At 43.7% G+C, this 71,531-nt stretch overlaps 3 protein-coding genes across 12 annotated transcripts; all 3 read left to right on the plus strand.

Annotated features, from left to right (window-relative positions):
• The first annotated feature begins 18,131 nt into the window (after positions 1-18,131).
• LOC109769558 (GDSL esterase/lipase LTL1) lies at positions 18,132-23,275 on the plus strand. Of its 9 annotated transcripts, none has more exons than XR_012189551.1 (9): positions 18,133-18,756; positions 19,351-19,478; positions 19,580-19,822; positions 20,465-20,549; positions 21,453-21,582; positions 21,944-22,035; positions 22,120-22,498; positions 22,583-22,627; positions 23,089-23,275. XR_012189551.1 is itself a non-coding variant. In XM_020328291.4 (5 exons), exons 2-5 carry the CDS (start codon positions 19,398-19,400, stop codon positions 21,458-21,460), a joined length of 417 nt encoding a protein of 138 aa, XP_020183880.1. In that variant the 5' UTR covers positions 18,132-18,756; positions 19,351-19,397; the 3' UTR covers positions 21,461-21,843. The 9 variants fall into 9 exon arrangements, 2 of the variants coding, with proteins under 2 accessions (XP_020183880.1, XP_020183879.1); XR_006666295.2 differs by having other exon boundaries at positions 18,141-18,756; positions 20,465-20,555; positions 21,453-21,572; XR_012189549.1 differs by having other exon boundaries at positions 18,141-18,756; positions 20,465-20,555; positions 21,453-21,572; positions 22,143-22,498.
• Positions 23,276-31,144: 7,869 nt separating this feature from the next.
• Positions 31,145-44,454, plus strand: LOC109769557 (probable histone acetyltransferase HAC-like 1). Of its 2 annotated transcripts, XR_012189552.1 has the most exons (19): positions 31,145-31,397; positions 31,908-32,131; positions 32,296-32,404; positions 33,429-33,657; positions 33,767-34,231; positions 35,432-35,781; positions 35,858-36,799; positions 38,083-38,379; positions 38,477-38,755; positions 40,837-40,965; positions 41,101-41,301; positions 41,470-41,612; positions 41,738-42,050; positions 42,150-42,289; positions 42,629-42,707; positions 42,813-43,202; positions 43,545-43,762; positions 43,873-44,337; positions 44,380-44,454. XR_012189552.1 is itself a non-coding variant. In XM_020328288.4 (18 exons), the coding sequence occupies exons 2-18, from the start codon at positions 31,968-31,970 to the stop codon at positions 43,979-43,981; spliced, it is 4,557 nt and encodes a 1,518-aa protein (XP_020183877.1). In that variant the 5' UTR covers positions 31,145-31,397; positions 31,908-31,967; the 3' UTR covers positions 43,982-44,454. The 2 variants fall into 2 exon arrangements, 1 of the variants encoding a protein (XP_020183877.1); XM_020328288.4 differs by having other exon boundaries at positions 43,873-44,454.
• A 60-nt stretch (positions 44,455-44,514) lies between these two features.
• LOC109769556 (protein HIGH CHLOROPHYLL FLUORESCENCE PHENOTYPE 173, chloroplastic) lies at positions 44,515-49,011 on the plus strand. Its single transcript, XM_020328287.4, has 13 exons — positions 44,515-45,833; positions 46,005-46,217; positions 46,458-46,668; positions 46,780-46,855; positions 46,959-47,094; positions 47,200-47,304; positions 47,403-47,480; positions 47,789-47,878; positions 47,964-48,029; positions 48,203-48,259; positions 48,328-48,405; positions 48,494-48,541; positions 48,658-49,011. Exons 1-13 carry the CDS (start codon positions 45,147-45,149, stop codon positions 48,727-48,729), a joined length of 1,917 nt encoding a protein of 638 aa, XP_020183876.1. The 5' UTR covers positions 44,515-45,146; the 3' UTR covers positions 48,730-49,011.
• The last annotated feature ends 22,520 nt before the right edge of the window (positions 49,012-71,531 follow it).

A 71,531-nucleotide genomic window follows, 5' to 3' on the forward strand; every position in this document is an offset into this window, starting at 1 on the left:
GGACAATAAGTCGCCAGTATGTTTTGATCGTGCACTTGGAGCGTTGCGCTCTAAGTCTTTGGGTTGTTACCCTTGCTGCATATGGCGTGGTAAGCCAGCTGTATGAACAAATTTCACAGGTATGTTATTAATTTACTTGTTATATGAATATGTGAGGTTTTGATAACCCGCCCTGGTTATGGACTATACAGTCTCCAGCGGCTTTTGTATGGGACATCATGTCCTGCCCTAGGGTAAACCGCCAGGGCACTTGTTATCTGCTTGTGTGCAGGGAATATGATAAGTATGACATGTATGATTGATAATATTGTGAGCAGAAACAACAGATCTGCCCATCTCACGATCGGCGGTTTGAAGTGTTACAAAAATAAACATGCACGATGGCATGACAGATCATGGTTTTCATCTAGCCTATTAAAAGGCATCGAGCGGCCCAAAATAATAAGTGTTTTGATACACACAACATCCCATGTTGTGGATGATAAGCCGGCCCTTGGATCAGTTGTCTTGGCCTTGGCGTGTTGACGATTTTGGGTTATCTTGCACCGGCTCTTCTTCTTCTTCCTCACCCGTTGGTTGGAAGTCAGATTGGCCCAATTGATCCTAGTCAAAGCTTTGAAAACGGCTTCATCGTCTATAAGGGTTGATGGGTCAATGTCAGGAGCGAAGGTGTGCTTACGTGTTGGCGGGATGAGGTCCACGGCCTCATGAACTGGCGCCTTCACTTTAGTGTTTTCAGCATCATAAACCGGATGATACTTGGAGAGATTAGTTTCTTCAGCCAGTTTGCTTGCCCAAGGACACATCTCCCTTACTATTTTTGTGAAGTCATCGGCGCTGAAGGGAGACCCATCCTCTTTTAAACTGGGACAGCCGGTGGATATCTCTTCCGGGTCAAGTTCTGCTTGCCATGCCTTTGCCTAGCTCAAGGCGGTGATGGCACCGGCTCTGGCGGCTGATCGCTTTAGTTCTTCAACCCTTTGTGGCAGCACAGACAGCTTCTCCAACACTTCTTTGATGAGGGAAGGTGGTTGCTTCTTATGGCAGATAGCAGAAATAGCCCGTTGAGCACTAGTGTACAACTGCTCCACAAGGGTATACACAGCCTTAAGCCTTATGCGCATGTCTTGACCCAGCTTGGAGCTTCTGGAGCCTGCATCAGCAAAGGTATTGATAAACCGGCCAATGATTGTGATATACTGATGATATAAATGGGAGTATTCTGTTACTTACCGAAGATGGCAGCTGTCATGTTGTTGATTTGATGCTTTAAACCGGGCAACTCGTCGGTTACCGGCTTAAGGGCAGCTTCGACATCTTCTGCTCTTTTCAATAGAGCTGCCTTCTCAGTATCCCAGCCGGTTCTTTCAGCACTGAAGTCCCTTTTGAATTTTTCAACATCTTCCAAAGCGGTCTTTCAGCTCTGATTTGGCCTTGGAAGTTACGGCTTGTTGAGTCTGGATGTTCTGCCTCAGATTAGTGACTTCATATTCCTTCATATTCAATTCAACCTGTCACACAAAAAGGCAGGTAGTATGACATAAGGATAATCATCTTTTTTAAAGTCCCAAGCATAATACAAGTATTTTACTTGGCACTTGGGGGCTAATGTACGTTGCTCTTTTGAAGACAAAATCTCTACTGGCCCGGCTATGTTTTTTAATTAAAGCCGGTTCATGGGGGCTACGTATTTGGATATTTTTCATAATTCTGGTGATAAGTCCTGGCTTAGCCATACTGATTAAGCCGGCCCTTGGGGGCTACTGGGGCAAAATTGAGCACTACTATTTGAAGTACCGGCTTAACTTGTCAGTTTAAGCCGGCCCTTGGGAGCTACATATGCGAAGTTGAGAACTACAATTTGAAGTCCCGACTTCAGCTATGCAGCCTAAGCCGGCCCTTGGGGGATACTCGTTTTTATTCTGAATGTAAGATTAACAAGGCTATCTAAAGTCTACAACATATTCAATTCTATCATATCCAGTAGACTTGGCGGCTGGCAAAGATATACTTATATGGAGAAGATTGCAGTGCTTACCTCAAAATGCTCCTTCATGAGGTTGACCAAGCCGGCTTCAAAGTCACGGCTGGCGTGAAGGCGGTTTAGACAACCTGAATGAATCTCCTGAGCATTGAACTGGGTGTAGCTTTCCAAGTCCACTTTCCACTTGCCCTTATCGATAGCAGAAAATTCTTCTTTGGCGTTGTGCTTGGATAAAGTGGTGGGGTTGCCTAGTGTTGTATAAGCCGTCCCAGTAATTATTATGTCTTCAGTTTCCTGAGCCGGCTAATATGTCTCCAACGTATCTATAATTTATGAAGTATTCATGCTGTTATTTTATCATTCTTGGATGTTTTACAATCATTTTATAGCAACTTTATATCATTTTTTGGGACTAAGCTATTGACCCAGTGCCCAGTGCTAGTTGCTGTTTTTTGCTTGTTGTTTACATCGCAAGAAATCAATATCAAAAGGAGTCCAAACACCGCGGAACTTTTTGTGGATTTTTTTTTATGAACCAAAAGACCACCAATGGGCCAGAGCAGCACCCGGGGGGTGCCCCGAGGGGGGCACAACCCACCAGGGCACGCCTGGGGGCCCAGGCGTGCCCAGGTGGGTTGTGCCCACCTTGGTGGCCTCCCGCACCCCCTCTTTACCCTATAAATTCACAAACATTCCGAAAACCCTGGGGTTAACCTAGATCAGAAGTTCCGCCGGCGCAAGGCTCTGTAGCCACCGAAAACCAATCTAGACCCTTTCCGGCACCCTGCCGGAGGGGGGAATCATCTCCGGTGGCCATCTTCATCATCCCGGGGGCCACCATGATGAGGAGGGAGTATTCCACCCTCGGGGCTGTGGATTTGTACTAGTAGCTATGTGTTTAATCTCTCTCTCTCTCTCTCTCTAGTGTTCTTGAGATGTCACGATCTTGATGTATCGCGGGCTTTGTTAATATAGTCGGATCATATGGTGTTTTCCCCTCTCTATCTTGTTGTGATGAATTGAGTTTTTCCCTTTGAGATTTCGATGTTATCGGATTGAATACTTTTATGGATTTGAGAACACTTGATATATGTCTTGTAATTGAATACTCATGGTGACAATGGGGTATCGTATTGATTCACTTGATATATGTTTTGGCACTCAACTCGCGGATTCCCAAGGTGACATTGGGGTAATCTATGCATAGGGGTTGATGCACGTTCTTGTCTTTGTTTCTCTGGTAGAAATCTTGGGGCACTCTTTGAAGTTCTTTGTGTTGGATTGAGTATTATGAATATGAATTTGCTTTGGTGTTATTATAGTACGAACTCTAGGATAGATCGAACGGAAAGAATAGCTTTGTGTTATTTTAGTATGAACTCTTGAATATATCGAACGGAAAGAATAGCTTTGAGGTGGTTTCGTACCCTACAAACAATTTATTCTTATGTTCTCCGCTAGATAGGAACTTTGGAGTGATTCTTCATCGCACTTTGAGGGGTGGTTATATGATCCAATTATATTAACACTGTTGAGAGATTGCACTAGTGAAAGTATGGACCCTAGGCCTCATTTTCAAGCATTGCAATACCGTTTATGCTCACTTTTATCACTTGCTACCTTGTTGTTTTTATTTATTCAGATTATAAATATATATTTCTACCATCCATATTGCACTTTTATTACCATCTCTTCGTCGAACTAGTGCACCTATACAATTTGCCATTGTATTGGATGTGTTGGGGACACAAGAGATTTCTTGTATTTGGTTGCAGGGTCGTTTGAGAGAGACCATGTTCATCCTACACCTCTCACCGATTGATAAACCTTAGGTAATTCACTTGAGGGAAAATTGCTACTGTCCTATAAAACTCTGCGCTTGGAGGCCCAACACGTGTCTACAAGAATAAAGTTGCATAGTAGACATCAAGCTCTTTTTTGGCGCCGTTGCCGGGGAGGTGAGTGCTTGAAGGTATATCTTTAGATCTTGCAATTGAATCTTTTAGTTTCTTGTTTATCACTAGTTTTGTAACACCCCGGATGTAACTTTCCATATTTGTAACTCTGACTCTTGCCATTTTCGGCTATGTGTTATGATATCCTCTCCGTGGTCGGGTTTTGTTTTTCGTTTTGCATTTTGTCATGTCATGCATTTCATATCATGTCATCATGTGCATTGCATTTGCATACGTGTTCGTCTCATGCATCCGAGCATTTTTCCCGTTGTCCGTTTTCCAATCCGGCGCTCCTATCTCCTCCGGTGCACCCCTCTTGTTTTCTTTCATGTGCGGGTGTCAAACTTTCTCGAAATGGACCGAGGCTTGTCAAGTGGCCCTAGTATACCACCCGGAGACCACCGGTCAAGTTTCGTCTCATTTGGAGGTCGTTTGGTACTCCAACGGTTAACCGGGCATCCGCAAAGTCCATTTATGTGTCCAGCCAAAACCCCCTCAAAAACCAGCCCAAAACCCACCAAACTCTTTTCCATGCTCTAGGTCGTTCGATCACGATCGTGTGGGCGAAAACCGCACCTCATTTGGAGTCTCCTAGCTCCCTCTACCTATTTATATGCATCTCCCCCAAAAACGAAACCCAGATGAACCCTAACCCGCTCCTCGCACCGCGCCGGACACGTCCGCCGCCGGCCGGACACAACCGCGCCGCCAACCGCAGCCATTCCCGCGCCGCCACGTGTCGCCGTCACCGCGCCCGTACGCCGCGGCCCGCCGGCCCGTTCGGGGCCCTCCCGGGCCCGAGCCGCCGCCCGCCTCCGCGCCCGCGCTGCCGCCTGCCCGCGCCGCCGCCTCGCCGGCGTGGCCGCCCGCCGCCGCCATCGTGGCTCCAACCGCTGCCGCCGCGCGCCACCACCCGCGCCGGCGCCGCCGCCCCCTCCGGCCTCCTCCTCCGGCGCCGGTCCCGCCGTCCTCCGCCTCCCCAACGCCCTCCGGCCTCCCCGATCGGGATCCAGATCTGTACTGTAGCAAGGTTGACCCCGAGCCCCCTCAAATTTCCTAAGTTTTTTGCATTTTTCATATTATATGCCCCTGTTCCTCATTGCATAACTCACTGTGTATAGCTCCGTTTCGCGCGTGTAATATGTCAAATTGTTCCTCTCGTGATGCTATACGTTTTGTTCAATTTCACCATGTTCATTAGAGGTCAGCTTGATGCCCAAATCTCTGTTGAAAGAGGGCTAGTTGCTGTTATCTGCTGGTTCTTAACAGAACTTGGAGATTTGTTATTTTTGCATCATTTAATCTGTGCATCTTATGGGCATGAGCTCTACATGTGTTTTGTTGTATGCCATGCCATCTTTCCAAGGGTGTATGCCATGTATTTTTGTGATCTCTGTGGTGACTAGCACAAGCATGCAAACTAGGCCCCGTAATGTTTCTGATTTCAGGGACTTGGTGATTTCTCTAAGTCCTCGTCTGCTGTTATTTTGTTGCCATGTAAACTTGATGATTTCTCTAAGTCCTCGTCTGCTGTTATTTTGTTGCCATATAAACTTGATGCTACAGAGAGATCCATGCATATTTTGGAGATATTCAGTAAGGATGTTTTGTAGCTATTGTAGTAATTGATCCATTCCTGCCCTTATTTGCAATTATGGAGTACCATAACATGACACAATCTTGCTCTACTTTTGCTATAAAATATTTCTAGCAGATTCTTAACATGATATTCATTTTTGCCACCCTTATTGTAGTTGATCCATACATGCTATGCTTTTGTTCTTGCCATGGTTAACTTCATAAACATGCCATCTTGCTGTAGGTATGCTTGTCGTGTCATGCATTGCTCTGTAGTGAGTGCATAAAGCTCACAAAGAGGCCCTCATATTATTATTTCTGCCATGCTCTGTTCTTCGCCAAGTCTGAAACCTGATAACGAAACTTGCTATGTTTACATGCTTGCCATCATATCTTCTGGTCCTTTTTGGCTTGTGGTCAGTAAGGGACTTTTGTCATATGCATTTAGCAGAATACTGCCATGCCTTGTTTTGCTATGTTAAGTTCCTGTAGCATGTTGATTTTGTGCTCTGAACATTGCTACCTGATGCTGTTTTCTGCCATGTCCAGTAATTTCACTAAGTCTGTGAACCTGTTATCTTTTGCTCTTTTACCATGCTTGTTTGAGCTTGATATGTTGTGATCTAGCCGTAGCTCAGTGTTCATCTTTTGACAAACATCTCCTGTAGATTACTGTCATATGCTTTGTTGCTATGTTGGGGTGCTGTAGCATTGTTACTTGTTGCATTTTAAGTGCTATCGTGCTGTTAATCGCAGATTCATGTCATTCTTGTTTTGCTTGCCATTTGCAAACCGTGCATCCGTTTCCGGTGATCTTTATATCGATTTCGACCGAAATCATATCATCTTTCCAGTGGCATGCTTGGTTTGCCAAGTTACTGCCTTGTTCATCATTTTCCTTCCGGAGCACGCATATGCATCGCATATCATATCTCGCATATCATACATGTTTTGCATCATGTTGCTTGTGCATTCCTCGTGATTGATTGTGGTTCCGTTGCTTGTGTTCTTGTCTTGGGTAGAGCCGGGAGATGAGTTCATGAACGAGGAACCTGTTGAGTATGCTTACGAGGATCAAGCTTTCGACAACTCTGAGAACCTTGCAGGCAAGATGACCACCCCTCGAAATCACTTCTATCTTTGCTTTGCTAGTTGTTCGCTCTATTGCCATGCTACGCTACCTATCACTTGCTATATAATGTCTCCCATATTGCCATGTCAGCCTCTAACCATCCTTTCCTAGCAAACCGTTGTTTGGCTATGTTACCGCTTTTGCTCAGCCCTTCTTATAGCGTTGCTAGTTGCAGGTGAAGTTGAAGTTTGTTCCATGTTGGAACATGGATATGTTGGGATATCACAATATCTCTTATTTAATTAATGCATCTATATATTTTGGTAAAGGGTGGAAGGCTCGGCCTTATGCCTGGTGTTTTGTTCCACTCTTGCCGCCCTAGTTTCTGTATACCGGGATTATGTTCCTTGAGTTTGTGTTCCTTACGCGGTTGGGTGATTTATGGGACCCCCTTGACAGTTCGCCTTGAATAAAACTCCTCCAGCAAGGCCCAACCTTGGTTTTACCATTTGCGACCTAAGCCTTTTTCCCCCGGGTTTTCTAGAGCCCGAGGGTCATCTTTATTTTAAACCCCCGGGCCAGTGCTCCTCTGAGTATTGGTCCAACCTGTCAGTCGCCGGTGGCCACCAGGGGCAACTCTGGTCTGGCCTATCGGAAGCTTGGACAATCCGGTGTGCCCTGAGAACGAGATATGTGCAGCTCCTATCGGGATTTGTCGGCACATTCGGGTGGCTTTGCTGGTCTTGTTTTACCATTGTCGAGATGTCTTGTAAACCGGGATTCCGAGACTGATCGGGTTTTTCCGGGAGAAGGTTTATCCTTCATTGACCGTGAGAGCTTATGACGGGCTAAGTTGGGACACCCCTGTAGGGTATTATCTTTCGAAAGCCGTGCCCGCGGTTATGAGGCAGATGGGAATTTGTTAATGTCCGGTTGTAGAGAACTTGTCACTTGACCCAATTAAAATACATCAACTGTGTGTGTAGCCATGATGGTCCCTTCTCGGCGGAGTCCGGGAAGTGAACACGGTCTGAGTTATGTATGACGTAAGTAGGAGTTCAGGATCACTTCTTGGTCATTGCTAGATGACGACCGCTCCGTTGCTTCTCTTCTCGCTCTCTCTTGCGTATGTTAGCCACCATATAAGCTTATTGCTGCTGCAACTCCACCTCATTACACCTTCCTTTCCTATAAGCTTAAATAGTCTTGATCTCGCGGGTGTGAGATTGCTGAGTCCTCGTGACTCACAGATTCTACCAAAACAGTTGCAGGTGCCAACGATGCCAGCGCAGATGATGGGGTCGATCTCAAGTGGGAGTTCGACGAGGAACGTGGTCGTTACTATGTGTCTTTTCCTGATGATCAATAGTGGAGCCCAGTTGGGACGATCGGGGATCTAGCATTTGGGGTTGTCTTATTTTCATCTGGATTTTGACCGTAGTCGGTCTATATGTATGTATTTTGGATGATGTATGAATTATATTTAAGTTTTGTGTGAAGTGGCGATTGTAAGCCAACTCTTTATCCCATTCTTGTTCATTACATGGGATTGTGTGAAGATGACCCTTCTTGCGACAAAACCACTATGCGGTTATGCCTCTAAGTCGTGCCTCGACACGTGGGAGATATAGCCGCATCGTGGGCGTTACAAGTTTGGTCTATAAAAGAAAACTACATAAAAATGGAATTGAGGTTGCATCATATTATTGATCATCTTTGTAATATCTTTCTTGAAAATGATGGTTCAGAAAATTGTGCTCAATTCTTAGAAGAAGAAGTCAATAAAATGTTTGGCACAAAATATTTGAATGATGAGCATGATTGCAATGTTGTTAGTATGAATTCTTTGAACATCCATGATGCTAATGATATGCAAAGCTACAAGCTTGGGGATGCTATGTTTGATGAAGATGATGTTTTTAGTCCCCCAAGTTTTGATGAGAAAATTTATTGTGATGAAAGCATGCCTCCTATTTATGATGATTATATTGATGAAAGTGGATTTGGAGAGGTCATGACTTTATTTAATGATGATTCCACTATGTTGGAAGAAGTCACAATTGATTATGACAACAAAGTTCCTATATATGATGATTATGGTGATGACATGTATGCTATATTGAATAATGATAACCATGAAACTTGTCATCATGATTTTAATTTTCAATCACATGATAGTTATTTTGTTGAGTTTTCTCCCACCACTATGAATGAGAATAAATTTGCTTGTGTGGAGAGTAATAAATTTTCTATGCTTGTGGATCATGAAAAGAATGCTTTATGTGATATTATATTGTTGAATTCATTCATGATGCTACTGAAAATTATTATGAGGGAGGAAATTGTACTTTTATATATTGCAATAATATCAAGTTTCCTCTCTTTATGTTCAAAGTTTTGAAGTTTTGCATGTTTTGCCTTCCTATGCTAGTTGATTATTGTTCTCATAAGTTGTTTGCTCACAAAATCCCTATGCATAGGAAGTTTGTTAGGCTTAAATGTGCTTGCCATGTGATTCATGATGCTCTCTTTGTGTTTCAATTCTTATCTTTTCTGCGAGCATCATCGAAATCATCATGCCTAGCTAAAAGGCGTTAAAGAAAAGCGCTTGTTGGGAGACAACCCAACACTTTTACCTACTATTTTTGAGTGTTATTGATCATGTTTTATTGATTTTCTTTCAATAAAGTGCCAAGTAAAGCCATTGGGATCATGTTGGGTGATAGTTGATTTGATCTTACTGAAAAACAGAAACTTTTGCGCTCATGAAAATAATTCTCATTTTTAACAGAAGAGTGATTTTAAGTTGATTCTTTTTGCAGAAGTTTAATATACAAATTAATCACGTGGTCCTAATTTTTTCATAATTTTTGGAGTATCAGAAGTATGGTAGTTATCCAGATCATTACACTATTCTGTTTTTGACAGATTCTGTTTTCAATGCATAGTTGCTTGTTTTCTAGTTTCTATGGCTTATATTGCTCAATATAAATTGTGGAAATGATATTATACAGTAGGAATTGTGTGGAAACAATTATGAATCTTGTCTTTAACAGTACCAAAGTGAAATAGTTTGCTCTTTATCATACTAACCTATCTCACAAAGTTCTGTTAAGTTTTGTGTGATTGAAGTTTTCAAGTTTTGGGTGAGATGTCGATATGAGGAGAATAAGGAGTGACAAGACCCTAAGCTTGGGGATTCCCAAGGCACCCCAAGGTAATATTCAAGGAAGATCCAAGCAACTAAGCTTGGGGATGCCCCGAAAGGCATCCTCTCTTTCTTCCCCAATAATATCGGTAACCTCACTTGGAGCTATATTTTTATTCGTCACATGATATGTATTTTGCTTGGAGCGTCAATTTATTTTGTTAATATTTTCTTGTTGTTATTTATAATAATGTTTTTCATATTTTATTTCAATAAAAGTGGCATTGGTAGCCTTTACTATGCTTATTTTACAAGTCTACATGTTGCTGTTTGAAAACAGAAAGTTTACCGCTGTTGAAAAAATTCCCTACAAAAGTAAGAATGTGATAAAATGTTGAAACTTTTTGAAAAATTATCTCTGATAAATTCTCTACAGTTTGGTAATTTGTTCATAATTTTTGGAGTTGAATAAGTATTGATACTATTGCATTCTTTACATACTGTACTGTTTTGGCAGATTGCTGTTATGTTCGCATTGTTTGCATATGTTTGCTTGTTTAATGATTCTATTTGAGGATAGGAGTATTAAATATGCAGAGGCATTTAGTATGCAATGTTGAATAATAATTTTAGTGACTTGCTACAGTAGAGAATGATAAGGTTTTTGCATTGGTTTATACTAACTTATCTCATGAGTTCTTGTTGAGTTTTGTGTGGATGAAGCTTTTGAGATTTAGGAAAACCGTGATATGAGAAGAATTAAGGAGACACAAAAGATCAAGCTTCGGGATGACCAAGGCATCCCAAGATAAAATTCAAGAAGTCTCAAGCATCTAAGCTTGGCGATGCCCCGGTAGGCATCCCACCTTTCTTCTTCAACAATTATCGGTTACTATCGGTTGAGCCTAAGTTTTTGCTTCTTCACATGATGTGTTCTATTCTTAGAATGTCATTTTTTTTTCTTGTTGTTTTAACAAATTACTTAGATCTGAAAGTTTTTAAATAAAATAGAGCCCTCAAATAGTTGCCAGGGAGGCTAGGTAAGCGGCATTCACATCCCGTCAACGAGCTCTTTTCTATGGAATTGCTCTAGTGCTTCACTTATATCTTTTTGAGCACGGTGTGCTTTAGTATTTTTTAAGAAATTCTCTCTTGCTTCACTTAAATTAATTTGAGAGAAAGAAATATTATGCTCATGATCTTCATTTATATCTTTTTGGAGTAGCTTATCATTCACTCTTGTGCTTCACTTATATCCTATGAGTAAATTGTCGAATAAATTGAATGTCATGAAGTTGAAATCATATCATGCCTAGTAGTAGCTTCACATTGGGTTTAGAAAGTGAAATATTTTGAAGCTTGACAATCACAATATTGGTCATACAAGCAATTCATGAATAATTAGTATAAGGAAGAGAACTTTCACATGCAAATACACTATCTTGGAAATCTTTTGTGATTGTGAGCCACCATCAAAATATTATATGCCAAAATTGTTGACGTTGGACAAGGAAGACAACGTAATGGTTTATGTTTGTTCATATTCACATAGAAGTTATATTGTCATAGATCCTTCAACATGTGGTGCTTGCCCCCCATCTTTGCTAGCCAAAAATTCCGCACCAAGTAGAGATACTACTTGTGCATCCAAAAACCCTTAAACCCAAATCTTATTTTCAAGAGTCCACCATACCTACCTAAGGATTGAATAAGATCCTTCAAGTAAGTTGTCATCGGTGCAAAAAGGCAATAAAAATTGCTTCTAAAAGTGTTAGATCATTTAGTGTAAGAGAAAATTGAGCGTTGTACGAACTTGTGATGGCAAAGAATAAAAGCGACAGACTGCATAATAAAGGTTGCTATCATAAGGGGCAATATAACATGTCATTCTTTTGCACTAAGGGGTTGAGCATACAAACAAATAAGCGCATGGCAACCTCTGCTTCCCTCTGCGAAGGGCCTATCTTTTACTTTTATGTATTTACTTTCATGCAAAGAGTCAAAGTATTTCTCTCTATTCCTTTTTATTTTTCTCTTTTGGCAAGCATCATGTGGTGAGGAAAGATCTAGGCACATATATCCAGTTGGATATGGGTAGCATGAGTTATTATTGTTGACATCACCCTTGAGGTGAATACGTTGGGAGGCAAAACAATAAGCCCCTATCTTTCTATGTGTCTGGTTGAAACATTTTGCTCATGTGTATGCGGTGAGTGTTAGCAATCATAGAAGACTATAAGATGGTTGAGTATGTGGAGCTCTTACTTAAACTCTGTTGAATAAGTTGAATTACAATTGCTTGGTGATTGAGAATATAGGTTGTTGAGTTTCAAGAGAATTCATTGTTTAAACCTTAACATGTGAATTGGTTGCTACTTTAACATGACAAGTTTTGTAAGAAAGAATTGCTATTATGATGCTACGAAAAGTGATTGAAATACCACTAATCAAACTTATGCACTTTGCTAGCATTCACATTTCATAAATTATTTCTTTTATCATTTACCTACTCGAGGACGAGTAGGAATTAAGCTTGGGATGCTGATACGTCTCCAACGTATCTGTAATTTATGAAGTATTCATGCTGTTATTTTATCATTCTTGGATGTTTTACAATCATTTTATAGGAACTTTATATCATTTTTTGGGACTAACCTATTGACCCAGTGCCCAGTCCCAGTTGTTGTTTTTTGCTTGTTTTTTACATCACATGAAATCAATATCAAACGGAGTCCAAACACCGCGAAACTTTTGTGGATTTTTTATGAACTAGAAGACCACCAATGGGCCGGAGCAGCACCTGGGGGTGCCCCAAGGGGGGCACAACCCACCAGGGCGCGCCTGGGGGCCCAGGCATGCCCAGGTGGGTTGTGCCCACCTCGGTGGGCTCCCGCACCCCCTCTTTACCCTATAAATTCACAAATATTCTGAAAACCCTGGGGGTTAACCTAGATCAGAAGTTCCACCGCCGCAAGGCTCTGTAGCCACCGAAAACCAATCTAGACCCTTTCCGGCACCCTGCCATAGGGGGGAATCATCTCCGGTGGCCATCTTCATCATCCCGGCGGCCACCATGATGAGGAGGGAGTAGTCCACCCTCGGGGCTGAGGGTTTGTACCAGTAGCTATGTGTTTAATCTCTCTCTCTCTCTCGTGTTCTTGAGATGTCACGATCTTGATGTATCGCGGGCTTTGTTAATATAGTCGGATCATATGGTGTTTTCCCCTCTCTATCTTGTTGTGATGAATTAAGTTTTTCCCTTTGAGATTTTGTTGTTATCAGATTGAATACTTTTATGGATTTGAGAACACTTGATATATATCTTGCAATTGAATACTCGTGGTGACAATGGGGTATCGTATTGATTCACTTGATATATGTTTTGGCACTAAACTCACGGATTCCCGAGGTGACATTGGGGTAATATATGCATAGGGGTTGATGCACGTTCTTGCCTTTGTTTCTCCTGTAGAAATCTTGGGGCACTCTTTGAAGTTCTTTGTGTTGGATTGAGTATTATGAATATGAATTTGCTTTGGTGTTATTTTAGTACGAACTCTAGGATAGATCGAATGGAAAGAATAGCTTTGTGTTATTTTAGTACGAACTCTTGAATAGATCAAACGGAAAGAATAGCTTTGAGGTGGTTTCGTACCCTACAAACAATTTATTCTTATGTTCTCCGCTAGATAGGAACTTTGGAGTGATTCTTCATCGCACTTTGAGGGGTGGTTATATGATCCAATTATATTAGCACTGTTGAGAGATTGCACTAGTGAAAGTACGGACCCTAGGCCTCATTTTCAGGCATTGCAATACCGTTTGTGCTCACTTTTATCGCTTGCTACCTTGCTGTTTTTATTTATTCAGATTATAAAAATATATTTCTACCATCCATATTACACTTTTATCACCATCTCTTCGCCGAACTAGTGCACCTATGCAATTTGCCATTGTATTGGGTGTGTTGGGGACACAAGAGATTTCTTGTATTTGGTTGCGGGGTCATTTGAGAGAGACCATCTTCATCCTACACCTCTCATGGATTGATAAACCTTAGGTCATCCACTTGAGGGAAAATTGCTACTGTCCTACAAAACTCTGCGCTTGGAGGCCCAACACGTGTCTACAAGAATAAAGTTGCATAGTAGACATCACCGGCGGAGCGGGGCTGGGCGGTTTAGCACTCTCCGGGTCAACATTCATGGGATCCTTGGTGAGAGGGTGCTCTTCTGGTTGTGGATCATCGATGGCTGCTTCAGAAGTTTGAGGCAAAGACTCAGATATGGTCTGTTTCTCCGGGTCAGCAACCTTGGGATCTTCGGCCGACTTATTTACCTTCAGCTTCTTGCTGGGTTTGGCCATGGCACTGAAAGTAAAACAGTTCATCTGAGATTAGTGTACCAATTGAGTAAGGTGTTAAAGCAAGCAGGCTTAAGTGTTCTCACTCAGGAACAGTCTTGAACAGGGGAACCTGAGTCCCAGTGGGATCGCCAGATGAAGAGTGAGAGCTTCCCTGATAGTTTGAATTGGAAGGGTTAAGAGGTTGTCGAAAAAGACCCGCCTTGGGGAAAGCTAAGTCAGAAATCTGTGAAACCTCTGGACGGCGCTTGCGAGGAGCCGGCGTGTTGGGTAAGCCGGAGGATAGAATCCCACCGTCGCTATTTCCGGGTTGTGCGGCGAGCTTCATGCTGTTGCTTCTTCAAAATAAAGTTGGGATCCAAGTAAGCTAAAGGGTGAGAAACCTTACTTTTCGGCTCGCTTGACGAACTTTCTGTCTTGGCAGAGGTTCTGAGTTGGAGGAAAGGATAGTTACCTCTTCACCATCCGCGTGGCTGCCTTCCGCGTCATCCTGATAGTGATCATTGTCAATAAGATGTACAAAAAATGAGCCAAGGGAGTCAAGTTCTACCTCCGACTCATCATCATCCAAGTTAAATAACTCGGAGGGGGTGGTCTTCTTCTTGGCAGGAGAGCCTTATTCTTTGTCCGGGTCTTCTTGGCCGGTTTATCTTGCAACTTATTGTTCCAGAAAGGAGAATCGGTCTGCGGAAATTAAAATAATTGTAAGAAGACAGTTTTTAACTAAGTAAACCGGAAATTGTTTCAAATACTTACAGCTGGAGGTTTATTGAGGGTGCAAAAAGGACTTAAGCCGGTCTTGCTGCAATCTTCCAAGCTCTCATTCAGCAGAGTCTTGGTCATATCATTGTTATCTTCATCATTCAATTCTATCTGACAGTGGCGTTGAGGGTCTTTGACATTGCTAGTATATTCACACATTAAACTGGAGCGGCGGCTTAATGGCAAAATTCTCCAAGCGACCCAGCATCGGACTAGGTCGATTCCAGTCAAACCGTTAGCCATTAAGGCTCTGATCTTTGAAAAGATGGGCATATATTTGGCCCGTTCTTCTGTGCTAATCCATTCTGGCAGAGGGTGCCTGTTGCTAAGCCAGTTTTCACGATAACCCGGCAGAGGATTCTCCCCTTTCTGGAGAAGTGTCTTGGCAGTAAAACCAAGTTTGGTTCCAGTCCTTGGGATGACTGGGCAGTTTGGCGGCTGGGAAGGTGGCTTCTTTCCGCCTTTGAATCAAAATGCCACCTAACTCTAGGCTGGCCCCGTCTGTGAACTCAGTCTGCCAGTTTAAATAGTAAAACTCCCTGAATAGTTCTACAGTGGGCTCCTGTTGAAGGTACACCTCGCAGAACACTTGAAAGTTGCAGATGTTTGAAACGGAATTGGGCCCGATATCTTGAGGATGGAGCTTGAAAAAGTGCAGCACGCCGCGGAAGAATTTTGAGCCGGGAGTGGTAAAACCTCGGAGCAGATGATCAGTAAAGACAATTGCTTCACCTTCCTTGGGCTCAGGAGGGGTTTCTGTGCCTGGGACCCTCCAATGGATGACATTTTTTTTGGCTAAGACGCCCGTTTGAACATATTCGTTCAATGTTTCCTCGGTGACCCGGGAAATGACCCAGTTGCATGAAGTGACGATCTTGGCTTTAGACATTTTTTGACTACAAAGGAAAATATTGTTGCGTTAAGGATTGCGATGCTAAGCCGACCAGTGATCAAAAATTAAGTGCTACAAAGGTCGACATGATTAAACCAGAAGATTGTGCCAGGTTATATGGATTGTGAGCGAATATTGGCGGCTTAACAAGGGGACTAATGGTATATGGCGGGTTATGATTTATCATATAAGTCGCCCCCATGATTGCAGTACAGCAGATTGGAAAGTAAATTTTTACTAAGTGATGGACAAACAAGTTCTGCAGATTGGTGCTATGATTTTGGATCTACAGCAGTTCAGAAAATGCAAATAAATTTTAAACCTAAGGTGGCGGCGGCAGAAGTGTTCATGTGCTCAGATGAGATCTTCTACAAAAGGGATGTTTTTGTTATTAAAATAAATGCTGAAACTACTACCGCATATCTTTGATGATCGAGCTTAGATCTAGCTATGCAATCTAAAGAAGCCAGAGGGAGAACGGCGATGAACTCCGATGAACTAAACAAACCCTAGCGCAGATCTGATACGAGTCGAAGTATGTACCTGGAGATGTTGATGAACTGCGGAGGGGTACCGCCGTGTTCTGGTCAAGGTCGGGATGATGCAACGGCCAAGGTTGATGCAGTCGATGGAGGCGGCGGAGCTCCGGAAGCGTCGGTCGTCCCGAGGAAGGAGAAGAATAGGCAGGGATAAAAGTGAAACCAGGGGCCCCCTGTCCCTATTTATAAGGAGATGGGTAAATGGCATGCGCGGGAATCGAGGAGGCTGAAAAAATAATTATGTGGCTATACGGACGCCTCGATTTTCGGGAGGTCCATTAAAGATAAAAATCTATTGAGATGTTCTGGGCTTTGTGCGAAGTTAAAGTGAGATGACGTCATGGCGGGATAACACAATTCTGAGATGTGATGTCACGGCGAGTTACAATGAAATGGTAAAGAATTGACGATGGAAGATTCTACTAAGTCAAATACTGAAGATTGATGTGAACAAGTTCAAATCAACCTAGGGCCTAATGTTGGGGATATAACTACTGGGTATGACCCGCCCAGGAGGGGCCGGGTCATGCCGCTAGCGGCTTTAAGATGAAGAGGCCCAAGAAGATATGAAGATGGCGGTTCATAGAGCAAGCTTATTGAAGGCCCAAGACCCGGGGACGACTTGAGGCCCACGGGTGTGAGCCGCCATATGTTTGACTTGTATTGTAAGGCAAGCTTAGTTAGATACCAAGCCAGACACATCTTGTATGAGCCGGCCGGGACTTTGTAAGCCGCCGGCATCAAGCTGTATATAAATGGGTGACCCGGCGGCGGGTTAACTCAAGGAACAATCGATCGAGAACTAGGTCAAGCGTATTCGCTCCCTGGTAATCGAAGCCCAAGCAATACAACCTAAAGTAGGAGTAGGCTATTACCTCATTGAAAGGGGCCGAACCTGGGTAAACTCTCTGTGTCCTTTGTCCCGTTTAACCCCTTTTAAGCTAACCTAGTTGCGATGGCTCCACACCTAAGCCCTTTTGCTAGGGCATCTGCCATGTTAAGTCCACGACACAAACGGTTCATCCGAGTGGGTTGTTTGCCGCGTATCACACACATCCTATTTACACGAATCATTTGTGTTCTTTTGGCTCATCTCAAACAGTTCATCTATGTGAACTGTATGCCGCATATCACACACACCTGTTAAGTTGAACCGTTTTTGTTGTGTTCCCTAATCGAAAATAGTTCGTCCGAGTGAACCGTATGCCGTATATCACACACACTTTGATCTGGCTAACCGTTTCTGTTGCATTCCCTAATAGCAAACAGTTCATCTGAGCGAACTGTATGCCGTATATCGCACACACCTTGATATGGTTGCACGTTTCTATTGTTCTATCTCATTACAAACAGTTTGTATGGATCAACCATATGCCCTGCATCGTACACGCAACTAAAATTGAACCGTATTTGATGTCTCCACCATCGCAAACGTTTTGCATCTTTTTTGACGGGTTTTTTACATCACCGTTTGCGATTAATGCATGCGCACAATTTCGTCAAAGGGTCTTTGATCGTAGTGTCGCATTAGCAGCATCCTGCAGTAGTGAATCTCTACTCCTAATGTCTCAGTTGGTAGTCTCCGTTCCAGGTTTATTTTTGTCCCACCTCACTCGGTTTATTTTGGTACCTTTTTTGGTACCTCCTCCCACCTCACGCTGACCCGCTATGAACCGAAAAAACCACGTACCGAGTCCTCCACCAGCCCCCGCGCTCTTCATTTCGTAACCACCGATCGCGCCCGAGACAAGCAACAAAGAAAAAATCTACGAAAATTAACCAGCGATAAAAAAACCTGCAAAAAATAAACCCGAGAACGAATCGCACGAGCGAGGCCTCCTGCCCTCGAGCGACCAGTCGCACGCACGACTCGCACACCAGATCACTTCGCCACCGCCCTCCATCCCTTCGCCACCGCAGATCCATCCTGCCGCCGCCGCCGCTCCATCCCTCTCTTCCCTCCAAGCTTGTCACCGGCGACGAAGCGTACGGCGCCCTGCGGTCGTGATCGATCGCCTCCAGGAACCTACCACGCGCGCCGAGGCGAGGGCCTCGTGGACTCCGTCCGTCGCCGCTTGGCCGAGGACCTCGTGATGGATCGATTATTTCTCAGCTTGGCGCATGCCGTACGGCAGCACGCCGCGCGCAGTTTCCTTGGATTCTATTCCATCTCTTCGCGTCCGCTTCCTCTAATTGTGAGTTTTGGCTGTAATGCGTTTTACAGATTCCCATCTACTGTACTTCCTATGTAGTGCATATCCCGTTCCTCCTTTTACATGCTTCTCAAATCATTCGTTCGTTCGTGCTGGTCATCCTCCTACATCTGTCTGTCTCGCTCTCCGATTGATTAATCGTGTTCATTGGGATTTAAAAAGAGGAACATGGATTTTTGTTGGTGACTTGTAAGCAGCAACAAGATCTTGTAATTTCTAATTTTCTAGCCATCCACGTGAGTACAGATCAGGTACCTTGTTCCCTGCCTTGCTTTGCATTTTTTATTTAATCAGTAGTGTTCATAATTTCATCTGTCATATGTGTTGTTTGCTACTTCCATGCCTTGCTCCAGTAATTAGCAAGACTGCTCCTAATTTGACAGTTTTTAGAATAGATACAACTGCTTCGAATTACGAGGAATTAGCTTTAGTTAATGTTAAAAAACCAGAATTAGCTTTAGTTAATGTTAAAAAAACAAGTGAAAATTTTAGGATGATAACAATTTGAGTGGGCATGAAAGTGTACCTTGTTTACCTAATATTCGAAATATAAGTGTCGATGACAAGATCACAAGAGCGAGCAACTTTTACCTTTACTGTTTATGATCCTGTTTTTTCGATAGGTCACATGTTTGCAACATAGGTTATAGTGTACGGAGTATCTTTCGGCAAGAAAATGGTAATATGAATGCTCATATTTTATGTGGCATTAGGGCCCCTTTGTGTTACCTAGCCTCGGGCCCCTGAAATCTCAGGACCGGCCCTGCACTACGTTATCCTCCCCTCTGCACCATTTCTCTTTCGGTTGGGAGAGTAGTTCTTGACATTGCCACATGTTTGATCAGGCAAGTACCTCGGGGCAGAGCCCGCGCTGCCATACCTGAGCCCCTACATGCGCGGTGAGAACCTGCTCGTCAGCGCCAACTTCGCGTCCACCGGCGTCGGCATCCTCAACGACACAGGCGTGCAATTCGTAAGCTCCACGCGCACGCACACACACATGCTCGAATCATGTATACGTATCTACAATAATGCAATGGAGATGACAATAATGTTGTATGTGTGCGTGTGCAGGTGAACATCATCAGGATCGCCCAGCAGCTGCAGAACTTCCAGGACTACCAGCAGAGGCTAGCGGCGTACGTCGGCGAGGACGCGGCGAGGGAGCGCGTGAGCCAGTCGCTGGTGCTCATCACGCTTGGCGGCAACGACTTCGTCAACAACTACTACCTGGTGCCCTTCTCCGCTAGGTCCCAGCAGTTCGAGATCCACGACTACGTCCACTTCATCATCTCCGAGTACAAGAAAGTCCTCGCGGTAATAATAATTAACCTCTTCTCTTACTTACCACTAATCAATTCCCAAACATGCAATATTTCTGCTCCAAAACATAATTGCATTTGTAAAACATGATTAGCATTCAAGGTGAAAAATTGCCAGGACGTTTTTTGTCTTCTATTTTGTCAGTATGGTGCACAAGAGTGGTAGACCTAAAATTCCCAAAATTAGACAGGGAAATGAAATGTTTGCTGCATGCCGGCTAGAACAGTAGTGGAAAGAGATGAGTCTGTAGACTGCCTGCCCGCCTGCCTGCCTGATATGATGGTGAGAGAGATGGGTGGTAGCACCGTTGAAGTCATTTTTGTAGTGGAGTCATTTTTGGGTGGTATGTTCAGCAAGCAATAAACTGACACGCGGCCTGTAGTGTTCTGCACGCCGAAATCAGAAGCACACACTGTTTCTGGTAAGAGTTGGCCCATGAAGCGAGAAACGATTTTATTCATGGTTGATAGCCACTTTGAGTAACTGTCTGAGACATCTTCACTGCGGAGGCCTAACCCTAATGAGCTATTGCAATATATTATGCAGTACCCTAATTGTTCATTACTAAATTCTAACTGCTTGAATTCTGATTTTCATATACATCTTAATATTTCAGTCGAGTTTCCTACATTGCAGGGTGATATGGATGAAGGAAAAGAGGCCAGCAGTGCTGGGCTAAACAATTCAGGGAGGTATTGGATTGGCCTCTGTAGAAACTATGGTAAAGGTAACTTGAGAGTGCACTTTAGGTCTTTATTACATTTCTAAAATGGTTGCTTATAAGTTTTAGCTATCCTATTGAGTAAATCTCAATCTCTCATGGTTGGGATAAACTTTCTCATAATGCATTCATCTATATATGTCAGAGAGCTAAATTTCTCATAGTGTCGGAGAAAGAAGGTTTGAATATTATTTTCTTGACATGTATCTTATTTCATTGACGCAATACTAACTAATCTATCCAACCCATTTGTTCAAAATAGACAAAGGTGAATACTCGGGTAACAATTTGTTGAGCAAACCATTCCAATAATCCTATTTGTTTCAGGCATAGCTAGAGTGTATTACAACAGAAGAGTTTCTTGTGCTGATACTTGAAAATCTGCACTCACCTAAATAATGAGCTCCTGCACCTGTTTATCCACCACATGTATCCTGATTATCAAAACAAAGATACTCGGATGCTTGACAATATTGTTACTGAGTCTAGAAATCTTGTTACTGTGATTGTCCACCACAGGCAACCATTCTTTGACTTTGATTGTTACTGAGTCTATATGGTTATAAAAAAATAATATCGTGTGAGAAATCTTGCTAGCTGAACGAGGTTCCTGGAAATAGATTACATGTTGAAGCCTAGAAGTAAGCAATTAAAGTGCATATGTACTTGTAGACAGAACACGTTCTTGATATCTTTGATTTTAAATTGTAAAGGTATTGTCATTTCTAGGACCACGTACTCATCTGCTATGCATTACTTGGCTTCGTGCTCTGTTGGTGCTTTTCTTGATTACGAAAAGGGTAGAACAGAGTGTTGGCATTCGCTGCTTTATAGCATATTTTTTAATACGATTTTGGATATTTTGTTTCCGTACTGTACCTTAGTTTGGGACTTATTTTGCAGGCACCTAATCTTGGGCCCCTAGAAGAAGGAAACTCAACATGCATGGTTCTCATTAGAGGCAACCAGACCGTTGTTGAAAATATTGATGATTCCTGTTGTGTATTCTCAAGGAATGGTCAGGTTTAGTACTGTAAGTATTTTCTTGTTAAATATATTTGGGTGGTGCCCAAAATGCAGAGGTGAAAAGCAAGAAACATAAAACTACCTCTGAAGAAAAGTTCACCACGCCTCCGAGAATGTCACCCTGCTTAGTTGAACGGAAGTTTAATGATATTTAGTTTAAGTGGAAAATTGATCAAATCAGATCATCTAACCTTTGTAAACTAGGCAACTGAATCATCTCATCTCGACAAAGTTCAGTACATGGTGAAGATATTAGAGTTTGACTAATTCTCTTGAAAAATGAATCACCTCTCAACTTGCGTCGCGGGGCTAACAAAATATAGGTACATGGTGAAGCCAAGTGACACTCTTATTTTTCTTTCATACAGGACCGTTGCGGTGCGTAGAAGAAAGGTGCTACTTTCACTTAGTTCTCTCAGTTCTAAGTTGGGACTGCAAAAATTTGAGGATTTCCCCACATGTGAGTTGCCTTGATTAGTTTTGGCTTAGTTAGTGAAATGAACTGGAAGTAACTTCTGAATTTGTTTGACTTTGGACTTGCTAGAGACCTAAAGTTTTTGCTTCTAGCATTTCTCTTTTGTAAGCAGCATGGCAAACCCGGTTTCAAAGTAAAGACCTGAGGAAGAATGTGGATTGATCATTGTGATTTCAAGTCCTTCAGGTGATTGATCACTGTGGTAATTCATTCTTTTGTCAAAATTTGATTACAATTGGGGTTGGAGGGAAGCAACAAAATTCCTATCCTGTAATAGACGTTTTTGGTGTGTGACTTGATAGTTGTTCACGTCGATACAAAATTTCATTCATGTGGTTTTTTAAGGCATTTGAATTTAACATTGTTTTTATGATTGTCTAAGAGCTGGAGCTATTAAGACTTGGGACAGATATATACAGGTAACAGGGGCCTACAAGATCCAATTCATGTTAGTTACCTATAACTCTGTACCTAAATGCATCTTTCATAATGTTATTTCTGTAATTTATAGAAGTAAACAAATTCCTTACAGGTTTGACAGTTCGTCAAAATAAACAAGTAGTATTGATGGGTAAAGGTGGGTACTGATTTAGTATGAACAAGTCTGCATGTTTTAGAACTTCTGTATTTTCTGAGTTTTCTTTTGTTCATGCATTTTCCGAGCTTATGTATTTTTTGAGTTTTAGCAAGCTGGAAATATGGCGCTTATTCAGAAATGTGGCATATCAATATCATGTGCTTGCATATGTAGTATCCAGATAAAAATGATGTGCAATGATGAATCCTGACAATCTACACACACATCACTGTATTTTGTTCACTTGCTTGCTATTTCTGGACTATTATTGATGGAGCAGCAGAAGAGGCTTTTAGTGTTATAATATATGTTCGACTTATAAATTCAATAGCTGAACAAAACTTTCAAAAAGATTACTTTGACTGACTAAAGTATGGACATATATACCGCGTGTTATCGTTTCTTCTTCTTCTTCACTTAACTACATGTGAAGCTGAAGCTGAGCCAATGTGCTTTTCCAGAAGAAACTGAGGCACATCAATCAAACGCCAACCCACCTGCTATTGGCACTAAATGAGGAAGGAAAAAGAACATTGTCCCTGAAGGCTCAAGACACACAAACAGGAAACTGAGTTTGGGAAAGGTGGTTGTCTCCTTGACGCACACCATGGTGCCCTTGTCTACTCTCTGTCTTCTTCCTTGCACAGGTATTTTGTTTCAAGATTTCGTAAGTGGTCCGCACTGACAAATGAAATACGCAGAAAAAGATACTTATGTTGTTTTGTTCTTGCAGACACCTTTTTACTGGTAGTAGGTTCTCTCATAGCATTTTTCGGTGGAGTTGTACTGGCATCTTTGATTGAAGTTTCTTTCAACTGGTTAGTTATAATCTTCCCATTTCTGAAATTTCAAAGTCAAATGATTGGGGAATGCATCACACTATCCATTAGTTCAGTCAAGCTCACATTATTGGCAATTGAGTTAAGTCTTATATTTATATGCCTGTAACACTCAAAACTTTCTAAAATGAGAAGTGATATGTTAATTTTTTAAGAGACTGTGATTATGTTACAAGCATATACATCACTGGCAATGCGAAAAAAAACTAATAATACATTTTCCCGTTATTTTAGCTAAAATAATGGAGCACATTTTATTTTATTTTATTTGCAATCTGAAGCCTTGGTTGTACTTCAGTCTCTGGCAATTGGTTTATTTCTTGTGGTCAATTTTGGAGCAGATGATGGGTTGTTGGTTGTAGTGATTTGATATTTTAATGACTATTCATATCAATGATTATGCTTGGCCCCATGAGAAACACACGAGGAAGAAACGATTGTGAGATAGGGAGGGGAATAGAAAGATGACGAGGAGATGCATTTATCTACCACATCACAAGCATGAAATATCATCACATGTCAATTGTCTATGACTCCCATATCATATAAATAGAAATCCAATATTTTTGTTTCTTGTGAAGTTGGTTCACTTTATTCCCTTCCTGTTAGAGTTGATGCTTGAGATCTAGGGCCCAAACAATTTGTGACCATAGACTGCTCAGAGTTGTCCTATTTGATCTTCAAGTGCAACCCTTCCATTGTTCTATTGCATCTCTGAGCCATATTAGCATACATTTCTAATCAACAATGAACTACCGGATTTACTTCATGTCAGTTGTTACTATCTCTTAGAAATTCTTTCTGCATTCATCATATAAGCAATTAAATTCACTATCAGCAAAGTTCACTGCAAGTTTGCTGCACAATTTTTATTTGATAGATACACATGAGATTATTATTTTTCTTTACGTTTGTTGAATATATGAATAATTCATTTGAGAACAGGGACAAAACATGACAAGAAAGGGGAAGAACTAACCTACATGGAGCTTGGTCAAGGTCGTCGCTCATGTTTGATGGCATTGTTTCTGGTTCCACCGACGTTGTCGATGCCTGTTACCTATAGCCCCTTTGCTGCTTTCCTCGGTCGGGCGTGGTCCATCAGCCACTGCATGCAGACAATAGAATTTAGGCCAGCAATTGTCGCTTATCTACGCTACAGATCGACCCATAGACAGGGAAAGGAAGCGATGGTTGGTGGGGAGAGGAGCCGGGGGACGTGTTGTGACGGGACAAGAGGCGCAGTGGCAGGGAGAGAAGGTGAAGACTACGCCATGTGAGTTGCTGATGTTGTGCCTTATGCGGTGGGGATAAGGGATGTGTGATGTGCTTGTGTGGTGAGAGGCGAGGAGTGGCTTTTCCTTTTTGCGGGAGGTTTTTCATTTTTGTCTATTCTATTTTTATATTCAAGATACATACAATTATTTATCATCATTATAATCTAGATAATAAATATTTATTTATTCCATTAATGTGTTGAATTATTTTGTTTTTGATTTTAATATGCTCTCATGGAATGGTAAAAAATTGGTCCATCCCATTTACAAGTTGAGTACTCTATGTTTGCACGTTCTTACATTTTCATGTGAAATCTTCATGCTAACTGTATGAAGTACTCATGTAAGATGGTTACAAGTCAACGAAGATTTTTTTACTATAATTGCTCAAGTACTGTGCGAAGGAAGCTGAAGACAATATTCCTGATATTTTAGGAGATGTAAGTGAGGTGGAATAATGAAAATACATTGCATCAAGTACATTTTTCGATTGTTACTGTAAATTTTTTCTATACATGTGAAATTGGAAGTGCATAGCTTATGTATGCAATCAGAAAAAAATTTAAAAGGCCCGTGGCAACGCACGGGCATTGTACTAGTTGAGTTAATGGACGACGTAATTTTAGAAAAGTACCTTTTGGTTTAGCGTTTTTAGGAAAATACCAATTGGTAAGATTTAGTTTGATTGGGTGTGTGTAGGGGATGGCAAGGAAAGTTTTAATTTAGTTAAGATTTTGAAAATTTTGATTTGATTTGATTGAGTTAATGCATGACGTAATTTTAGGAAAGTATTGTCTGATTTAGGATTTTAGGAAAGTACTGTTTGGTAAGATTTGATTTGATTTGGGTATGTGTAGGCGAAGGCAAGGAAAGTTTTAATTTAGTTAAGATTTGATTTAATTTGATGGAGTTAATGCATGACCTAATTATAGGACGTAACTTTAGGAAAGTACTGTTTGAAAACCTATTTACATTGGTTTTTTATTTTATACGTTTTAGGAAAGTACCGATTTGGGCCGACTAGGGAAACCCAACAGTTGGGTTGATAGAAAGCCCGACCGCATCCCCCACAACAGATGGCAGGCGTCGGGCATGCAATTGAGTATGGTCATGTTCTGTTATTTCACTCCCATACTTTGTTGTGTAAACCGTTAAAGAACATCATATGACCGCATGCCGACCAAGGTAACACCAAATCAGACGAACCGAGCAACAAATTCTGATGCTGGTATTGCCCATAGTCCACGCAATGCAAATGTGATTGCCGACGCTTTTAGCTGCAAAGCCTATTATAATAACCTCGTGCTTCAACCAAGTCGGCCTTCTCTTTGTGAAGCCATCCGGAGTCTCAACCTTCAAACTGTTCCTCAAGGTTATCTTGCAAGCCGTGAAGTCATCCAACTCTTGAAGATCAAATCCGTAAAGCTCAACCATATCATGGTGATCAAGAATGTGAAAGAAGGCCTTAAAGCAAGCGTTCCTAAGTACAAGTGATCTTCCATTGATGGTCAAGATACCGTGTTCTCTAAGGATCGCATTGTTGTGTCCAAGCATGACGATTTGTGGAAAGTTATAATGCAATAAGCTCATGATATACCTTGTTCTAACTCGGAACCGGAAAGCAACGACCCTCCACTGACCTGGAAACAAAGCAGGAGAGGTGCTTGGCATAATCCAACCCGACGCACACCAAGAGCCGAATAAACCATGAAGATGGCCACCTGGGGATCCCTAATGCGTTTTCATGAACTTCCCGGGGTCCAAAACACGCCATCCGTCCAGATAACGTGATCACACACAACCTAACATCAACCCAACATGACACACGCAAAGGGAAGTGGAGTGAAACGACCAAGTAAACCTAAGGGAAGAGCATGATCATAGGGCACATGCAGAAACACATACATTGAACACAATAGCCGGGCAGACCGCGGTGTCCAAAAGCGGGGCAGACGTCTGAATACACGCCATCCGGCCAGGGGCTGCGATGGCAGCAAGCCGGGTGGCCAAAGCACCTCCACATGGCCCATACACGGACCAACCACGCAAGTCAAGCATGAGGGCCATCCATCCATAGGTCACAACTGGAAAATCACAGGTCGACAAAGACAAACTCCACTAACCAGCTAGCCCTGGTAGCGTGCAACCTGCCTTGTGTATCTGGTATGCCTATGACATGAAAACATACACTATGATGTTAGTTTAGCTCGACTAGTTGATCTTGCTTGTCTTGGGAAGAAAGCATAGAGAAATGCAACATAGAGGCAAAACAAGATGCATGGAACACGTTTCATTGATTTGCAAAATTACAACCTGTAATGGCACACTTCTCATTGGACCTTTAAATTCATTCACTTCGGAATCGTGAGGACAACTATGAAGTTAAAGGGGACCGTTACCAATGTTAACTTATAATGAGATATCAGGCAACGACAACACGTTAACCTAAGAGGCTAACTACTGCACCACGGGCAACCGAGAAGCAAGGCGCACCATTTATCCTTTTTTTTGAAGAAAACGCGCTGAGCACACTCGACCGTGCTCCATAGGTACGCCATGACTAGCTGGCCACCTGCCATGCATTGAACCCATTGCCCAATGACTCCTTCATGTGTTTTTCTCAGGACGATGCTGCAATAGGTGCACTGTTGGGCTCCTATCCAACTTCTTATCTATAGTTTGTTTCAGCGACCGGGCTGTCTACCGGCATGGCAGTTTTGGAGAACATGTAGAGAATTTTACATGGTTTTTAGCTGGTGGAGCCGAGCCCGGGGCACTGGACGCCGTCTGTGGTTTCATTTTCAATGAAATGGCCGTCTGTGGTTTCATTTTCAATGAAATGGAACCAGGGGTACGATTCAACACAAACATGACAGTTGAGCATGCATTTTTTCATTCTATTGGCAGTCCTCGATGACCCCTCGCTCGTTTGAATCCCTAAGTATGTCATTGTGACGAATATAGAGCTCCTCTATTGGTCTCCCTATGGCTCCAATGCAAGAGCATATCTTCGTATGTTAGACACTTGAGGTACCTTACTCAGGCAGGTCCATAAGCGAACACCATTCATCCAGAAAGCAAATGAATGCGATTAGGAGGCACTGAACATACGAAGAACCAAAAAAATAAGGACATTAAATCACATTGATGCTCTCAAAATATATTTTGGCTATGAAGGGCCCTAAAAACGTTCAATTCACTAAAATCAAGCGTCGCCCTCCTCACCATCGGCGTCGTTGAATGGACGAGCTGCACAACCACTCCCACATGATGTCCCACCCTCGATGAGCGGCAATGCCATCCCAAGCAAGGCAAGATATTTACCACATGTCATGCTGCGGCAGGGCCCATCGATGGACACATGTGCAGAAGGCCGATCGATTCCTCTGCATGAAGCTCTGACAGGGTCTACGCGATGATCCTCTGTAGCCTATGGGTGGGTCCCTGCTTGGGAAGCTCCAACAGAATCCTCATCGGGGGAGACGGTGAAGATGGCGTGGTCGATGCGTGATGATTCGTACACAACCAAGTTGACATTGACTACTGTTGGGTCCGCCTCCACTATCTCCATGATGACGACATCGGACACGTGCTCTGTCTCCAACTGATCCTCCGCTTGACAATGATCCTCCAGGATCTGGAGGTTATAGTGCTACTCCTCCAACAACTTCCGAAATGCGGACGCTGGATGCTCCTCGATCGGTTAGGTCATCGGTTTGGTTTTCAAACTGTGCATCATGTAGTGGATGCTTATGGGGTTGCGATGACCCTGGGCTTTTAATGCTCATGAAATGACCGTGTCCGGCCCGCCGCACCCCCAAGAAAGATAACTTGCAGCGCCATCTTATTCTTGGTGTGCCATAATTTGCCCATAAGGCCTACCAAGGAAACCCTAATTTCTGAGAATATTTAAACCGTCCATCAATGTTTTCCCTTTCCCTATTTCCTCTCTCCTCTCTTCCACACAACCACAATGGCGGCGGAACAACTCCTTCTCCTCATTCGTTTTTGCTTCCCCATGCTCTCGCCTTTGCTCTCCTATCGCTACCGTCGCCGGAGGAATACGCCGTACATCTAAACCATCGCCCATGGCCAAGACATTGTGTTTTGCCAACACCGAGTGCTTAGGCATACTTAAGAGTATGCCTGTTAGCATGTTCTCTTGCCCTTGGGAGCAGGTAACAAAGCTATGATGAGCCATTGAGTATTTTTCATGTTTTTCATGTTAATTTTTTCCAATCTATTGCAAATCTATAAACTTTTTTTACGGGGACCTACAAGCTATCTTTAATCCATGTACATCCGCCCGCCCGTCTATATGAAATAGTTCTTCTTAGCATCGACAAAACTATGGGAATGGTGAAAATTGAATTTTTCTTTCCTCTCTCCCAAGGTGAGTTGGGAAAGCCTTCTTCCACTCGATCTCCGCCGGTGAGCCCGTGGATTCGCCTCCCCTCCGCCTGTCGCTCCGGCGGCCGGTGGTGGGGAGGATAATCCTGGTGTCTCAACTCCCGCTAGTAGATAGGTAGGGTTTTAGTCCTCGCTGGGGCGGCGTTTGGACGGATGGCGGCGCTCCTTCTTCGAGCTAGTCTCCCGAGCTCCGATCCTCCTCAAGTTCGTCCATTGGGATAGATTAGATGGAGCTCCGGCGTAGATTCCTGTAGCTCCTTGGGGCAGCGAGGTTAGGGTTTCTCGTCCTGCATATGCAATGGCGATATTTGATGTCAGGCTCTTCAGATCGATTCAAGGATTCAATGGTGATGACAGCGGCTCCAGGGCACTAGTCCTTAGGGGCACATGCACGAAGACTTCTCGGCTATCATCGACAAGGTCAGGCTGGCTCCTACATGGGAGCGGCGACATCGGCGCGTCGGCGACTCGTTCTGGTGACGGCAATGGTCGTTCGGTGGTCCATGGACATGTTTGAGGTGCTTTATACTTCTGACTAATCTTTATAACAAATCTGATCTTTTTCGCAAAAAAGAGACAAAACTATGGGAATGAGAAGGTCGGGCCACCCTCTATTCCCACATACAAAACAAACTATGATGTTTGCTCTCAATACATAGTAGTATTTACGTTCTAATAAGCAACCCCCTTCTCGAGTGATGTTTTCTCCACAACAAGACTCTACCACCCCTTCTTCTCAAAGTAATAACTTGTCAGCCACAACTTGCGAGAGTAATGAGCAAGTAATAACTTATCCGCCATGGCTTCTCGGAGCAACAAGCTGGGCTTATTTGGTTCAAAGGATAAGAATAGGAAAGTCATACAAAATGAGATAATACATAACTCAATTCCTATAGAAAAAAGAGATGTCACGTCGTCCATAAGATACGATTTTTTTCATCAAGTCTGTGGTGCTATTTTTTGTCATATGAATTGTGAGATAGGAACCAATCCTACATAGAAACAGGAACCCATTCTTGCTAACCAAAGGCTATAAAGAACAAAAATCTACAAGGACCCTATTATATGAAATGCCTACAACATTCATATGCACGTAAGAAGGCCTAAGCAACAACCAGAAAACAAAGATTTCACATCACAAAAGAAAAAAGAAGAAGAAGATCCATGATGAGTATGCTTGTTAGCATCTTATTTACCCTTGGGAGAAGGTAACAAAGCTATGACGAGCAATTTGTGTATTTCCCATGTTCTCTTTCATATTTGTCTCGTTTATTTCTTTAAGTCATTGCAAAACATTTTTTTATGGGACCGACAAGATATCCTTAGTCCATAAGTAAACATATGTAGTCCGCCTATATGAGATAATTCTTCTCAACATGGGCAAAGCAAGGGAAATGAGCATGGCCAACTCACCCCTATTCCCACATACAAACAAAACAATAATGTTGGCTCTAGGTAGCGGTATTTACGCTCTAATGAGCAACCTCCTCGACAATGCCATTTGCTCTACAATCCGGCTGTGCCATCGTTTCTTCTCAAAGCGACACACCAAGTGACAGCTAGAAAGAAAAAACTAAGCAATAACTTGTCCGCCACCGCTTTCGAGAGTAACAAGCTAAGTAATAACTTATCCGCCACGGCTTCTCAATCAACAAGCAAAGTAACAACTAGAAAACAAAGAATCCGCAAAAGAAAAAAAAACGAGCAACAACTTGTCAGCAACAACAATAAGAGAGGTCAAATCTTCGACAACTACAAGCGATAATGCTGATATGAAATATTACCATAACAAGAAAAAGTTGTCCAAACAGCAGATGAACGAGGAAAGAAACAAGCCAGCAGGAAGCCTGCCACTCCATTTGGGAGGAAACATGAGAGAGAACTTTGGGGAGGAGATGTTCATCCGTTGGGGACTCGGTGGCCCCACGGTTCCGAATTTGGGAGGAAACGGGAGATACTACATAGATTTCCCTTTGGCCCACCTACAAAGCGCGGCTCCAGTCCTCCTCTTCCCGTTCCCGTTCGCCTCACGCGTTCCCGTTTTCCGTCCCCGACTCAGAGCCCCCCTCCCGTTCGCCCCTCGTCTCAAGTTCTCGCGCTCCCTCGCCCGCACGGGCCCCGAACCCCTCCCGCCGCCCGCCCAAAGCCCCGGCCGCCGCCCGCCCCCTCGCCCCCGCTCGACCGCGCCGGCGCGGAAGCGGGGATCCCATTCGGGCCCCGGCTCGAATTCGTCTTCCTTCGACGGTAAGCAAGCCCTAGCTCCTCCGTCGATTTTCGCCGTTCCGACAGGGAATGAGCTCTGCTCCGCGCGGATCCTGCTCCCCGATCGGCGGAGCCGAGGTTTTCTCGATCGAATCCTTCCGCCGCGTAGCTCGATTAGTTGGTCGCTGGTTCGCGTGCTGCGTGGTGGCTCGATTCGGCCCCTCTCATTTCGCTTCCCCCGGGCGATCGCGGGCGGGATCCATCTGGCTCGGTTGACCCCGCGTGGCATCGTTCGCATTGCGGCGTCGTGTCTGGTGCTACGGGCCTATGGGCCTGCGCTGCTTATGCCAGTTTAATTCTCCCTGAGTCTTGCCCTTTGCCGCCGGCAGAGGCAGAGGCCGTGGTGTTGCCGCGAATCAAATGGGCTGGGTCTTGCTTTGGAAATTGGACGGAGCTTGCTCTCCTTACTTATATGCTTCTATATACTAATGTTGTGCATTGTGCTGTTGATGAAGTTTGTTAACTCGGTGTTGTTTTGGCTGCTGTGTCCAGCGGCATCTGTTCATCAGTGGTTGATGAAGGCGGCACATTGACCCCCATTTGGTGGACGAGATGAATTTGGGGCAGGTGTCAAACCTGTCCGGGAAGACCACGCAGATGAATCCAGGCAGCAGTCACGGGATGCCGCAGCAACAGCAGCAGCGGCAGGTTGCTTTGGGGCACCCCGGTGTGGATCCTGAGTTTGTAAACTTGCGCAAAAATATGCTTCAGAGGATGTAAGCTTTTACTTATTGCCTAGATCCACTTCTCGATTGGTTCTGGTGCTATAACTCATGCTTAGTCGTTGATAGTCGAACCAAAGAACTTCTTTGCAGAGGATTTGCATTTAAACCACAAGCTTGAATTATGATGTTAACTAACACTAATTTAACATTGCCAGATTAGATCTTATTATTGCAAAGAGGAGTGGATCTCCTGGAATGATGCCAAACATGACGAACCTTGCAAAGCGGCTTGAAGTGGCTCTGTTCATGGCGCATCCGACCAAGGTAATCCAAATCATTCATTTTTTTCAAGGCACACACACACAGGAAACAAACATTGCAGGGCTGAGAAAGAACGAATGGTACTTTATTTCTGTGGACAGTCAAAATGTGTGGCATGCTTGCCATTCAATTGGCTGTGGTCACTCTAGAGCAGTCTACCATTCACTAGCGTTGTGGTTATTTGTATTTTCCGCACAGTACAGAATAGCCAGGACTATCCCAAAAGCTAATGTTCCCATGCTATCTACAGCCCACACCTTTGTTCACTAAATACTAGTCCCTATGTAAGTCAACAAAAGACCCAGGAAGCTTTCGATCTGCTGGTGCCAGAGGTGCACCCTCATGCTTCTCTTTGCTCAATCGCAATACACTTGAGCTTCTCTCAGCCATCAGGCTCATCATACACGGATCTCCCATCAATCACTACTTTACGGGTATAATTCAATACGAAGTAATGAAAGCAATAAAGAAATCTTGTGCCACTCGGCTAGAGAAGTGGACTTGAGATGTGGCACAGGTATCCAACATGCCACGGCATTGTGATTTATGCAACTTGCCAATTCAGTTGAAAGATGGGGGATTTCAGCGCCCCACCAGAAATCTTGTGAATGCAGAAAAAACATTGTCCAGTTAAACGTTGTTGGTCACTATGAAACAACGTTGTCCTGCTTATTTTTTCCTTTAAATATGAACATTTTCCACTGCGAAGAGCTGTCCTCGAGGACATGCCACTGCATCACCAATAGTTGGACCTATGATCCACATATTGGTGAGGAGGAATAAAGACTGAGAAATCCCCCCCCCCCCCCCCCCCCCTCCACACACCAAATTCTTGCCCAAATTCGTAATTTGTTTTCTCGCATGTGTTAAGAAAAGGCAATTTAGTACTTCCACTTTCATTGCCTTTATTAACAATTCTTGTTTTGCTGTGTCAATGTTTTCATTGTTGGTCATTTCTCTACCCCACCCCTCTCTCTCAATCTCTTTCCCTCTCTTCTTTCATTAATATTTTATTTTTTGTGAGCAGGCTGATTACTATAAGATGTTTAAGGGACCAATTAAAGAACATTTGGCGCATGCGTTTCGGACCATTTCGGCCCAAGGTCAGCAACGTCAGCAAATGTTGGGCCAGGTAGCACCTTCCTCCAACCATGTCACAATGATTCCAACACCTGGTATGTCTCAGTGTGCAAATGGGAATTCTGTAATGCCCTATGTGATGGACACCACAACCACAACTGGTAACTCAAGTGCAGGTATGGATAACTTTTGTTGGCTTATGTTTAAAGAGATATCATATGCTCCTTCTTTCTCTCACATGTAGTTCATATGCTGCTACTGATTACTTACTATCTCTGGTCTTAGGTTCCATGTATAATGGGTATCAGAACCCATCCACCAATACCCCACTAAATTCTACGACTAATAGCCTCTCAATGGCGACGACTTCAGAGAGCATGCAACAACACGTAAATCATATGATCCCTACTCCAGGATTTAGCAACCAACAGACTTTGCTTGCTAATTCTGAGTACTCAAGTCAAGTTGGATGCTTTAATGTGGAATCGAATGTTGTGCCGCAAATGCAGCAGCAACAGAAGCCATTTGATAACAATCAAGGTTTCTATCCTGTTCACCACCTTCAGGGCCATGCTGGTTCTGGAGTATATCCAAGCACGCTGAATGGTGGAATGGACACACAGAGGCTGAGGATGCAGCTAATAGACAGAAATATGTCATCAGAAGCGTTTGCTAACCTATCTTATGGCAGTTCGTGCAATAGTCTGTCTCAACAACAGTTTAATGCTCACGCTCCACAGAGAACACCAAGTATGACTGTTGTCTTTCTTATAGAACTCCCTCCTCTATATCATTTTGTTTGACAATTTATGCCTCTATACAGAGGGAGACTAATTTGTAGTGACCACACTGAAACTTCATTCATTAAGATTCTGCTAAAGGCATATATTGCGCTGGAATCTGATTTCCATCTCAATAATGCATTTTCAGAGAAGAAAGAACAAAATTATTTGAAACTTTCTTCATTTAGTATGAAACAAAAGTAAATGTAAGATTACTTTTGTTCAGTTTTGTATAAACACATGCAAGATGTTATACAAGAATGATATTCCTTCCTTATCAAGATAATTTTGGTGGCATTAAATCTAAGTATGCAAGTGCAGCTGTGTTATAGCATACCTTTTTCTTACATGGTACCGTAGGACATGCTGTTCAGGTGTCATCAAGTCAGTGTAGTCAGTATTGGCAAGGTCTTATTTGGTCAATCAAGATATCTAGTTTCTAAGAAAATGGCTTCCTAGGATAAATAATATTTATCTCAAATATCATTTAATTTTTGAAAGATAATTTTAGCTTTCTATCAGTCCATCCTCTGTGCAAGGGTAAGCATTCTAGCATGCAAAGTAATAATGAGTGAACAATCTTTTCTTAAGTTGATTCCGTCCTCCCTTTGCTCTGCAGAGATTTATCTCCCCCAAAGTCTCTTCTTCTACCAATGATTTAGCTATCATAGTTAAATAATACATGTGAGAATATATGTAGTTCTTTTTAGCAAAATTCCTATATATATTGTCACACTAGAAATCTACAATACATTCAATTACACGTCCTTGTATACTACTCCTTTTGTCCCATAATATAATATATTATTACAACCGGTATACTCACATATTGCTTGTAATAACATCTTATATTGTTGGACGTAGGAAGTAGAAAGCAACGAATCGTTATGATCTTACTATGATATGCTGCTACTCATAATACTTGATTGTAAATTTAGCCTTATGTATTCCTATTATGTGTAACATATAAGAGACATTTAACTTCTACCGAGTATCAGCTTAAATATTTTCTGCACTAGGCTTGTGGCTCATCTTTGGAGGCACTAGTGCTTATTTTAACTATCATAGTTAGATCATTACTATCATTAGTTGGTTTTGCTTGTATTGGTTTTGATTTGTTTGGTTAGCAAAGTACTGCAATACATTAAACTTGTGTTTCTTTTTGCAGCATCAGTTGATCCGGCTGTTTCTAGAGATCTCTATGACACTAATTCGTCCATCTTGACAGCTAGAAGTAATCAAGGTATTAGTGATGCGAATATTATGTCCAATTCAAGAATGAATTCTCAGTTTCTTGCAAGTGAGTCAACCACAAAATCAGTTCAACAACCACCCCGATATCACAATAACGCTGACTGCTTGAATCCACAAGACATGGTGAGCCTTAGTACATCACAATTATCGCATGAACAACCACTCCGCCAACCACATCAGTTGCAGCCTAATCATCCTGACTCCCAATTAGTGCAAAATCATTATGTTTTCAGTCCTCGGCAGCAAAATTCACAACAAAATCAGGTTAGTTGGAGGGACAACTCAGCATGTTTCATTCTCCGAAATCCATTTGGCTAATATTTTATTTATTAAAAAGCAGGGTCAAGATTTTTTTGGTCAAGAGAACAGGGCACAAGATAAAGGACACCAGCTTGGTGGTACTGTGACTTCATTTGATTCTAAATTGTTGAAGCCCTCAGTAATACAAAATGAACAGGACTCGAAAAGCATGAAAAATCACCTTAATCAACTGCGATGGTTGCTAATGTTGAAGCATGCAGAAGGTTGTCAAGCTCCTAAAGGAAGTTGTAAATCTCAATACTGTGTTCCTGTACAGGAGATTGTGAAGCATTTTAGGAATTGTCAAACGAAAATCTGTTCATATCGGTATTGCAGTTCGTCAAAGATCCTGTCTTCTCACTATAAGAATTGCATTGAGAAGGACTGTTCTCTTTGCAGCAAGGTGAAGGAAAGATTGCGCCGCTCTTCCGAACAGGCACACAAGCACAATCGTGACGAGACAATAGTAATTACTAAGCAGAATATGGTTCAGAAAATCACCAATGGAGCATTTGATGAAAAAATGGACATTGACTTGGTGGTAGTTGAAACCATTGATGAGCAACAGTCGATACCAAAGCGTGCAAAATTGCAGCATATATCTCCCAGTGCATCAAAGAATGGAATTCTTCATGTCCCTGTTCCTGGTACAAGCCCACTAGTTTTGCACAAGCCAAAAAACAAGACAGTGCCAAAACAGGAGGTCAGTGCTAGGGTTGATGAAAAAATAGGCGTTATGCGAACTAATGTGATTCTTGGTGCTTTGAATGTGATAGACTCTAATGTCAAGCAAGAAAAGTTATTGCTCGACAACGATATGAAGGAGAATGTTATTGATCTTAAAAACATAACAAATGGTCGTAAAGATGTCATGGTGTCCAAATCGGGGAAGCCAAAGATAAAAGGTGTTTCACTCATGGAGTTGTTCACTCCAGAACAAATTAAAGACCACACTGATAGTCTAAAGCATTGGGTTGGTCAGGTATGTTTCTTCACCTTGAAAGGATCTCTAATATGCTTGCATAGCTTTTTGCACAGTTTCTATGTACATTTAGGTGGATTTAAGGGGGTGGCAAATAAGTTAAGGAAACCCAAATGCTGCCTTGTTGGTTAAATTGCACATCTAGCAAATAATTCTATATATGGGGTGGGGTGGAATGTGGATGGTTGGTTGTAGATCTAAAGGCTAAGAAATGTGGACGAGACTTAAGAAATTATTGCCAGTCAACTTAATTTTTTTTCTAGAACAGGCTCGGAAGTGCTCAAACGTGCACTTTGGTAGATGTCATTTGTATTCGAAAAACACCCAGAGAGTGGTAGAACTTACTGACTACCAGAATGGCCATGGCCAAATGATAGAAACAAAGCTAAAAGCAGCAGAAACACCCACTGCAGGACCCAACACCAGAAACAAACAAATTATCATCGGGAAAATTAGGAACAAATGATCCCCTTTTCTATTGATCTTTTATAGTTTCGTATTATTGCCAGATCCATGTATTAGATACCGGAGTTTAAGAAGAACTTGTTTCAGAAAATTGACCCAGTCATAAATGCTATATATTTTGGATCAGACAGTTTATCAAATATTTAATGCATAAAACCAATATATGAATATGAAAACAGTAACTTGTTGATTTTGAGTGGGATTTCCTGCTGCACAGAGGTTTTTTTGGGTACATGATGCATAAATATTTTGGGAAGGATGCTGTACTTGTAATAGCACAAATGAAACTTTTTAGATGCACTATATGTGAACTATTGAAAACAGTGGAAAGACAAGGTACCTAATGTCCACCACATCTATGGAAGATGATCTCTATTTGTCAACACTAAAGATTGTAGTAATGCACATGCATTTACTGTTGACAAATCACAAATTCACAAAATTTGCTTGCAATTTGTAAACACGATCTGGTTCATATTTCAATCCACTAAATCATATATGAATCGATAGTTTCAGTGGTTTTAATAATCATGGAATTAGGTTGTAACTTGATCATGAGCGAATTTGTTGATGTTTTTTGGTTACTGCAGTAACCAGCTAATTTCTGTTTCTTTCTTTTTGCCTTGACTAATGTTCAATCACTATCGGTATTTTAACTCCTGACATTTCATATCCTTTTCCTTTTTAAAATAAGTAGATTGATTAGAACCACGTTCATCGGTATTACCATTGTTCAGAGTGTAATAAGCATATTAAACAATTATATGCTTGTTGCATTACAAAGTATAAACTATTTATTCTGTTCCATCATTTGGCAGAGCAAAGCTAAAGCTGGAAAGCATCAAGTGATTGAACACTCTGAAAATGATAACATATGCCAGCTTTGCAAAGTAGAGAAGCTATATTTTGAGCCTCCACCAATTTATTGTTCTCCTTGTGGTGCTCGGATAAAACGAAATGCATCATACTATACTGCTGCTGCTACTGAGACTTGCCACAATTTCTGTATCCTGTGTTACAATGAGGCTCGCAGTTCCACAATTCAGGTGGAAGGTAATCAATTTCCTAAGGCTAAACTTCATAAAATGAAAAACGATGATGAAACAGAAGAAGGGGTAAGCATTTAAATTGCATTAAATTCCCTTCTGGTAGGCTTGAATCCTCTAAACTCTTTTTTGCATGCTAATTTGTTCTAATTGATTGGCTCTACAGTGGGTTATGTGTGACAAATGTGAACGCTGGCAGCATCAGATTTGTGCCCTTTTTAATTTCAAAAGGGATGATTCTAAAGAAGCAGAATATACTTGTCCTAAATGCTATGTTCAGGAGATAGAACATGGTTTACGTATACCTTTGCCACAAAGTGCTGTTCTTGGGGCTAAAGATCTGCCAAGGACTGTGCTTAGCGATCATATAGAAGAACGACTCTTTAAACGGCTCAGAGAAGAGAGACATGAACGGGCCATTCGTGATGGGAAAAACTTTGATGAGGTTAGTGCTGCCTGTTCAATTTACAGAATCTTACGTTTATGGATCCTATGTTTCCTTTTTCTTGGTTATTATGTCTTGGTTCCTGTTTCCTGAATATGAAATCCGGTGGCTTGTGTACTTAGAAACAGAGCTGTGCAACTCCTGCATATTTTTATTCTGTTTTTAAGAATTTGACTGTATTTAAATGTTTGTTTTGCTAGATCCTTATTTCATGCATGTGCACTTTTTTTTTCCCGAATCAGGAGCTTTTCATTACTGAATAAGTGCAGAGTTATAGTCATGCTGATGGCTGAAAAGTAAGCTAGGATTCATATTTATCCAAACACACCTTTGCCGCTCAGCCGAAGCATTTTTTGCACACAGGTGGGCAGCAACATTAACTGGTCTGTGCACAAACTTAACTTTGAAAACTAAAATAAACTCTAGTTAGCTCCTTCACTTAATGATGGGGGCAATCTCTGATCTGTCTTCAGCATCACTGGACCAAAATTTGACAAGAACTTGAGAGTCGCTCTCGACGATGACCTTCTGTTTCCTCATCTCAACAGCCATCCAAACACCAACTCTTAGAGCAAATGCCTCCATAGAAAGAGCGCTGGCAACCGCATGGTACCACTTAGCTCTTGCCTGTAGCAATCTACCATCAGCATCATGAATAAGGCAGCCAGTCGACCCTTGCATGGAATTGATTTGAAACCCACCGTCCACATTGATCTTGATTCCTTGTTTTGTACTGCTGCAAGTGCACCTTTTGAAACCTAGCCAGCCGCGCATGCACTTTCTTAGCACTGCTGCTATGCCATTATCTACTGCAAGTGCGTCTTTTGAGGTATTGGTTGCTATTGTGTCAAGAGTTAATGCACCACATTGATGTTTTTAGCGAGTTTCTCAACTTGAGCACAGCTCATCATGCATTTTTCGCCACTCGTGCCTCTCAGCATTCCCTGTATAATCTCATTATGCATATTCTATCTATACGCAATGACGACATAGTTCACAGATATGGTCCTGCCTGTCTTTATTATGTACTCACTCCTCATACTACTAAGTTTGCTTCATGAATTTGATTTTTGACACATTTTAAATCACAAACATCTGACATTTTTACGCTGTTGCTTAGCTCTATCTTTAGTTATTTACCATGTTAGAATTGGACAATAGGCAATCTGCATCATACTGATTGAAGTATAGTTGATTTATCATATATAATGAAGCAATACAAAACATTAGAAAAATTGAATATGCATCACTTTAGAACTTCAATTTTGAGTGCATAATGATCTTATTGCATGCTTTTAAAAAAGCTGTAGCATCGGAGTGAAGCAAATATTTGATTCTCCGCAATCATGCTTGAGTTGTGTGCATTTGTGCACACTTGTTCATTTAGCTGATCTGGGATTCTGTAAGGAAGATCATCGCTATTATAGATTTGTAGTTGACTTAACATTGAGATACAATGAGGCAACTGTAGAAAAATCTTATTCCAGGGTGGTAGTTCTTTTGGAAAGCACCTTCATTGCCAAATGCTAGCTATGGTAGTTATCTGTCCTTATGAGGTTAGCATCAATATCCTCATATCCCTATGGCCAAGTTAAGAGACTTGGGCGCATAGCAAGCCTAATCATATTAGCTTGGTTAAAAACCTGTAAAAAAATGCAGCACTGTTTTATTACCACAGTGCAGAACCACATATATAAAGGGGTCCGGAAAGTAAGTTTGCATAGCAAGCAGGCTGAGAGCTTAGCCGACTGGTTTTTATCTTGTGCTGTTACTTAGCTTATGAGTGGAGAGTCCATCGTGACAGTCTCCCTTTCCCTATGTGATGCGTGCTACTGATGCTTGATTGTCTTTTTTAATCTGATGATAAGATGACTGCCCTCATGCCAAAGCAAAACACAGCAGACATGCCCTCGTGATACAATCTTAACTCAGTCTGCTAGGTTCTGCATTATCAGCACTGCTTCAAGTATACTTCAAGTATATATGCCACTATTATATTCACCAGTCTATTTTTTCAGCCTCTAATCTCTCTGGGATTTCTTTTTTGCTGGTTTTCTCCTAATTTTTTTCTTAATTATCAGGTTTCTGGAGCCGATGGACTTGTGGTCAGAGTTGTTTCATCAGTGGACAAGAAATTAGAAGTTAAACCACGTTTTTTTGAGATTTTTCAAGAAGACAAGTACCCAGCAGAATTCCCTTACAAATCCAAGGTAAGAAAACAATGCAGTCATTTGAAGTATAAAATCAGTTGATGTTGGTATTTGGCAATTCTGGGTTTTCTTTCTGTCAGTTTTTTTTTTTAAATTCATCCTCTCATCCTCTGTAGTACTGCCAAATATTTGCAGGCTATTGTCTTATTTCAGAAAATAGAAGGTGTCGAAGTGTGCCTCTTTAGCATGTATGTTCAAGAATTTGGTGCAGAATGTGCAGACCCAAACCAACGTCGGGTTTATCTGTCATATCTTGACTCTGTCAAATTCTTTAGACCTGACGTAAAAACAGTGTCTGGGGAGGCCTTGCGGACATATGTCTATCATGAAATTCTGGTAATTCACTATTGTAGTTAGTTTCTTTTTCCTAATTTTTATAGAAAGCTTAGGTATGTCAAGCAGAGTGTGAACGGTTTCCTAAATCCACCATTTACTCAAACTTCAGTTTCGTTATGTTCGAATATTTTTTGCTCTCAGTATAACAGTACTTTTATACTCATACAGATCGGTTATCTTGAGTATTGTAAGCAGCGCGGATTCACTAGCTGTTACATATGGGCTTGCCCACCTTTGAAGGGTGAAGATTACATTCTATATTGCCATCCAGAGATTCAGAAGACACCAAAATCTGATAAGCTGCGCGAATGGTAAGACACTAGATGGGCATTTACGTTATTATATGCTCATAAATATTGTTTTGCATTACAAAATAATGAATACCTTATGTGGCATCTGTGATTCCTGTCCTATATGACTAATAATTCCTTCACAGGTACTTATCTATGCTTCGAAAAGCTGTCAAGGAGCGTATTGTTGTCGAGTTGACAAATCTCTATGATCACTTTTTTATCACTACAAAAGAATGCAAGGCCAAAGTAACTGCAGCTCGCTTGCCATATTTTGATGGAGATTATTGGCCAGGAGCTGCAGAAGATATGATCAACCAGCTTTTCCTAGAAGAAGATGATAGAAAGTTGCAGAAGAAGGGGAAACTAAAGAAGACTATCACAAAAAGAGCTTTGAGAGCTGCTGGCCAGACTGATCTAAGTGGGAATGCTTCAAAGGATGCTATCCTGATGCAAAAGGTATAGTTTTATATAATGCACTATTTTGTGATGCACCAAAAATGTATCAGTTCAGTCGTGTCACATGTTATTCTTAGCCATCTAGTTGATGCTGTGCAGCTTGGAGAAACCATTTACCCAATGAAGGAAGATTTCATCATGGTCCATTTGCAGCATTCTTGCAGTCATTGCTCTACTCTTATGGTAGCTGGAAAACGCTGGGTCTGCCACCAGTGTAAAAGTTTTTATATTTGTGACAGGTAAAGTTACTTTCATTGCATATGTTACTTTCATGTGATGGAGCCAATAAATGGCACATCTGTTTGATATATATGCACATGATTGTTGAGGTCTATATATATGCTGCAACTTGAAAGCACAACCAGTTATGCCACATTTGACAAGTGTGTGTGTGTGTGTGTGTGTGTGTATAGGTAGTGGTATCTTTGTAACTATACGTGATCCTCGTGATATGTGACTATGGTTCCCTAATCTCTACACAACTTCATGAATGGATAAATTGCTCTAAGATCTGCTTGGAGCTAGTCTAATATTGGCTGTTACCCTTGTTTCTGTTACTGATGAGTTTGTTATTGCAGTTGTTATGATTCAGAGCAACGGCTTGAAGCAAAGGAGAGGCACCCGAGTAATAGTAGAGATTTGCATGTGCTGCACCCAGTAAGTTCTAGAAAACTTATTTTTTACTCTAGTTTTTAACTCATCAAATATAAGTGAAGCAACATTGCAAATTGCCACATTTTTTTACGTAATATTCTTTCTTAGGTTGACATTGTTGGGGTGCCTGAAGATACAAAGGACAGAGATGATGTCTTAGAGTGTGAGTTTTTCGATACCAGACAGGCATTCCTGAGCCTTTGTCAAGGAAATCACTATCAATATGACACACTTCGCCGTGCAAAACACTCCTCAATGATGGTGTTATACCACCTTCATAATCCAACTGCACCAGCCTTTGTTACCACATGCAATATCTGCAATAACGATATTGAAGCTGGTCAAGGATGGCGATGTGAAGAATGCCCAGACTTTGATGTGTGCGCAGGATGTTACAATAAAGACGGAGGTGCCAACCATCGTCACAAGTTAACAAATCACCCATGTGTAGACCGTAATGCTCAAAATAAAGAAGCTCGCCAGATGCGTATTCAGCAGGTATTTTATATTCCGTGAAAGTTAAATGCCGAAAAATATATCGCAACACATACATTTTTTGTATGCTGCCTTTTAATTTGGTAACACTCCATACCTTTTTATTGTTTTTGCACTGTTAAGTCTAATGCCAATACTAGTCCACTTATTCCCTTGAAAACCATGTTTGTCCACTTAGTGTGCTGTCAGTTTGCGTATACCATATGTTATCCTTTCTGCCTTAACTGGCAAGTTGTGTATTGCTGGTGCTGTGGTTGTGATTTATGGTTTACTCTATGGACTAGCTTATCTATGAAGGAATCGATCTTAAAACTAATCTACGATGATTCTTCTGTGGCTGTGCAGGCACGGCGAATGCTTGACCTTTTGGTCCATGCGCATAAATGTCGCACCGCTGGTTGCCAGTATCCTGATTGCCGAAGACTTAAGGGACTCTTCGGTCATGCAACGAGGTGCCAGAAACGGGCAGCCGGAGGCTGCTCACTTTGCCAAAGGACGTGGTCTCTGCTTCAGCTCCATGCCCGAACTTGCAAAGAATCAAAGTGTACCATACCGAGATGCAGGTAACACCCCTCCCGCTCGCACCACCCCCTTATATGTACCTACATACGTAGTGTTTGAGCCATTGCCTCTCGGAATAGACGAGTAATATCGGGTTGCTTGAACAACACAGGGATCTCAAAGCCCATCTAAGGTGGACGCAGCAGCAGTCCGAATCCAGGAGGAGGGCCGCCGTGAACGAGATGATGAGGCAGAGAGCCGCAGAAGTTGCCAGGAGTTAGTGAAGTCTCAAGCCGGAAGGACAAGCTCTGTACACACAGGTATACTGTTATAGAAAGAAAGACAGCAAAAAAGTACATATGACGTCTCAAGCCCGAAGGACAAGCTCTGTACGGGCGAACTTGAGCGAAAGATCAGTTATACTGGAGATGGAACATCTCGGTCCCAGAACCCTTGCTGACAATTGTCTCAGCACACCGATCGATGTTCTTGCCGTCGGTGACTTATACTGTAATCGTTGTGCCGGTCTTGTTCTGTAGCCTGCTCATGTACAATAGGATTTTGGATGGCTCCTTATTATACATGTGCAAAATAGGGCATACTTGGCGTCAAAGGGTGCAAAACACCAGTCATAGTTGTTCTTTCTTTGTTGTTGTCTCAGCTCAGAGAGCACCTGTAGAAAACAAGCAGAACAGAACAGAACATGGTTGATATCGGTTATTTCATTTATTATTTATATCAGTTCCAGCCCCTACATTTTGCAATCTGTGTAGGATGGATCTTTATATATATACAAAGAATGCCTGACTGAATTGTGGCATTGCATGCCCCTGGTCTCCCATGCCCCTGGTCTCCGGTTTCTGCCCTGCTTGTGGCGTGGTACTAGTGTACTTTGCATCTCTATTTGTGATGGAGTTTCCCGAGCTCGGTCAGGATTATCCAGATCCCTGGAGGCTTTGGGCGTGTCCACGCCATCCTGTTGGACTTGGATGGCTGACTGATCTGGCCTCATCTGGCCGAGAAATACAGTAGTCCCGCACGGAACGGAAGAGGCGGCATGGGGGCAAGTGAACTCGGCATAGCCACATCGCCGCGGCATGCCACCCGCCACCACGCGGCCACGCCTACCCCCTATCCAGTAGTACGAATTACTAGCAGAGCGTGGGCGCCAGTCACCCACCCGCGACGGCGACACTCGCCGCGCGCCCATGCGCAACCCTGTGCCTCTGCGCCGTGAGCCCCACCGGGAACTCGCCCGCAACCGCAGCCACAAATGGCGCCCGGGGCGGGAGCGCCACTCAGGCCGCTGCCTCCCCTGCCCCGCTTTATCTGCCTGCGCGGCCCGGGAGTGGTCGCGGAATATACCGGGTGAATACAAACACCAAACGAGCAGAGCTTCTGCTGCCGCTCCTCGTCCAAGGCTCGAGCTAACCGTCGCCGGCGGCCATGGTCGCTGCCGTGTCGCCTCCGGGCGCGGCGGGGGCGGCGACGATCATCGCCTCGTTCCACGGCACCCACTGCGCGTCCCCGTCCCGCGCCGCCGCGCCCAGGCCGCGCTACCACGGCGGCACGTGCTGCTTCGCCGCCAAGCCCACGCCGGCGGCCGCGGTGGCGTCCGAGCCGGGCCAGGACCAGGACCTGGACGACGAGGGGGGCGTCCTCAGCGCCGCCAACGGCGCGGACGCGACGCCGTCCACGCGGAAGAAGCGCCGGGCCCGGAAGGGCAAGAGGTCGGCGGCCGCGCTACAGCAGGAGGCGGCGGAGGAGGAGGCCAGGAGGAAGGCCGAGGAGGAGGAGGCGGCGGCCAAGAAGAAGAAGGCGGAGGAGGAGAGCCGGGCGGCCTCGCTGGACCTGGACGAGGTCATGGCCGTGAGCCCCGTGGGGCTGGGCCGGCGCTCGCGGCAGCTGTTCGACGAGGTGTGGCGCAAGTTCTCGCGCCTGGGCCAGATGTCCAGCGCCTCCGCCACCGAGGCGCTCGCCGAGGCGGAGCAGGCCGTGCTCAGCCGCGGCGGGCCCATGTGCGAGTTCACCGTCCCCGGCGCCCAGGACACCACCGTCCTCGTCGTCGGCGCCACCAGCCGCATCGGCCGCATCGTCGTCCGCAAGCTCATGCTCCGAGGCTACAATGTCAAGGTACTCTTCCACTCTCTTTCGTGTTCACCATCATGTTTGTTCACCACTAGGATAATCTTACTGATTAGATACAACAAGCAGCAAACTTGCAACAATGCTCATTGAGCTCATAACGTACTGATTTGTGGTAAACTAGGGAAATTCAGACATAAATTTACCATTGTGTAACAGGCTTTAGTTAGAAGGGACGATGCCGAGGTGATCGACATGCTTCCGAGATCGGTGGACATCGCTGTTGGCGATGTTGGTGACCCTTTGGCTGTGCAATCGGCCGTGTCAGGTTGCAGCAAGATTATCTATTGCGCAACGGCGCGCTCAACCATCACCGGGGACCTCAACAGAGTTGATAACCAAGGGGTCAGGAATGTCAGCAAGGCTTTCCAGGTACTCCTTCTAACCTTAATTTTCTAATCTCAGAAACCACTCCATCCATTCTTAAGTAAACGTTGTTTTAGGATAAACGTGGTCATAGTTCTGAAAATTTGATCGCTAGTACACACAAAACTGTTCACGTTTGTCACATGGAAATGGTATTAGTAATTTTAGCATCAAAACTAGTTTAATATCATTATTTACCTCTTCTAATTTCACTAACTTATAATTAGAAAATGCTTTGTTCTGCAGGATTACTACAATGAGATGGCTCAGCTCAGGGCTGGTAAAAGCAGCAAGAGCAAACTTTTGATAGCAAAATTTAAATCTGCTAAGTCTCTGAAGGGTTGGGAGGTGAACCAGGGATCTTACTTCCCGAATGCCTATGCTTCTGGTTCTAGTTTCGATGAAGGTATCGATGCATCCTTTGAATTTTCAGAAGGTGGCCAGGCCGTTTTTGCAGGTAACACCCTATAATGCGTAGGGCACTTCTTAGCAAATGTACTAATTTACCTAGATATATTGATTTTTCTTCCTAGGTCTTAGTTGTCTGATGAACATCCACTTATGTCAGGATTTGTTTTTACAAGAGGTGGATATGTCGAGATATCAAAGAGGCTATCTCTCCCTTTAGGTTCCACCCTAGACAGGTATTATGATCTCTTGCATTTTGCTTAACAGCTTTGGATTTTGAAAAATCTTGATGCATCACAATGAACTAGGTGTCATGTCGATTCTATCACTCTTGGATAGGTACGATGGCTTGCTTCTTTCAGTGGGAGGAAATGGAAGATCATATGTTGTTATTCTTGAGACTGGTCCATTGGCTGACACCTCCCAGAGTAAGAAGTATTTTGCTCGGATGACTACAAAAGTAGGCTTTTGTAGGGTAAGTAGTGTGCGATAATTTAGCAGTAATAGGTGATTTTACTGCATGTTAGCAAGCGATGAACGTATAATTTGATCTTCATTTTTTTATGTTTGTTTTCTGCAGGTAAGAGTGCCTTTCTCGGCTTTCCGTCCAGTAAAACCAGAAGATCCTCCCCTAGACCCTTTTCTTGTGCATACCTTCACCATTAGGTTTGAACCAAAAAGGCAGGTCAGTACAACATGATGAATTATTTTCCATCATCAGCAAATACTAACTGGCTGTTTATAGCATTAAATTGGCGTCTTAGCTACTAATGCATTGCGCAGAGACCTGGTGATGGAACCCAAGGTGCCACTGACCCCAGAAATTTTGAGCTGATACTGGAGTACATCAAAGCTTTACCCGTAAGTTGTTCCTATATTATTGAACTTCCATACTACGCGCATGTTTTTCCTCCTATGGATGAAAAGTCTCTTCGTGGCCAAAATTCTTGTATATTTGTTTCGCTTTTCTGCCTAATTGAAGTACAAACCCATTTGCAGTTTCACTAAAAAGATGAATATTTGACTGCCACATGGCTTAGCTACTTCCCCTTTTCTTTGTAATTCTTGTTTTACCGAAGTTTTCCTCCCCATGACTTCATGTGTTGTCATAACTGAACCGTCTTCTCTATCAGTTTATTGATAACCATATATCTTCTAATTCGTTACAGACCGGTCAAGAAACAGACTTCATACTGGTCTCATGCACAGGTTCTGGAATTGAACCTAACAGAAGAGAACAAGTTCTCAAAGCAAAGAAGGTTCTAATTTTTGTAAACATTACGTATCTGTGCCTGTCTATTTCAAATGCTCATTAAATCATCAATACCCTCCACATTCTTCTAGGCTGGAGAGGATGCGCTGAGAAGGTCAGGCCTTGGATACACAATTGTACGGCCTGGTCCACTGCAGGTACGGCGTACTAATACAACAGCTGAAATTCCACCCTATTTTCAACAACATAATAAACAGTTTGTTAGATTGTATCATTGCAAGTAGGATTGCCAAAGCAGATGCTAGTTACTTTTGAAGTGTTAGGTGTGTTAAAATGGTCGCATCATTATCATTCGACCTTCTCTTTGCAGGAAGAACCTGGCGGTCAGCGTGCACTGATCTTTGATCAAGGAAACAGAATCTCTCAGGTGAAATATCATGGACCATAATTGCTTTCTTGGGTGCCATAATATTGATTCTTGAAGTTGTAATGTAGGCTATCAGCTGTGCGGATGTAGCAGATATCTGTGTCAAAGCATTGCATGATTCCACGGCGAGAAACAAAAGTTTTGATGTAAGACTTGTTCGTCCATATATTCTTGTATATGTTGATGCTTTTCACTGTTTTGATCTAAATTAACTGTTTACCATGAACCACTTAGGTATGCTATGAGTATGTTTCTGAGGAAGGGAATGAACTGTATGAACTTGTAAGTCATAGTTGAAGCTGCAATCGAATGGATGGTTCTCCTTGTTCCAGTCAAAAGTTACCTTCTTTCTGATCTTCATGTGTGTGTGTAAAACTGATTTTTGTTTTCTTTTGCAGGTGGCTCATTTGCCAGATAAGGCTAACAACTATCTTACACCGGCACTATCGGTTCTAGAGAAAAACACCTAATTCAGATTTGTGTCATATACGGGTCGTAATGTGTATACTCTTCCTCTTGTAAGGTTACATGTTTTCCTCATAGAAGCCTTGTGGAATTCACACGACAAGCCCTTTTTTCTTGTAAAGATCATCGATGGGATCACTTCACAGAACAAATTCGGCCACTGTAATGGTATATTCTCTTGTTTCTACTCTTTCTCCTCTGAGAATGTAAGCTTGCAGAGCTTCAGCAAAACGAAGAAGACACGAGACTCAAGTAGAAATGAAAGAATAGCCTTTGAAGCTCAGAAATAAGTGTTTGATGATGTGATTTGTGAAAGATCGGCTTGATTTATTGGGAAAAAAATGTTGAGCTATTTTTATCATTCACTTAGTAAAATCTTACCAATTACCATGGCATAAGTGTGTTGACACACGGACACGTCACGTGTATCCTCGACGCCGGGGGTGATGCACCGCAGCTCACGTCGAAGGAGACCCGACCGACAGCGCGATACGCAGGACAGTCGGCGGACGCTTTTGGAGATCCGAAACCCCGCACACCCGGGAGGGACCCTGTCAGGGAGTGCGGCGGCTATGGGCTGCCCTAGGTCGATTCGCTCGCCCCTAGAGCCTCGGGATTCGCAACTCTCAAACTTGAGGAACAGCGAAGAACGAAAGAGAAAAATGGTGGAGAGATAAAACGTAGATTGAAAAGTAGTATATTGATTTGTTCGACCATGTGTGTTCAATCGGCCGTCACCTCCAACATATATAAGAGGCGGTTGGACTTCCCGTACAAGTAAAGAATTCATCTAGGCTTTCCTTACAAAAACTACATCAATTCACGTCCTAGAGTCCCAGTTCTAGTCCAACTCGGATTCATCCTAAATCTGGCCCAAACTTCTGTCTTGCTCCTTGCACGGGCCGTCGAATTTGCATAGGACCTCCGATCAAGACGGCCCAAATATCAAATTTGCGCACCTCGACGAGACGAACAACTCTCGTGTTGATCACTTCTCCAAACAAGGCCATCTTGAATACTTTACGAGGCCATCTTTACCTTCCAGTCGGACTCGGTCTTGTCCGAGTCTCGTAGTGAATTTGCAGGCCGTATACTATCTCAGATGATGACACCCCAAAACCAAAGTTTACCGTTTTGACGATACGCACAACTTCCTTGTTGAACACCTTTTCATCCGAGGTCATCTAGATAATCTTTCGGGCACATCTTCAGCTTCTGGTCGGAGCACGCGGATCTCTCCACTCGGATATTAGAGTCTTTCACTCGGATCGCCCGACTGGACTTTTTCACTCGGATGTTAGAGTCTTTCACTCGAATTTCGACTGGACTTCTTCACTCGGATGGCAACTTTCACTAGGATGGCAAAATTTTCACTTGGAAGACGATCTTTCACTCGGATTACTATATTTTCACTCGGATGGCAATCTCTTACTCGATCGGCAAGCTTTTATTCTGATGATAAGATTTTCACTCGGATGACTATATTTCCACTTGGATGGCAATCTCTTACTCGACCGGCAAGCTTTCATTCCGATGATAAGATTTTCACTCGGATGACTATATTTTCACTCAGATGACTATATTTCCACTCGGATGGCAATCTCTTACTCGATCGGCAAGTTTTCACTCGGATGGTAAGCTTTTCACTCGGATGGTAAGCTTTTTATTCGGATTTCCCGAGTGAAAACATAGCCTGATCTTGATTTGCCTCTCTAGGCCGCATACGACCTCGGATTGAGACGATTTATATGTGAAAATCGATCGGCTCGACGAGACGAAGCTTTTCTGTGTTGAAGGTTGTTCGATTCAAGGCCTTCTTGAGGGCCGAATTGCTCGCGACAGGGTGTGTGGTACCTCGCGCCATATTTCGGTTTAGGTTCAGTCTGCAGTGTATTGTCTCTAACTTTGACACATGAACTTGGATTGAGATGATTTATATATGAAAATCGATCGCCTCGACGGGACGAAGACAATTCATGTAGAGTGCTCTTTCATCCAAGGTCATCTTGAAGGTGTAACCGGCCTAAAACCACTCGGAACACTAAATTCTGCCACTCAGAGTGCAATTTCGGCCCCTAAGATGAGGCCGGATGACAATAACCTGAGCATCAAAGTTTTTCCACTCGGCAACATGAAACTTCTCATGATGAAGACCCTTTCACTCGAGGCCATCTTATTTTCCTTGTACACCGTGCCAAAATCTGATGTGAACACATGCCCCCTGTTTTTCGGCAAAACTTGCATGCCGAAAAATAATATGCACTGTGTTTGTTCTAAGGACGATGTCAACACTCCATCGGCCATTTATATCTCAAGAAGATAATTATGTATCAGCCATGTTTATGCTAAGGGTGATAATCGTATATCGGCCATTGCGTACTTAGGCTTCTTGCCACACACTCGGGTGGTACTTCTTCAAGTATTTGCCATTAAGAGCTCGAGGTAACAATGCCCCTTGTATGGATTCCACCAAATATGAGTTTCCGGGAAACACTCTTGTGATCCTAAAAGGACCTTCCCAACTCGGAGACCACTTCCCGAATTTTCTATCCCTTGAACCAATCGGCAGAATCACTTTCCAGACGAGATCGCCAACTTGAAAATTCTTCAACTTAACCTTCTTATTGTAAGCTCTTGCCACCCTCAACTTGTCTCTCTATGGCCTTCAAAGCACCCAAACGTTTATCAGCAACCTCATCAATATTGTCCATTATCAAGTTATAAAAGTCTACTGCCAATAAATCATTTCATTTGGCTATTCTCAAAGCATTCAAATTTACTTCCACTGGTAAAACAACCTCTTAACCATATACTAGCTCATATGGAGTCACCTTCATAGCACCATGCCTTGAGATTCTGTGTGTCCATAAAGCTTCAGACAACAACTCATGCCATCTCCTTGGATTATCTTCAATCATCTTCTTGATGAGCTTGATTAAAATTTTATTGCTAGACTCAGCTTGTCCATTAGCTTGGGCATAATACGGAGAAGAATTGAGCAGCTTTATGTTATAAGATTCGGCAAACTCTCTGACTTGGTGTGACATGAAGATGAACCTTGATCTGTAGTTAATATTTGAGGAATGCCGAATCTATGAATAATGTGCTTGGTTATGAACTGAATTACCTCCGTATGTGTCATGTTTTTGAGAGGTACTGCCTCAGACCATTTAATGAAATAATCGGTTGCCACCAACACGAACCGATGCCCCTTTGAGGAAGACGGGTGAATTTCTCCAATAAAGTGTAAACCCCATCCTCTGAAAGTCCACGGCTTGACAATAGGATGTAACATAGCAGCAGGAGCCAATTGAATATCACCAAATTTTTGACAAGCTTCACACCCTTTATAATATCTGAAGCAATCATTAATCATAGTCGGCCAATAAAACCCAGCACGTCGTAATAACCACTTCATCTTGGGAGCCGACTGATGAGTGCCATAAATGCCTTCATGTACTTCTCCCATAGCAACTCTTGCTTGGTCCTCATCCAAGCACTTTAAGAGAACATCATCAACCGTTCGGCGATAAAGGTCATCATCCCTCATCATATATTTAAAAACCATACGCCGAATAGCCCTGTCCACCCTTTCACTCGGATTGCGCAAGTAATCAACAATGGGCTTCCTCCAGTCGGGATTGTCACCTGCACTAGATTTTTTTGTTAATGGTGGAATCAGTGTGTTCTGGTTCGGCTTCTCCTATATTGGCAAGACAAGACATCGGTCTTTGAGAAATATGAAACATGCCATGATCAACAGGATAGCCGGATGCTTGCTGTGCCAACTCATTCGCTCTCCAATTGTCATGCCTAGATATATGAGCAATGCTAAAACAGTCCAAAATAGAGATTATGTCTAGACATTTATCAAGATAAACATTAAAGTGATTCGGCCAAACACTGAAAGGCTTTGGATATCTGCTGCACCACTAGTAACGAATCACCGTAAGCCTCAATATGTGTAACATCTACAACAAGTAACATCTCTAGGCCGAGTAATAATGCTTCATATTCGGCTTGATTGTTTGTGCAAAAAAATTCTAAGCGGCATGAGGCTTCAAAAATAGCACCATGAGGAGATATATAAACAATACCAACACCTTGGCCATTGCTACAAACTGAATCATCAAAATATAATCTCCAAGGTACTAATGAAACAAGGTTTATATCAACATCATGCTTGTTATTAATCCGATGCTCAACAATAAAATTAGCAACGATTTGGCCTTTCATGGATTTTAGAGATTCATAAGCCAAATCATACTCAATCAAAGCATAAGCCCACTTGCCAATTCTACCACTAAGAATTGGCCTATGCAACATGTATTTAATGACATCGGTTTGACAAGCTACTATGGAAGCACTCGGCACTAAATAATGTCTCAATTTTGTGCAAGCATAATATAAGCATAGACATAGTTTTTCAATAAATGTATACCTTGTCTTGGCGTCCAATAAGCGCATGCTCAACTATGTAATGGCATGCTCTTTTCCTTTGGTATCTTGAGTCAAAACAGCACCAATAATACCTTCCTCTGCTGCAATGTAAAGCTTAAAGGGCTCCCTATGCTTGGTGCTTTCATCACCGGAGGAGTGCACAAATATTTCTTGATCATATCAAAGGCTTCTTGCTGTTTTGCCGCCCAAGTGAAATCAACATCATTCTTTAACTGAAGGATATGAGTAAATGCATCAACTTTCCCTGACAGATTAGCTATGAACCATCTCAAATAATTGACCTTATTGCCAAGGAACTTTTGCATATCTCTCTTGCATGTTGGAGCCTCCACTTTCTGTATGGCCTCTATCTTTTTGGGATCAATCTCTATGCCATCTTCATGAATAATGAAACCCAAAAACTTGCCAGCTAGCACGCTGAATGCACACTTCAAAGGATTCATCTTCAGTCCATACTTTTTCATTCTTTCAAAAGCTAAACGTAAATCGGCCAAGTGAGGTTCAAAAGCATCCGATTTGACAACAATATCATCAATGTAAACTTCAAGTATGACACCGAGTAAATCATGAAAAATCAAATTCATAGCCCTTTGATATGTGGCGCCATCATTTTTTAATCCGAATGTCATCACTGTCCACTCGAATAAACCAAGGAAACCAAGGCATTGGAAAGCCGTTTTGGACATGTCCTCTTCGGCCATAAAAATTTGGTTATACCCCGCATTACCATCAAGGAAGCTAATGGCCTTATGTCCAGAAGCATCATTAATAAGCATGTCGGCTATTGGCATAGGATACTCATATTTGGGTGTAGCCCTATTCAAATCTCTGAAATCAATGCATACCGTTATCTTGCCGGATCCTTTCTTCTCCACTGGGATAATGTTAGAAATCCACTCGGCATACCTGCAAGGTCTAATAAAATTAGCTTCAAGCAAACGACCGATCTCTTCCTTGATCCGCTCATATGTTTTTGGATTAAACTTTCTGGCCGATTGTTTGTAAGGTCTAAAACCAGCCTTTATAGGTAACCGATGCTCCACTAGATCTCGGCTTAAACCTGGCATCTCATGATATTCCCATGCAAAGCAACAAACATATTCTTTCAATAGCTCGATTAACTTAGCTTTACAATCGGCTTTCAAATTTTGGTTTACAAACGTCGGCCGAGTGACTGAACCATCTACAATATCTACTTCCTCTAATGGATCGGCCGATGTAAATCCTTGTCCAAATTTATCCATGTCATCCAACTCCTCTATAGACTCATACATATCGTTCTCGCTGGACCGATATTTTACAAGACGTTTTCGTAACCACTTGGAATCAGCACTACTACAGGATGGTCCAAACGCGACACTACGATCAGAGACCCTTCGACGAAACTGTGTGCGATTCCATAATCGCAAACGGTGGTGTAAAAAAGCCGTCAAAAAGGTGCAAAACGTTTGCGATGACGGATGCATCAAACACGGTTCAGATTTTAGTTGCGTGTGCGATGCAGGGCATACGGTTCAGTTCAATTAACTATTTGCGATGAGGAGGAACAAAAGAAACGGGCAGCCAGATGAAGGTGTGTGCGACATACAACATACAATTCACTCGGATGAACTGTTTGTGATTAGGGAACACAAAAGAAACGGTCAGCCAGATCAAGGTGTGTGCGATATACGGCATGCGGTTCACTCGGATGAACTGTTTGTGTTGAGAGAAGAGAACAGAAACGGTTCAACTTAACAAGATGTGTGTGATACGCGGCAAACAGGTCCGTAATCAGAAATGTGTGCGAAGACCGATAATAACACAGACGATTGCTGCTAATAAGCCGTGTGATTTGTTATGTCTACAGAAGAATAACATGTATATATATAACTGAAATAAACATCCAATTACATAAGTGACTATGCAGATCATTCGCACACACCTTAATAAACAATTGCATGCATTCTAAAGTAGGAGAAATGATCGTCTAGTCATCTACTTGTTTTGACGCTCCCGCCACTGCTCTGTGGCTCGATCCCTCGTCTGGGGCAGGAAGAAGACACTTCCTCATGTCAACGATCCGCCTGTACATCTCGTAGCTAGTGTACGCGTCCTTGGCCGCGTACTTGACATGTTGTTCATCCAGTCTCTCATGCCACACACTGTGCCAGGCGTTCTTGTCCTTCTTGCTCTCATTCTTCATCTTCATGTAGTGGGGGTTGATGATGGCCGAGGCGAGGTCAACCAGGGAGTTCAGTTTGTTTTTGTCGCTGCCCCAGACCTTGTAGTGGTGCTGGATGTTGACAAGATTCGGGCATTTCAAGCCCGAAACCTTGAGCGATTTTAGATCGTTGGTGATGTCCACCGTAGCGAAACTGTAGTCGGAGCTGTTGATAAACCTGGAGAAACGCTCGCAAGGCCTTGTGGCAAGGTGGTAGTGGTAGACGAGGTCGTCATGTCACACGCACAACTGAGCGACGGCAACCTTCTCATCGTGCCCGGCACGACTGATGGTGTACTCGAGGTCGAAGCCGACCTCTTGGTACTTGTCCTCGGCAAGGAACTGCTCCATAGTTTGGATGGAGCTCTCCACCGAGACCGGAACATTCGTGTACACCACCGAGAGGGCCTTCCCCCTCACGTGGGTGTCCACTACGTCATGCATCGTGAACTGCCCGCCGTTGTCGTCGTCGGCCGCTGGGAGCGCCATTGGAGCCACGGGGATCGCCATTGGAACCGCTGGATGTCCTCTCTGTATGTGTCGTCGTGGGTGTGCTTATTGTGCCGTGTGACGCAAGAGATGAAGGTAAATGGCCGCGGGAATAAATGGGGGCCGGGCAGCTTGGATTCTCTGCGTGTCCGCATGACAGTTTTTGCAGCGGGTAACTGCATTGTCGCGCCGCGCCCGGCGCAATCGCATGCACACGAACATGCATGATCATGAGCCGGCCCCAAACACTGGCAGCACACGTGGAGGGATGAGGGCAGAGCACCCGGAGGGATGCGAGCAGAGCGCGCCGCGGCCGCCTGAACCACAAACAACCACACACATAGAGCAGTTGAACACGCAGGAAATGGTCTCCTACAAGCCGACCGACAGTTGCGTCACTGCGTAGAGAGCCGATGTGTGCTACTACCCCCGTCTTGGTCTATAGTCCCCTTTATATTCTATGCCATACTTTGCCCTCAAATTTAACCAACAAAATGTTAATGCATGTTATAAAAATTATATAATTGGAAACTATGTTCAAATACGAATCCAACTATATAATCTTTGGCGACATGCATTCGTATTTTATTAGTTAAATCATACTTATAAACCAGGACGGGGGTATAGTAGGTAATTAAATCGCAAATGTTTTTTATTAACCGTATGTGTACGTGGCCTTTCGTCCTCCTCTCGCATGTCTTGTCACCCCGCTGCTGCAGACGGCTTACAGCGCAAGCTTGCGCAGCACGCGGGGGCGTTCTTTTGGCCATACAGTGGCGCCAATGAATCGCCGGTGAGCCCGTTCCCGCGCAACCTCGCAGGTTGCCGCGCAAGATTCCCGCCCGACTCGGTGAAATCCCCCAAAATCCCAATGCTTACCGGCCTGCTATATAAACCCTCATGGCCGGCGAGTCCTGCGTCACATTTCCCCTCCCTACCTGTAGCTTATCACGTCTGCTTCTCCCACAATCGCCAATGGCACCGGTCCGTCGTCGTCGCTCAGCCACTCCACCGTCATTAGAGGACAGCTCCAGTTGGGAGGCTACATCGCGGCGGCGGCTCAGTCCCCAGCGTAGTGTAGTGCGCGTGGCATCCCTGCTAGGTGTGCGCTGAACACCCACCACACGCTCTGCCGCCGCTGCCCGTCGGCAGCTGTTGCTGGCCGCCGTTGCCGCCACACCACGGTCGAAAGCCAGGACCATCGCCCGCTCTGCCGCCGCGGCCCGAAGGCGGGAGGTGGCCGTCATGGCCGCCACCCCACTACCGGCCACCATGGCCATCACCCGCTCCGCCACCACGGCCCGAAGGCGAGAGGTGGTGGTTGTGGCCGCCACCCCATCGTCAGCCGCCGGGGCCACTAGCCCACCGTCGACTGCCGGGGTCATCACCCGCTCCGCCATCGCCGCCCGAAGGTGGGAGGAGGAGGTGGATGCCTGCACTTGCGTCAGTGACCTTGCGCGCTACACCGAGTTCCTGCGGGAGGAGGAGGAGCGCCTCGTCGAGCATGCAAAGAGCCTTACCACCGCCGTGGCCGCGGCACACACCGCCTCAGAGGCGAGGAATCAGGAGATCTACGAGGAGAACCACCGCTTCGAGAGGGGTGGTCTAAAGCGGCAGAGGGCGTTCGAGGTGAGCGTCGCTGAAGCTGCAGCAGCGGCAAGCACCGTATTGCAGTTGTCCAGCTCGTCGGTAGGCTCCTCCTCCTCCGGCTCTTACTGAGCGCTCTCGGCAGAGGAGAGGCAACCGGAAGTAGTACAAAGCCCCTCCGTAGTATTAGTATTTAGGGGCTATTTTGTTCAGTTCATCTGACTATAGATGTGGTGAAACTGTACAACGTACTTAAAATTAGCTAGTATATATAGTTGAACTAGCTATTTCAGTACGTGGTTGGCAACAATTGGGGAAAAGTTTGGTCGGTTCAGCTGTCGAGTTGAACTGTTTGTATAAAGAACGATGCTTAATCTATGAATGAAATCTATGCTTAATTACTGAATTTTAGTTGCAAAAATTAGATACTGCTAGTGATTTTTAGCTTCATATTTTGACAAATCGCAGTGTTACAAGGTTGACAAATGGCAATGTTACTATATCAACAAATGTCAATATTTCCAGTTTGAAAAATGGCAACATACCCAATATGACAGATGCAAATCTTACCAAATTGTTTGTCAGTGGTTGCACACGGGTCATCCAAAAGAACCGTTTGCGTTGAAGAGATGCACAAATCCTGCTCTCACTTTGCATACGGGTGTTCTATCTAAAACTTTTGCGATCAAGAGCCGCAAAAATCCTGCTCGGCACATTTTACCTTGGCTTCCTGGGGAAGCTGTCGGTTTCCATACAGGTGTTCTAACTAAAATGTTTACGATGAGTGTTTTATATTTAAAAACCATTGGCGTTTTTTTCCAAAAGAAAATAGTTTGATAAGTCTGTACATTAAGAGAGAAAAACGCAAGTTCTCTCAAACCATATCTTTCATTCAGTCATACTGCGAATTTATATTCATATGATCGAGATACAGTATCAGGCGGCGGCGGAGGCAGCGTTGTCGTTGTCGTCCTCTGGGACGCCATTGTTGAAGTCTTCAATGCAGCACAGAATGTTCTTCACTTGTAAATCAAACATCATGTCGTCGCGCGATCGACGGGCGGGGTGCGGGAGGACGGCAGCTGGCAGCGCTGAGAGGTAGCGGTCGACGGCGGCGTTCCATGCCATTGAGGGGGGTGCGCGCACGGGCACAGGCGCGGTGGGTGCAGCCAAACGCATGGGGACCGGCGCCGGGGTGGGTGGAGGGGCGCGCACGGGCACGGGCGCTGCCATGTACACGAGCTCACGCGGGTCCGCGGAGACCTCGCTGACGCCCGTGGCTTCCAGCTCTACTATAGTGCTCGGCGACCAGCCCGTTAATGCTACGGGGATGGTCACTGGCGCGGGCGCGGGGATGGGAGCTGGGACGGGAGCGGGGGCAGCAACAGCCGCGGCCAGCTCGTTCTGGGCCATGTCCATGAGGCCCCATTCCTCCTTATTTTCTATCTCCTCCGGCTCGGAATCGACTTCACCAAACTTGAAGACTAGTGGCAGATGATCCTTCTGCGCCATGGCATTGGTGGAGGTCTGCGGGAGGGAGGGGAATGGGAGGCGAACAGTAAGGCCGCCCGTATTAAGTAGCGGCTCAGGCGCCATTAATGGAGAGGAAGGCGGGTGGCCATGGAGTCAAAGGGCTCGCTTCCTAGTGAGCCTGCGTAGCGTACAACTTGCACGCTTCCTAGTGAGCCTGCGCATTGGAGGACAGCTTGCATGCCTCTCGGTCAGCCTGCGCACCGGACTGCGCTCGCACGCCTCCCGTTCAGTCAAGCAGTTGTCCGCACAACACCTCCTATAGCCATTAAAACCAAGACACGTGGCGTCACGTGAATGGTTAACAGAATGCACACTGTTTGAATTATACAAACGTTTGAGATATTAAAGTGGCAGCTATTTTTTCAAAATGACTTTGTTGACTGTTATTCGAGTGCGCCTTCTCTCAAAATGGACACGAAAAATACCACAACATGTCGGGTGCCATTCCATGATAGCATGTCAAGTTTCATGAATTTCAGATGAGTTTTGGATTTACTAGAATTTAAAAACAAAGTATCTCAACGTTTTGCCGGCAATCAACGATGCCCTGGTGTTTGAAATTCATTCCCATTTCTTGCATGGGACCTAAGCATGCACCCAAGGACAAAGATTTGATTTTTAAACCAATTTATATACACTGGAGCATGTGCATGTAGTTCAAATTTGAGTTATGCACATAAATGCATTGAAAACTCAATTAATGCATAAAAATGTCCAAACGAACCCCGAAAAATCCCAAAAATTGACACAACACTCCTTTTGTTCTATGTTGATACAAGAATTTTTTTGAAGGCAATAATAGGCAATGGATATCATTTTGTCCCCAAAGGTGGGACGTTCCCTACCGAAACCATCATGCTTGTCGTGAGAAGCTCTGGTTTGTGAGAAGCATATACCCAAACCTGCCCCAAATGGGATAAATTTTTTACCACGGCATGTTGATGCCGCTCCATGATAGCATGTCAAGTTTCATGAATTTCAGACTAGTTTTTGATTTATTAGAATTTAAAAACCAGGTATCTCAATGTTTGCGGCCGAGTGACGGTGCCCTGGTGTTTGAAATTCATTCCCATTTCTTGCATGGGACCTAAGAATGCAACCAAGGACACATATTTGAATTTTCAACCAATTTATATGCATTAGAGCATGTGCATGTAGTTCAAATTTGAATTATGCACATGAATGCATTGAAAACTCAGTTAATGCATAAAAATGTCCAAACGAACCCTGAAAAATCCCAAAAATTGACACAACACTCCTGTTGTTCTATGTTGACACGAGAATTTTTTTGAAAGCAATAAGAGGCAATGGATATCGTTTCGTCCCCAAAGGTGGGACGTTCCCTACCGAAACCATTAGGCTTGTTGTGAGAAGCTCTAGTTTGTGAGAAGCATATCCCCAAACCTGCCCCAAATGGGCAAAAAATTTACCACGACATGTTGATGCCGCTCCATGACAGCAGGGCAAGTTTCATGAATTTCAGACGAGTTTTGGATTTAAGAAAATTTAAAAACCAGGTATCTCAATGTTTGCGGCCAAGTGACGATGGCAGGGTGTTTGACATTCGTTCCCGTTTCTTGCATGGGACCTAAGCATGCAACCAAGGACACAGATTTGAAATTTCAACCAATTTATATGCATTAGTGCATGTGCATCTAGTTCAAATTGGAATTATGCACATGAATGCATTGATAACTCAGTTAATGCATAAAAATATCCAAACGAACCCCGATAAATCCCAAAAAGTGACACAACACTCCAGTTGTTCTATGTTCACACGAGAAATTTTTTGAAAGCAATAAGAGGCAATGGATATCGTTTCGTCCCCAAAGGTGGGGCGTTCCCTACCGAAACCATCAGGCTTGTTGTGAGAAGCTCTGGTTTGTGAGAAGCATATCCCCAAACCTGCCCCAAATGGGACAAACAATTTAGCACGACATGTTGATGCCGCTCCATGACAGCATGCCAAGTTTCATGAATTTCAGACGAGTTTTGGATTTAATAGAATTTAAAAACCAGGTATCTCAATGTTTGAGGCCGTGTGATGGTGGCAGGGTGTTTGACATTCATTTCCATTTCTTGCATGGGACCTAAGCATGCAACCAAGGACACAGATTTGAATTTTCGACCAATTTGTATGCATTAGAGCATGTGCATGTAGTTCAAATTTGAATTATGCACATGAATGCATTGCAAACTCACTTAATGCATAAAAATGTCCAAACGAACCCCGAAAAATCCCAAAAATTGACACAACACTCCTGTTGTTATATGTTGACACTAGGAAAAAAATTGAAATCTAGAAGAGGCAACGGTTATCGTTTCATCCAGAAAGGTGAAACATTCCCTACCGAAACCATCACCCTTGTTGTGAGAATCTCTGGTTTGTGAGAAGCTTATACCCAAACTTGCCCCAAATGGGACAAAAAATTTACCACAGCATGTTGATGCCGCTCCATGATAGCATGCCAAGTTTCATGAATTTTGGACGACTTTTGGATTTACTAGAATTACAAAAGCAAGTACGTCGACGTTTGCCGGAGAGCCACGGTGCCGTGGTGTTCGAAATTCATCCCCATTTCTTGCATGGGACATAAGCATAAACCCATGGACACATATATGATTTTACAACCCATGTTGGTGCACCGGAGCATGTGCATGTAGTTTAATTTTGAATTGTGCACCTGAAATGGCTAGAAAACCAATTTAATGTATAAAATGTCCAAACGAACCCTGAATAATTCCAATTCTTTTACGACACACATATAGTTGCATGTTCACTGCAGACGAAAGGTCTAGCAATTCAAACACTGTCCAATGCCGCCATTATGTAATTCAAATCAAGATGAAAAATCAAGTAGATCCCACACAGTTTATTATCACCAACCGTGTGAGATGCAACACAAAATATCCTGGAGCACCGTCGGTGTATAGTACGCCTATGGCTTATGCGAGAAGGTGCGTCGGCTATAGTCCACAGCCGGCGTGTCAAGCACACTAGCTCGCTCCCCAAATATCATTTCACCGTTCAATTGTCGCCGGTGAAAGATGGGGATGTGGACCCGCGTCGTGAGGGCCGGCGGCCCACTCCGGCAAGAGCGCGGCCGCAGCCGCCATGCGCGTGCTAACAAGGTGCATGAGCGCGGCCGCAATCTGCAATCGGGTGGCCAAGGCAGCCCAAACGGCAGCTGTTGCTTCTCAGGTGGCGGCAGTAACATCTGCCTCGGGGATAGCAACTGGCGAGAGCGGCACAACAACTGTCCGTTCCGCAGCGGCGGCCTTAGCCCTGATGGAGGCCGCCCACAACCATGTCGAGGCCGCCCACGCCCAGCTCGTGGTGGTCACCGCACAAATCGAACGAAGCTTCTCCGCCAACGGTCGGCAACCCACGGCCGAAGAGTTGGCAATCGCTGAGAGCGTTCGAGCAGCCATCCATTCCTCCGCCGCATACCTTGTGACGACGGAGCCCGTCCAAGCCCAGATCGCGGCCGCCCACGCCCAGCTCGTGGTGGCCTTTTTCCAAAGAGATGGCAGACGTGGATGGCGGGATGCTTGCCGAGTATGGTGCGATGGATGCCATGGAGCCCCTTCCCTAGGAGACCGACGGGCGCGAGCTGGACATGGAGGCGGCAGCGGAGATCGATGAGCACCAGCCGTAGTAGTACTCTTTGTTTTGTTTAATTAAGAGTGTCGGTCTTTAATTTGTTAGAGTAATGTTTAGGTCAGCTAGCTCTGTTTAATTGCTAAACTTGCTCGATTAAGAAGTGTGGGTGTGCTGTAGTCTCCTTTGTGTACCCAAATTATGCAATGACGTGGATGACCACTGTAACCAGGGAAATTCGAACCAAAATTTTTGACGTTCAAACTCATCACACACGGGTTAAGCTATGTGAATCGTTTGTGATGTTCACATATCATACACAGTTCTGAATAAGGGACCTTGTCTGATGACACTTTGCGCGCCAGTTTTTTCGCTGAAGCGATTCCAAATTTTCGGCTTTCGCAGAAATATCTACCTCCCCGCCCCTACCCCTTACCAAAAGCCACATTTCCCCTGCTTCCGCCTTTCCTTTCCAAGTTGAAACCTTTCTCCTTGCTTGCAGCGCCGCCTCCTCGCCGGTGACCCTCCTTCACGCTGCTTGACCTCGTCTATCCAGGCAGGTAATCCACACTCGACCCCCATCCTCCTCCTCCTTCCACATCCCACATGCCCCGACCGCTGGCGCGACACCTTCCACCCAAATCACCGACCCCTTCACCAAATAAGCGCCGCCCTAAGCCATGGTGCACGCAGTATAGCCAGGAGCTCAAGGAGCATTTGGCAGCAGAGAAGCACATCGCGGCCGCACGCGCGGATGAGGTCGCGATGGCTGCCATTCGTGCCGACCCCCAGATTTTGGAGGAGCACCTTGCCATTTGCTAGCTACGCCGATTAAGCATGCTCGCTTTACCCGTTGCGTGTGCTGCTCCTGCCTTTGCTTCACAAATTCTAGTGAATTGTGCTATCTAATTTTACCATGCAATTTGTTGCTCTAGTGTATATGTTCTATATGTCGTGCAGTGTGGTGCTCACTTATTAACTGTTTGGTTAATTAGTTGTCATCTCCAGTTAACTGTTTGGTTCAATTTTGCAAATGTGATGTTCAATTCTTCAGGCTGCAATTTTGTATTGTCTTCCATGTGAGAAATAAATTGATTTTATCTTTACAAAATACATGAGAAACAAATACAATTGCTATATTTCCAAGTTGTCAAGCATGCTTGGTTTGGTTACTCATTGTGCAATGTGGTGCTCAGTTAATGTTTGGTTCATTTGTGTTGTGGTGTTTAGTTAATTGTTTGGTTCAATTCTGCAATGCGATGTTCAATAGTTGTGGGTGCATTCTATTATTGTATACCATGTGAGGAATAAATTGAATTTGGCTGTAGTAAATACATGAGAAACAAATATAATTGCTATATTTCCAAGTTGTTAAGCATGTTTGGTTTGGTTAACTATTTGATCTTCTATTAGGAGTATGTTATATTGTGCAATGTGGTGCTTAGTTAATGTTTGGTTCATTTGTTGTGGTGTTTAGTTAACTTCTTGGTTCAATTCTGCAATGCGATGTCCAATTGTCGTGGGTAGAATTTTGTATTGTTGTGCATGTTAGGAATAAATCGAATTTGGCTGCACTTAATCCATGAGAAACATATACAAATGCTATATTTCCTAGTTCTTAATCATGCTTGGTTTGAATAAATGGGTTCTCCATGTGGCTTGAATTAATGTGATGAATCTGCAATGTGCTTATTTTTCATCAACATATTTTACTGATAGCATGCGAACCCTTACTTAACCTGATGACTAAATACCTTATATGTGTTGCTGGGAAACAATGGGAAGCACTGAGGTTTACAATCGAGGTTAGCACGTGCATGGTCCGTTGTCTAATAGCACATTATTGTGCGATTGCAGGAACCATTCTAATATTTAGGTTTTTAACAATTTGGTCTTGCACATGTAGGTCCTGCTGTCAGAGGTTTTGACCCACTGTTCGACCCTTTTTGCATATGGGGAAATGAGTTGTCCATGAATATCAATCAAGTCAAGAAACTCAGAAAGATTGTTAGGATAAAGAAATTAGTGAAAAAAAACAAGATCTTTGTCTGCACAATGAAGAAGACATCAGTTCACTACAAGATGGTACTAACTATTATACCTTGCCTTTTTTATTCCTTTGCCCCATTTCCAATATAGAGAAGATATTTATGCACATCCTTGTTTTCAGGCCTTTCCAAAGCAGTTCACTGAGGATTACCTCTCAAAACACCTCTATGGTCAGGAGGCGAGGAAGATTTTCATACAACACCCACGGTTCAATATTGAAGTGTTCCTGAAGAGGACGAAGGATGGACGATCAATCATCCACAGGCACTGGCCTAAAGTTGCAAAGACCTTCAACATGAATGAAGGCTCAATATTCGCCTTCCACTTCAGCAGTTTTCCAGATGAGATGCATCTGTCTATATACCATCTATGATGCTAATTTCGAAAGGTTCTACATGTTGCATGTGAAACTTGGTGCTGGTGCAGTTGTGTAATGGGGTAGCTGAGTGCTGAAGCTATATCATGTTGTACTCTGATGTATTTCAATTATGAAATCCTGCTTCCTTAATATGGAAATGAAATGTATTATGTGCTTAATATGAATGTCAATTAGATTAATAAATGGATTATTAATAATAGGGAAATTAGTATGCTAATGGCGAATTAGCCTGCTAATTGAGTTTTGCTATTGCAAACGGTTATTGAGAAAATACCGTGCGCGATGATATCAGGCAATGCACACAGTTTCTAGGAATAAACCGTGTTGGATCAATGAACAATCACACACGACCTTCTCTTGAAAACTGTTTGCATTAGGCCACCTTGCGCAAACGCTTACCACATAACAACTATGTGATGGACAGCCTTTGCCACACAGTTTCTTCTATGCACCGTGTGTGATGCATTCAATAACGCAAACGATAAAATCGTTAATATCATGTGCAATGGCAACACTATCACAAACGATTTAACGGGGGGAAATTGTGTGTGATGTACCTATGAATGGAAACGTTTTCCTTGGAGCGACTGTGTGGGATGTACATACAAATGGAAACGTTTAGCGGGGACTGACTGTGTGGGATGTACTTGCGACCGGAAACAATTTCGCCTATATAATTGTATGTTTATAGCTCTATTGTACGTATTTCCGTATTTGAGCGCTCGCCGGTCGCACACGACCTCATTTTGTCGAGCGTGTGTGCCAGGAGGGCATATCCCCGAGGGTTTCTGGGTTGTGTGGGAAGGACCCCCTATCGCCGTCGCTCACTAGGCGACGGTTCCAAATGTCGTTGCGGAAAGGGGTTAAAAACCTTTTGTATAGCACCGATGCATACCAGTGTAGAATCCATTTAAATATATCGTACCATGGAGCCGATTGCACTCAGTCGGCTTTAAAGAGATGGGCACGAAACCATTCTTGGTCGTGCTGAGAAAATTGAACTCTGACAAGCCGCGTCCCGTCAAGTGAGTAGCATTAGGATGTTGCCAATCCACCGATGCATCGGCCAAAGCAACACATGACAAATTATCCGCATGAATGAATTCCACCTCATCATCAACCCATTGGATAAAAAACTGGTGCATAGTGGATGGCACACACTGGTTTGCATGAACCCAATCACGGCCTAGTATGACATTGTAGTTACCTTGCACCTCAGCGAAAAAGAATGCAGTAGCCAAAGTTTTGCTTCCGACTGTAAGCTCCACATACATTACGCCTTTGGCTTCAGTTTTCTCTTTGCCTTCGAACCCATTAAGCACCGTATTCGTCTTTATCAACTCTTCATTGGGCAAACCTAATTTCTTGAAGACCTAATAAGGCATAAGATTTACCACAGCACCACCATCAACAAGCATCCGAGTGAGCGGTGATCCATTTATATGACCCCTGAGATACAACGGTTTCAGATGCGTCACTGGTTCATTTGGCTTCTCGAATATTGCATTTTTAGGGCCAAAATCTAGCTGAGCCACCTCCCCTTGCTCATCTATAGCACAAAACTCAGCAGGAGTAATACACCATATTGATATCCATACCTTCATGAACTGGCGTAGACTCATAGTCCAACATATCATCCTCTTCCTGAAGTGTATCCACATATTCTGGAATCTGTCCGAGTGAAGGAGAAGTAAGAAGTGCCACAGACGATGTAAGCTGTCGCATCGTCCTCCTTTGGTGGTGCAAGTGCTGCTATGATAGATGTAGAAGTTGTTGCATCTTGTAGTTGTTTAGGCCTCCACACTTGTTTTGCCGGAACCATGGGTCGAGTGTCATTGAACAACTTATCCCTTTGCTTCTCGGCCTCCTGTTCTGCCATCTCTTGACCTCCTTAACCTCTGTAGTTTCCTCTTCTGTGTCTTTGTTAGCCCTGGAGGACACCACTTTGGCTGAGTGTATTTAGAATCTCTCATCTTTACTTGGCTGGTGCTTGCTTCATGGTCATTAGCCGAGTGCTTTGGCGCAATAGCAAGTATCGGTTCAGTCGAATTGCTATGCACAATCGACTGTTGATGGTGAATGTTTCAGTGCCCAATATAAGTGAGTCGAAATCAATTTTCTCTTTGCCTTTTCCTGACTCAACTGCTGCAACACTTGGTGACTTAACATGCCATTCTTTTTGACTTTCCAGATGCATGAAATTTTCACTCGGGCGCACCTTTTTACTCGGATGGAATCCACTCGGATGGAATTCACTCGGATGGAATCCACTCATATGGAATCCACTCGGATGGAATCTACCCAGCCACATTTTTCACTCGGATGGCTTCCACCTGGGTGCATTCTTACACTCGGATAGTTCCCACTCGTTCGCATATTTTGGCCAGCCGACTGATAGTCACCAATGTTCAGTCGGCCCTTATATGAGTACTCAAGTCGATCCCAAACAGATTGCCTATGCTCTTCTAGAAACGGCGCCCTTGGTCCACTCAGTTTCATATACCGATTGAACATATCATCTGATGGTGACCGTGGTCGCTTCAAGTGTGATGGCTGATTAGAATTAGAACCGACTAACTGATTGTCATACTTGGACAGCAACATATCAAAAGTTGGCGTGATCCGCTTGCGCTGCGATTTAGCTTCATTCCTCTTCCACTTGCCAACTTCTGGACTCTTGAGTTTGACAAATTTAACTCGAGTGTCCTGTTGCACCTGTGTTTGCCCCCCGAGTGTAGGATTCTTGATGGTGATTTTGATCACTTCCTTGCCATCGGGTCTCTTATCAAGCACAACCTGTCTCCCTAAGACCTTGTCGCCCTCCTTGCTTTTCCTGGGCTCACCAACAATGACATTAGCCTTATTAGCAGATTCGGCTACCTCCGGCCGAATGAGCAGCTTCTTCCCTTCCAGATCCATGGTATTCATTGGAAAGGGCTGTTTATCAATTTGCTCTCAGAAAACTTCAATCGTCCATCATTAACAGCCGATTGTATCTGCCGTCGAAAAACATTGCAATCGTTAGTAGCATGAAAAAGAATTATGATACTTGCAATAAGCGCGCCGTTTTAGCTCTTCAAACGGCGGTAAAATATGAGATATTCTAATAATCTTAGCCTGCAGCAAAGCATCAAATATTTTATCACACTTAGCAATGTTAAAAGTAAACTTCATCTCTTCATCATGATTCTTATGAATCGGTTTCAGATCATTGCAAGTGAAGGGTTTGGCCTTAGATGGCCACAACAATTTCAGTAGCATAAATATCACCCTCATCGTCCAAGTGATCACTATCATATTCAACCATATTCATCTTTGGACGACCGACTTTATATCTATGCACTTCTTTGCGATCTTTGCTTCGTCTTTCCTGAACCAAAGCCCTTTGTAAGACTTGGTTGATATTTAAGAACTTGTAGCCTTCTAGCTTTTCTCTAATGGGAGTTCTCAAATCACTCAACACTAGGTCTGCCAAGTCTCTCTCGGTTATTGATACATTGAAAGGATCGATATAGTTGACTAGAGGGGGGGGGTGAATAGGCAACTAACAATTTTTAGCTTTTCTTTACCAATTTAAACTTTGCATCAAAGTAGGTTGTCTAGATATGCAACTAGGTGAGCAACCAATATGATGCAACAACAACAAGCACACAAGCAGGCAAGAGATGCAACACAAAAAGCTCGCACAAGTAAAGGTACGAGATAACCAAGAGTGGAGCCGGTGAAGACGAGGATGTGTTACCGAAGTTCCTTCCTTTTGAGGGGAAGTACATCTCCGTTGGAGCGGTGTGGAGGCACAATGCTCCCCAAGAAGCCACTAGGGCCACCGTATTCTCTTCACGCCCTCACACAATGCGAGATGCCGTGAATCCACTATTGGTGCCCTTGGAGGCGGCGACCGGACCTTTACAAACAAGGTTGGGGCTCTCTCCACAACCGAATTGGAGGCTCCCAACGAAACCACGGAGCTTCACCACAATGGAATATGACTCCGAGGTGACCTCAACCGTCTAGGGTGCACAAACACCCAAGAGTAACAAGATCTGCAAAGGATTAGTGAGGGGAATCAAATTTCTCTTGGTGGAAGTGTAGATCTGGGCCTTCTCAACCAATCCCCAAAGAATCAACAAGATTGATTGGCTAGGGAGAGAGATCGGGCGAAAATGAGCTTTGGAGCAACAATGGAGCTTGGGGGAAAATGGGTAAGTCAACATGGAGAAGAAGACCTCCTTTTATAAGGGGAGAAACAATCCAACCGTTACCCCCGCTCAGCCCTGCACAGAGCGCTACTACCGCTGGGGGCGGCGGTACTACCGCTGTGGCCAGTGGTACTACCGCTCCCCCTCGCGGTACTGCCGCGCAGACAGAAGAAAGCAAGAGGCGGAGCAGGACTGGACCCAGGGCGGTACTAACAGCGGTGGTAAGGGCGGTACTACCGCTTACGAGCGGCACTACCGCCTCTACTGCCGCTGCTAGTGCCGCAATACCCGACACGAGAGGCGACACCCTCGAGTCGAGGCGGTAGGAGCGCGGAACCGTAGCGGTACTATGGCTGAGAGCTCCAGGCAGTACTACCGCTGTGGAGCCATACTGCCGCTGGGGTCCGCGGTACTACCGCTGGGACCAGATCTCATAGAGAAGGCAACAACAGAGCCTCCATCGAAGCGGGAAGGCTTAGAGGGTGCAAAGGGGATGTGTACGTGTTGATTCCACCCTAGCCTAACCAATGCGGACCCCTCTTGATAGTACGGTGACTCCTACGACACAAGTCCACCAAAACTGAATCAAAAGAGCTACACCGTCTTCGCTTAAAACTCTGAGGGGAGGGAATCGTCTCGTGCCAAAGGATGAATCTCTGAAATACTCAACGCACATGATTAGTCCGGAAAGACGTTGTCATCAATCACCAAAACTACTTAGAGAGAGACATGCCTTAACAATCTCCCCCTTTTTGGTGGATTGATGACAACACGAGATTTGCACAAAAGGTAAGACAAGAAAGTAAATGAAACCCAAAACTACAAAATATAGACGGAGCTCCCCCCTGAATGTGTGCACCTAACAGAGGTGCCTTGGACAGCAAAGCACATACATTAGGATCAACACTCCCCCTATATTTTATAGTCTGACAGCATTAGCAACAGGTAATGGAACATATAGAGCTCTGATGCATAAGAGTAGGAGTGAGAAAATAATATAACTGGATAAGCATGCAACTCACATACTACCAAGGTACTCGACAAACTAGATAACAAAAGGATAAGGTAGCATATGTCTCACACCATATGATAGGGTACCGGGTCTCACAAACATAAACCAAACAAGCGCCAAAGACGAGAAAAGAGTTTGTGAGAAAGACAGGCAAGGCAAACACGCCACACAAACACACACTCGCAACTCGACAACGACAAATCCCTAAGCTCTCTCTCCCCTTTGGCATCGAGACACCAAAAAGGCAAAGAGCGCTGCTACAGCTCCAAGTGATAGCAAACTAAGGGTCTCCATCATCACATCCCGGCGGTATCGTCTGTACTGCCATCATCAGTAGGAAACTGCTCGGTGTCTGAATCGGTCCACGGGCAGTGATGCTGAACCCACTCCTCCTCATCAGTGATCTTTCCCTCAGATCTGCTGGCAACAGTGGCACCCAGCTGGCGCAAGAGCTCCTTGTGATGGCTCCTGGCCTTCTTCTCAGAAACATGAGCCATATACTGTCCATGAGACTCCATGCATAAGAGTTTCTTCATCTTGCGCTTGGTCTTCTTTTCCCATGAGGGCTCCACTCCAGAGGGCTCATAATCCGCATCATCGTCAGCATTAGCCTCAACCTCAGTCTCCATGTCAGCAGCTCCAAATGGAATCCCAGACCTAGAAGCCGGGGTGCCCCAGTTCTCCTTCTTTCGCAGACGCTTGATCTCATGAGAGATCAACTCACTAGTCTCCAGCACCACATTAGGATACATGCGAGCCCAAGCCTTCTCAATGAGTAACATGATAAATGGACCATATATAGGGCACTTGCGCTCAGAGATGGCAGAGACGAGTTCAGACCACATGACATGAGAGATATCCAATGATTCTCCAGTGTTTTCTTTCTTCTCATGCTGGCAGAAAAAGAAGCATGTCTACGAGAAAGGAGTGAACCATATCCAAGTTCCCAATGCAAGGGAAGAGAGTCTCTAGGAAGATGCGATGAAGAATGTCCAGATAGCCAGGCAGCTCATAGGTCTCCTTCTGGGTCACGGGGTGAATCTTCAAGGTACAGTAGGGCCAGAGAGATTGCTTGTGAGTGGACGCTGCATTGCGATGAGGGCGAAAGCCAACTGGGTTCTCAAGTCCTTGATCTTCAACACCAAGTAACTCCATGAAGGCCTTCCACTTGACAGAAAGCAGCCTGCCATTTGTCATCCAAGTCAGAGTCCTTTCCTCATCTGTTCCAAGATGGACCAGGGCATAAAACTGAGCCACCAAATCTGCATCAAAATCCTTGTTGAACTGCATGATC

Source organism: Aegilops tauschii, chromosome 7 (assembly GCF_002575655.3).
Source record: "Aegilops tauschii subsp. strangulata cultivar AL8/78 chromosome 7, Aet v6.0, whole genome shotgun sequence".
In the NCBI taxonomy this organism is placed as follows: Eukaryota; Viridiplantae; Streptophyta; class Magnoliopsida; order Poales; family Poaceae; genus Aegilops; species Aegilops tauschii.

What these genes read in the sequence shown, in the direction of transcription:
- LOC109769558 (XM_020328290.4), top strand. Translation starts at nt 19,398, where the DNA reads ATGCGCGGTGAGAACCTGCTCGTCAGCGCCAACTTCGCGTCCACCGGC. An exon ending in ACGACACAGGCGTGCAATTC is followed by an intron (nt 19,479 to 19,579) that starts GTAAGCTCCACG and finishes GTGCGTGTGCAG; the next exon opens with GTGAACATCATCAGGATCGC. An exon ending in AGTACAAGAAAGTCCTCGCG is followed by an intron (nt 19,823 to 20,464) that starts GTAATAATAATT and finishes CCTACATTGCAG; the next exon opens with GGTGATATGGATGAAGGAAA.
- LOC109769557 (XM_020328288.4), top strand. Translation starts at nt 31,968, where the DNA reads ATGAATTTGGGGCAGGTGTCAAACCTGTCCGGGAAGACCACGCAGATG. An exon ending in AAAAATATGCTTCAGAGGAT is followed by an intron (nt 32,132 to 32,295) that starts GTAAGCTTTTAC and finishes TAACATTGCCAG; the next exon opens with ATTAGATCTTATTATTGCAA. An exon ending in ATGCTATCCTGATGCAAAAG is followed by an intron (nt 42,051 to 42,149) that starts GTATAGTTTTAT and finishes GATGCTGTGCAG; the next exon opens with CTTGGAGAAACCATTTACCC.
- LOC109769556 (XM_020328287.4), top strand. Translation starts at nt 45,147, where the DNA reads ATGGTCGCTGCCGTGTCGCCTCCGGGCGCGGCGGGGGCGGCGACGATC. An exon ending in AGTACATCAAAGCTTTACCC is followed by an intron (nt 47,481 to 47,788) that starts GTAAGTTGTTCC and finishes AATTCGTTACAG; the next exon opens with ACCGGTCAAGAAACAGACTT. An exon ending in GGAATGAACTGTATGAACTT is followed by an intron (nt 48,542 to 48,657) that starts GTAAGTCATAGT and finishes TTTCTTTTGCAG; the next exon opens with GTGGCTCATTTGCCAGATAA.